Here is a 72089-nt window from a genome sequence, read left to right as displayed (position 1 = left end):
AAGCATTAAGAATTCACTGCATGTTACCCAGACTCCATTGTGTCTAAATGTAGCTCCTACCCCCAAGTCATGTGTGTGTGTGTGTGTGTGTGTGTGGTGTGGCTTTATAGTGATGCAGATGCCACAGGTCACTGAGAGCCGTGCAAAATCTTGGAGTGTGTCTCCAAAGCACAGGGCCCACAGCAGACATCAGCTTCAGATGCACTTAAATATTGGAAGGCCATGTTTTAAAATGGAAACACATATAGATCAGATCCAGCACACAACGTTTTTTTTTTTTTTTTTTTTTTTTGCACATGGCACAAAGAGCACTCTGTTGTTGGAAACATGAGCCTATAATCACCGGTCTGTCACTCTGCAGCGCCTTTTGATCCAGATGGCCACATCATGTAGGAATGTCATCGCCGCTGGATCTCTTCACCTCGTCTTGGAGTCGTACGATGGCGATGGCGTACATTTGAAGTGCTATGTTTAGGAAATTGGTTTGGGTAGGAGTACACTGCTTGATGTTCAATGTAAAAAAATAAAGACCACCGGTGGTGTCGTATAACGTATAACATACTAACAAGATCCTACATTCGGCAATAAATAAGTACCGGTGCTCGTTTTTAAATGAGGCACCAACAATGTGCCAAACGGTTTGAACACCATGTGAACACGTGGTTAAATTGCAAGCACATGGAGCAACTAAATCTATCCCAGCGTAATCAGTGTCTCCGGGGCATCTCCATAGTATTTTATGGATTTTTTTTTTTTTTAGGCAGTAAATGTAAGCATGACTTGTAAGGGGGAGGGGCACACTGCAAGTTAAATGAGTTAGAAGTATAATGAAGAGTACAAAAATAATCTGTAATGCGCACCTGCCTGCATAATGAGCATTTCCTCCGGTTTCTGTTGCCAATGAAATTATCGTAATTATCAGAATTACCAGATTGAACAGCATCACAATGTCCTAATTACAACCTCTCCTGTTGAGCCTATATATAGCGTCAGGACGCGACATTGACGGGAAAAGGGTTTGTAGATGTAATTAAAAGGTTAAAGCTAAAAATAAGCTGATCAGCTTTAATGATAATCAGTGATCTTATTATTTCAGGCTGAAGCCCATGCACTGAACATGATAGCGTGTAAAACGAGAAAATATGAAATACTTATAGTATGCAAACCAATGAATGTTATATATAACACGTATCTGCTTCTTTAACGTTTGCATTGAATGCAATCAACATTTGACTGTTTTTCGTCTGGTTCATAAATTTGTCCATGATGTTGATATACAGTGCTGTATGTGGTACTTTCTAAAATGCTTGTCCCGGCTAAAACAGACAAGAAATCATAAGGCGTTTAAGCTAATCATATGTCATAGGCGCGTACTGCGTCGAGAGCACGATAGCAATTAGCTTGTGTTTACTTCGGGTCTCTTGGAAACCAAATGCCACACTTCATTGTCCTTAGTCGACCTCAAGAATCGCCCTTCCTCCAGGGACCCTGGATAAAGTGGCCTCCCTGCGTTCCAAAGGTCACCATATGGCGAGTGATCAGCGCGGGTATTTTTCGAGCTGATTAGGCCTGCAGTGGAGTACACACCTTATTAAGCTTTGTTTAAAAAGGGCTTTTATTTCTTAAGGGTGGAGGAGGAGGGCGGCAAGACGCTTTTAAACGAGACCCTGGGAAGTAATCAAAATAAAGTGAGGAGAATACTGCAGCTTACATCCAGAACTGAAACATCACCCCATAAAAAAAAAAATGTTTATCAGTTTATCACAAAGATTGATTAAATAAATGATTTAAAGATCAAGCCTTGGTGCCAACATGTGGGCAGGTGATCATAAGCTACACACTGAAACACCTTACTTACCCCTTAAAACCCCTTAATAAATCAGCGACCGAAAAAAATGTTACATTCTATGTCCTAGTTATTACTTTTGATGGCAAACTGCTGGATCAAATCATCTCATTATTTTCCTAAAACAAAATGACCTGCTGGGTTTTATTCCTTACATAATAAACAAATTTTAACATTGTACTGTAACATAATCAAAAGTACATCAGGTAGACTTTAAATTCATGACTGGATCGTCCCTTCTCTGAAAAAACATAGGGTTATAGCCTATGACGGGCGTTCAAGTCAAACCGGGACTTATGCAGAATAACAGAAGACAGTTATGGGAGTAAAAACTCCCTTTATTTCTCTATATAATCCCCTGCTACACTAATGCACTCATCCCAGTGTTTCACTAGTGCTTGGCCACTATCAAGGTAGAATGTTTTGATCAGCACACCAGAGCCATGATCAGACAGCCTGCTTTGTGTACGAACCGGCAGCCTCCCAGGAACTCCCTTAATCCCAATTAACTTCCAGCCAAGTTCATGTAATGTTATCCTCAAGTTATGTGTCAATTTTTTAAGGTCTAGGTGTTCCACTCGCTGGATATTCACAGAAACAACTACAATGGATTTTATGGCAACTAAGCCAGGATTGTCGTTAATGTCTTTAAAACGTTTGCTCCGTTCATATGTTTTATTGCAGCGTTAAAAGTCTTCTGTAAATGTCAATCGGTTTAATGTGTTTATTCCCAAGAAATTGGAATTCTGGATTTTGCTTCTGGATCAATAAAGTATCTATCCAGCCATCCATCCATCCATCCATCCATCCATCTCCTCAAAAGTCCCGGTTTAACTTTAAACACCCCTTTTACCCTTTTATTTCTTAAGATCAGATTTGTGTATTCTGGATCCTTCGTAACATGAAAAGTTGTATGTATTTTCCTTTTATTAACATTAACAGACAAAAAGGTGAAATAAAGTTGGAAAAGGAATGAGAAAGAGTGTGCTAAAAATGAATATTGGCTCAACTGCATAGACATTCGGTGTTGGCACAAGCCCATAGAGCGAGGAATTACTGTAATATTAAGTAACTGACGTTTCAGACACAGTATTGGAAAATGAGGGGTTTCTAGTAAACCTGGAGTCCATTTTCGACTCGGAATAGTCGTTTGCTCCGTCCTCTCATGATCACTGCCTCAACTGAACCATTTCAAACTGGGAAGAGGAATTTTATGTGGCTAAAGGCCAGTGGATACGCACACAGCGAAACGTCACATCCAACGTTTTTTCAGACATTGATTTGGATCTGGATTTCAGAAATAACCTCATTGTTGAACAACAACTGGCCTGGGTTTTGTTCATTACATATAAAATGATTCCACCATTGTAACGTCATCAAAAGTGCATCCGGTTTGTGCTTCGATTCTAAATATTATGTCCTTTCTACCTCCTAAATTTAGGCTTGATTTTTAAACCGTTTGGTGAAAAAGTCTTAAATAAGGCCATGACGATCTAACTAATCCCATACAGTTTGTTCATTCACTCTGGTAGCTGGCCTTCCAAATGGAAAACATGAAATATTTGGAGAAGGAAGGACTCCAGTCATCGTGCCCACCTCTGCATGAATCACGCTGCTTTGGTGCTGAGCTGCATGTGTATGTCATTAATCACACTCCTGTTTTTTTGCCCGGTTTCGTGCTCATCCTTATAGTCATCCTTATAAACCAGTACGAAAGAGAGAAAGAGAGAAATAAAGTCTCAGCATCTTCTGCGTTCATTTTTTCCATTGCTGCTCCACAGTCTCTAATCTCACTTCGACAGTGCCTTTATGTCTTCTGCGGGCACAGGCATAAGAAGGGCCCTCTGTTTCCAGCTGTGTGAACTGCTGCCGTGTGGAATTCATGGTGGATTTTCTACCTAATTACCCTCCATTTTCTTGTGCAAAAGGCCGCTTTTTTCCTGCAGAGGAATGCGATACGGCTTTAGTGCTCCCCGGGTTTGGTTATTTTTCTCTAAGCTAGGCTCACGCTCTACATTAGCCTGCTTGTTTGGGCTCAGCAGAAGCATGTAATTCCACCAGGACAGCTCCAACTCTCCAGCATGGCAGCAGGTTCGATAACATCTTCACAGCTTATTTTAGTCAAATGCAACTCAATTAGTCACACCACATGCCTACGGCCGGCACCATTGAAACCTCCCTGGCTGGAACAGTAGCATGGATTATGCTTTATTATCTTGTATGTATGCATAAAAAAAAAAAGAAGTGCATTTCTCCAACTGAATAGGATTTTTGATTTTGACCTCTTAATACAAACTTATTCGGAGGTCCTAAGTCTGAGGTTTGGTATACTGTATTTTTGACCTGCAAAAAAGATTCACTTGCAATTTTCACATTTCTGAATGGTATTAAAGCCTCTTAGCTCTAGGGTGCCCTTTTTAATCCTCTGGTTACCTTCCAACTTCCTAACACATACCAGTAGATGAACTTCATCCATCCATCCATCCATCTGTCCATCTAGGAACCTCCGTAGTCCAACTAGGGACTGTGGAGTCCAATGGTGATTAGCATTGTATTCATGACCGATTGTTTTTAACATCCTCCAGACACATTCACACACTTCAGAATGTCAGGGTTAAACCCAACAAACACCAAGTTGACCACTGTGGGGTCCTTAAACAAGGCCCTTAACCCTCAACTGCTCCGATGTATCATGAGATATAGAAATGTAAGTTACTCTTGATAAGGGTGTCTGCCAAATGCCAAAATGTAATTAGCCTAATTTGCATGTTTTTGGACCGTAGGAGGAAACTGGAGTACCCGGAGAAAACCCACCACGCAATAATGCTAACCGCTAAGCCACCATGTTGTACACAATCAATGAAATTGTTAATCGCCCTTAAGTCGGAATGAGTGTGTTAAATAATCATCGATTTAATAGTAGGTGTATTTTTGCATCCCATCATTGTGACTGAAAGTGGTACAAAATCCTAGAAGATGAACAAACAAACAAATCGTCTTTTTGTATGCAATCAAACAAAGATGATGGATGGAATCTGATTTACAGACCACAGGAACAAAACAAAAAGTGCACCAAGCAGCAGGACAAACTCAATTATTGTTTAAATAAATAAATAAATAAATAAAAGATAATGAAGTGTCTACATTGTCAAAAATGTTTTTCTTAAGAAACAATCTAAATACAATAACAAATACAGAAACTACATTTTGACAATTCGGTCACTTTGTTTCATCGCTTTGTCTATAGATCTGGGTTCATCCATCATCTTTTCAGATGCACACATCCAATCACCATACAAGTGAAGGGAATCTTTTATTTATACATTCTTCATTAGTAACCACTTTATCCTAGTCAAAATCGTCATGGACACAGAAAACTAGACTAGACATGATGCAAAAATACACCAACTATTAAACACCCCAATTAGCATGTCTTTGGGAGGAAACCGGAGTACCCAGAAGAAACCCACCAAGCTTGTGCGAACGTGCAAACTCCATGCATACAGATCCCGAGACGGGAATCGAACCCGGACCCTGGAGGTGCAAGGCGACAGCGCTAACCGATTTGCCACCGTGCCGATATGTTTTGGTTACGGGGTCAAAATGTCCAATTTGGATAAAGAAAGGCGCGTTCCATTCCATAAAGCTTTTCTTTAACATATATACAGTATAATAAAGCATAATCCATGCTACTGTTTAAGTCAAGGAGGCTTCGATAGCGCAGGCTGCAGGTATGTGGTGTGACTAATTGAGTTGCAATTGACTAAAATAAGTGGTAAAGATGTTATCGCTGGTGCTGTGCTGGAGAGTTGGAGCTGTCCTGGTGGAATTGCAAACAAGCAGGATCCAGCGGAAATAAAGCCGTATCACATACGGAGCAACAAAAAAAAAGAAAAGGTACAAGAAAATGTGGTGATGGAAATGTCTGTGGAAACGGCATTTTAAGATATGGGTAGGAAAATGATGAGTGGGCGATTTGTTAGAATCAGCAATAGACTCATAAAGATGTCACGAAACGTATTAAATCTTTGTTGCCGTAATTTATCTGCAATGCTCTAAGAACAACTATACTATGATTTAAACCTTTACGTTATTGACTCTTTTTTTCCATACTGGCACTGTGAATCCAAACAGTCATACCGTACTGAAACTGTATGACCCCACACTCCCTGCCGTCTCAGTTTACACCTGAGTGAGTGCGTGAAACCTGGTACGGCTTGGGCACGTGTCCCTCGGTTCAACTGGAATGCGGCTGGTTTGGAAAGCAAAGAGCCATTGAGGTTCAGCGAGAACCTGCTGCTGAGATTCGTACCGTGGAGGATGGGAGCGTTCCTGACTGGGAGCGGACATCGAGCCAAGGTATACAAACCCAACGCTGACACCCCTCGACTGCATTTAATACCACGTTTAAAAAAGCAAACGTAGACTCAGCTGAATGTGTAGATAGGTAGCGTCAATTCAAAAGGTCCTACAGTCACAGGGTGAGATGTTCCCTCTAACGCATTTGTGTTTATTTTCCTCCCTGAAGGCTTCACTGCATTACTCTTGCTTTCAGTTTTTAACAGCAAGAATGTTCCCCCCACCCCACTCATTTTATTAAAAATGAAGGTTCCCCAAAGACAGCTAATACCCGACTGCCCTCTACTCATATCTCTATAATCTGCTGTCTTGTTAGAGTATCGCCGTCTCATGCATGCTTCCAGGAAACAGAAAGCCTTAAACATACAGCGCATGAGAATAAGGACTACAAGGTGGCCACAGCAGTAATTTGGAGATCGGAGCTCTGTGTGGCGTCGGCTGAGCCCCAGGCGAGTGGTCTGGACTGGGTTGTGTGGGGGAAAAAGTGCGTTGCCATGCTGGAATTGAACAGGCCTCATTAGAACGCTCTCTCTCTCTCTCTCTGGCTTTTCGTTACATGCTCCAAGGCCACCCTACTAACTGTTCTCTATACAAGAGAATCAAAAACAGCTGAACCAAAACAATGTTCAATTAATGTCAATTCTTATTTTATTTGTATAGCCGTTTTATTGATGGAAATTGTCACTAAGCTGGTTTACCGAAATAAAAATTCTGAACATGTAATTTAAAAATCTATAAAGTTTTAGATTTATAAGTTGTCCCCCCCTGCCTTGTGGGGGACCTGGTTTCAGTTCCCACCCAAGGCCTAAACCCCAGCCACTGGATGAAGTGCTGGTCCCTAGCTCAGATAAAATGGAAGCATTGCTTTATTGTGTTTTGGTCCACTCTGGACAAAAGTAGCCAAAAGACCAACAACAACATCAGTTTGTTCCTAAGGACTAAGCCAGAGTTGGTGGTAGCAAGGAAAAAGCATTTTGACAGAACCCAGATCATTTAATGTTATAGGGTCCATCCATCCATCCATCCATCCATCCATCCATCTAGGAACCTCTGTAGTCAAACCAGTGACCGTAAAGGCCAATGGTGACGTTGTGTTTATTCCCATTTTTATGGCCATGGTAAGACCTCTGGTCAACATTCATACACACATTCACACACTATGGGCAATTTGGTAACAGCACTTAACTTGATCTAAGGCCAGGGGTAGCTCAGTGGTTAAGGCATTGGACTATGCTTCAGAAGATCCCAGGTTCAAACCCCACAACCACCAAATTGCCACTCTTGGGCCCTTAAGCAAGGCCCTTAACCCTCAGATGCATAATGAGATAAAAATGTAAGTCACTCTGGATAAGGCCAAATGCTTAAATGTAAGTGATCTTCATGTTTTTGGACTGTTCGAGGAACCTGGAGTACCTAGAGGAAACCCACCAAGCATGGAGGCAAGGTGGTGTAGCGGTTAGCACTGTTGCCTTGCACCTCCAGGGTCTGGCTTCAACTCCTAGCCAGGTTTGAGTCCAATGTCTGTGTGCATGGAGTTTGTATGTTCTCTTGTGTTTGTTGGGCTTCCTCCGGGTACTCTGGTTTCCTCCCACAGTGCAGTGCACATGCAGATTAGGCTGATTGGCTGTAGTGTGTGTATGTGTCCAGGGCATAACCCACCTCGGGTTATTTATTTTTCCTGAAAGCTACTTCATTTTTGTAGGATCCTTCATAAAAACATCAGGGACTTCCATGGAGGGGCAAACCTCTAAAATCCTAGATGATTTTTTTTTTTTTTTTTTTTTGGTCCAAGAGTATTCGCCATTGTTCCAGCAAACCTTTTATAAACTCAAAAACAGAAGTATAAGGTTCACGATGTTTTAATTACTCGCTTTTGCCCACATGTCGTGCTACAGTGTAAGACCCTCTTAGTGCCAGCACTTTTGGTTTAGTGGCTTAAGCTACGTTGGGAAAAACAAAACATCTTCCTGTTGCTTTGAAAGTAACTATTACAGTTTAAAAAAAAGTCCATTGCTCTTAACACATTGTGGTGATTTTGGCAGACATTTCCCTCCACTAATGAGAGGCTTTACACCACAGCTATGTTTAATTGCAGATAGTCCTCTGTTTCCCTGTCTCGTGTTTTTACGAAAGGAGAGAAAGAGGAGAGGGTGGGGGGAGGGGGACCGGGAGGGGGGTCTGGTTTCATTACCACAATCAGTAACTTGTGTATGTAAAGTAATGGTTTGATGAACATCACATTTACACAGTCTCCTTTTCACCCCAGATGTAGTTAATCAAAAAAAGGCCTGTGTGGTGTCCAGCATTCGCTTTTATTCAGCGCTAGTGTCCGTGCTCGTCGCTAATGGGTACAGAGTTTGTAGAAATAGTTCAAAGGTTAAAGCAAAAAATAAGATGATCAGCTTTAATGTAATTAGTGATATTATTATTATTTTTGTTTATTTCTTTTACACACAAAAAAGGTTGAGGTTGAGTATCTTACGCCTTGTTTACACTAAGTTGTCCTTCTTTGGTGCTCAGACAAATACACTCCCTGTTCGGTAATCGGAGAGTGAATCACAGATGAGAAATGGGAAAAGTAGATAAAAGGATAAAGATGAAGTTTTGTCTTAAAACCACTCCAGCGTGTTAAAATTCACTTATACCACTTCAGCGCTGTTATTTCGGCTAAAGTGAAAATATGAACTAATCCCAGTAAAAATATTCACTTTATCTTTTCTGATTAATATCTATTGGTGCAGGTGTTTGTTTACATTGAGACAGTAGTGCATTAGTAGATTATTGAACATGTAGGCTGTATGCAGATTTGCATTATAACTCACTTACATTACGGCATTTGTCAGACACCATCATATTTAAATTTTACGGTACATCTGAGCAGGTCATGGTTAAGGCCCTCGCTCAGGGGCCCAACAGTTATGATTTGGTGTGGGATTTGAACCTGGAACCTTCTGATTACTAGTCCAATGCCTTAATCACTAAGCTCCCCCTCCTCCTCCCCCACCTAGTGGCATTACTAACTGCACACTTACAAACATCCATAAACAGCTTAACTGACGGAGGAGAAGAATATTATCTTTCCCGCTTAGACAATACGAACATTTGCGCTTATTTAATTCATTTACACCTAACTATGAACGGCTGTGATGTCCTCAGGGTTTGACCTCGCGGGCCATTTACAATTTAATTAGCTTTTTTCTTTTTAAGGCCGTAGTCCAGACAATAGATCAGACGCAGACGAGACGCAGTACATGTTCACACACACACACACACATGTACACACGGAAACTCTTACACAATTATATTTTCTCCTCTGTGTTTTCCCCAAGGGAAACATTTATTTCTTAGTGTGTGTATGTGTGTGTGTGTGTTTGCGTGTCTGGAATAATAAGGTAGCGCTGCCGAGACTCTGTCTTCAGGCCAGTGAGCTTTACAGGGTAAACGGTAAGCCGCTAGAACTGAAATCCCTCTAGATTAAGGGTTTAACGTGCTAAAATCACACGACCCTCCTTCCCCGAGGCTTTGTCTGAACTTCTTTGACCCATAATGCATTTCACTGCTGTATTTGGCTAGTGGGAGCTAATAGGATCTGAATGTTCTCCTGGTTTGCACCAGCAGGTTTCCTTTACTAGTCTAACAAAAACGTCATGGTATGATCACTGTCCAGCTTTTTCCTATAACGCTAATCTGAATGCAGCCCACATATGCAAAGCCTACAGCGCGTATCACAGCTTTGTTTGTCTTTTTTAGCATTAAGAATAAAACCATCCTGGTGCTAAAGACAAATAGCACTTCCATGTTTCACCCCTCCTACAAATGCGCCATTTCAGTGTCTATGTAAATGAGCTGCTGCTGACCCACAAGAGAACAGCTGAGCTGAGCAAGTTCGGTTCCGTTTATCCCTAAATCGTCACATATACATTAATGCACAGTGAAATCCTTTATTCTTTGCATATCATGGCTTGATTAGTGGGCTGGCGTCAATGCGTCGGTTCGGCCATTATACGGTGCCCCTGGAGGGCTACGGTCATCGCTCAAGGACCCAACAGCAGCAACCCGGCAGAGCTGGTGCTCGAACCGCTAACATTCCAATCAGTAACTCAGAGCCTTAACACATTGAGTCACCACCCAAAGGAGGTGTCTTATATGTCTTATATGAGGTCACAATAGTGAGAAAGTCTAATTGGCTTGTTTAAGCCCTGGGCAATACAAACAAGGAAAAAATATGAAAAAGTATGGAATATTTTTTCTCTCTTTTATTTCACATTAAATTGACATGATATTATTTAACTTAGCGTTTCTCTCTGCTGGCCCCCCACAACAATTATCTGCTAATGCTTCTCTTTGAAGTGCTAAAGAATTCAGCTTAGTCACCAGATAGGTCTTTGTTCACTCACTCACTCACTCACTCATCATCTATACACTTTATCCTGTAAACAGGGTCGCAGGGGGGCCTGGAGCCTATCACTGGAAACCCAGGAAATGTGGCTTAGGGATAAGCTCTGTCACCTTGTACCTTCAGGGTCCAGGTTCGATTCTCGGCTTTGGGTCCATATGCATGAAGTTTGCATGGTTTTCTTCGGGTACTCTGGTTTCTTAGTGTGTTTCCAGGTACTCTGTCTTCCCTTGTATTTTATTCTGTTATTCCAAATGATGCAAAAAAAAAAAGAAGCAGGCAGAGGCTGGCTTGTAGGCTGGAAAAATTGGGAAGAATTTAATTAAAAAAAGGAGACAGCAATAAGAAACATCAGCTCAACTGCAAGAAAGAAAGATCCTTCCATGGAGAGAATCTAAGAATCACTATAATTCCATTATGGAATCAAAATCAGGTTATAATACCAGAATGTACAAAGAAAAATTGTGTTAAAAGTGTTACAGATATCATATTATAGCCTTTCCATGATATATAAATAAACATAAACCCAGCGTTTTATCTTTGTCGCATGAGGAAACTGAACATGCATGTTCATTTTCAGTGTTGTGTACAGGGACTCATAAAGTGAACATTATATTATTGCATTGTATTACGCTGCTTCTGGAAGGTTCATCCGTCAGTGTTTTCCTGCAGTACTCCGCCTCTACTGTTACGTAACCGGCACGACTCTTAAATTCCTGGAGATGAGGTCAGGTTTTTGTGGAGCAGAGCTGAAGTTCAGTTCTCACTCACAGTTATGCAAGAGCTCAAAGGCCGGGTTTTGATCTCTTCCTCTGCTGTTTACATGTTCCTCTGACTTGAAGAAGAAAGAACACACAGGCACAGGGAGGAGAAACGGCAGGGAGGAGAAAGACTGGAGCTCAAAGTTCGAAGTGGGCAGGCCAGGGTGTGCCTGCAGAATCTATTTCTGACTGAAAGGTTGACTTGGATGTTTAAGGAATAACCTTGTCATCGTCTGTGCTTGGTCATCTGTCCAAGCTTTTTCTGAAGTTTTTTTTTCCTAAGATGTTGTAGCAACCTTTAAGGCAGAAAACATTACCAAAAAAAAAAACAGCATTGTTAGAAAGGTTTAAGTTTCCTGTAATGGAAAGTGAAGGCCATCGGAAGGAAAGAACAGTGTAGGTCCAAAGGAAGTGCATGTTTCAGCGTGAATAAGACTGAAAGAAAAATACTGACATTCCGTCTGTGGTTTTGCACCTACCACAAATCCAAGCTGTCCTGATATTCAGTATGGAATATAGAGATAAACAGGCAACTTTAGGTAGATATGAGCAGATTGAACGTACCTGCTGCGAGTGTAATAAATGCATAGTGTGTTACTGGAGTTACCCCAGCATTGATTGACCTACAGTACAGTGCCGACAGAAAACTTCCAGGCGCATTTTATTATGTTTTACACTTATCTTTTTTTTTTTCTTTCATTCAACAGACCATATTTTTCTCAATACTGCAAAAAAAGAGTTTCCTCATTTTGCTGTCAAACTGTTCATAGTTCATAATTCATTGGTGTAGTAGACTGTATTTGCAAAGGATTACAGCAGCACACCTTATGTAAATACACACAGGTTTTAGCCTCAACTTGAGTACATACATAGGGGTTATTGTTACTTGAGGTTGGTTAGACATGTTTTACAAATGTTTGTTGATTGTTCTTGTACCCCTGTCCTAACCACATAAGACTAAATAAACAGCTTCACAATATCAATGATTATAAATACATGTTTTTAGGATGTTATTTTAGGACGATCTTAAGCTTACATTATGTGACATATTCACTTGTTTTTAATAAATTTGATAAACAGCCAAAACATGGGATTTTCAGATAGGCTTGACACTTAAGACTTCTTATCTCCCGATCCATGCTTCATTTTTTTGGAAATTTGCATACATATTTATATGTTTATCAGATAAAAAGAAACACATTAGCTAAATATACATCACGGCCTTTTATGTTTTAGTGTCCGGAACTTTTTCGAATTCAAATCTTTCAACGATCTTAACTGTCATTCAGATGAAACTCGACCGATTTAGATTTCACATGAAAAGACATAAACCTGAAAAAGTGTATTATTCTAAAATGCAATATTGTTATGATATTGCAGCATGAATTTGACATGGTTACGGACACTACAGGTTATTTGCTTTTTAAGCTTTCACCAAAAAACGATTTAAGCAACCATTTTTATAGGTCATATGCCTCTAGAAACTTACACCAATTTAAGTATCAAAATGATTATAGTTTGAAGCGAGACAGTTTAACACTGAAAGATGGACATTTTTGGCGCATATATAAAATCATCTCTCCAAAACGGCTGAAGTTAGCAACTTGAAATTTTTAGGTAAGCAAGATTGGACATTTCCATGTTGCAGATGATCAGAATGAAGAATGCAACAATTCTCTCTGGTTATTAAACTATTATACAGTATAGACTAAATATGTAGTGCAGGTGTAGTTATAATTATAAGAGAAACAAAAAAAAAGTAAGACCAAATATATTGTGCTGTCTATTTAATTTTTTTAAGTTTAAATTTTAAAGTTTAATCAAATCAACACTTTATTTATTTAGCACCTTAAAACAACTGATAGGTCCCGAAAGTGCTTTACAAGTGCTTTATACCTATTAGGTCTTAAAATAAAACCTAAAAATGATTATTAAAACCTATAATAAAACAGTCAGATAAAAAATAATTAAATGAATAAATAAGCAAGTTAATAATAATAATAATAATAATAATAATAATAATAATAATAATAAGATAAATAAATAAATTGGATTAAAACCTATAATAAAACCGGCAGTTAAAATGTGCAAAAGTAAAAAAATATATATATATTTAAAAAAAATCTGTAAGGTTTTTAAACTGTAGTTTAACATGCAGCAAAATCTTCTCATTCTATGTCAACGCTAAGCCTATTTTAAAGAACGGCTCGTTGGAAAAGTAAACATCATGGACAGTGTGTTTGCCTTCCGCCATGTGTTAGAAGACGTATTTGTAGTTTGTTTGATTACATTGCAGTCTTTACTCAGGCTTATCGCTTACTACATCATCCTGCTAATAAACAGCTATAGCGGAAGTGTCCAGCCACACTGGACGTGTTAAAGTGTGCGTGGACTCAATTATTATAATTATTATTATTTTAAATACCCACCAAGTAAATCAGTAATGGTTTACTGGAGATTAATGCGGACAGGTCTTGCTGGCAGACCTAGACTTTATAAGCAGCTCTGTGTGTGTTCAGTGCCAGGACCGGTCATGCCCAGAACACAGCGGTGGTGCATAAGGATCTCCGCTGTTGTTTAATCTCAGTTGGCATTGATGGATGGTGGCCGTGCCAGGGAGCCTGCATGGTGCCATGGCATCTGCAGGCTGAATGCTTAGGCCTTGCGCCAGGCACTCATTTCATCTTTGGGCTTTCCCTTCTTACTCGCCTTAAGAACAAAGAATGATGAATAAAGGAGGATTTCCCCCTCGCAGAGAAGAGGGAAAGCACGGAGGGCAGTATACGAGCCGAGACGCTACAGTCTAAATCTCACCAGGTGAGAATCTGTAATGAGGCACCTAATGAACCGTGAACTTTACTCAGACACAGGGTTTTGATTCGGAGGTCAATTCGAGTCACTCAGAGGATTTTAATGTCAGAACCTGTTGCATTCACTGTTGACTTCTTGTGTTCGATTCCCAGACATTTTGCATATTTCCAGGAGATATTTGCAAAATGCAATGCATGATTTTTATTACATGCTACGCCTATAGGAAAAAACAAAACTTTCAATCTTTAAAGAAGACGATTGGCATTTTGTTCGAAATCATGGTCTACAGTGTGGATGCTTCCACTTGCTCTCCAAACTTGAAGTGGAGGTGAAATCCCTCTAACTGGGTCAGGGAGAAACAAAAGACCTTTCAGGGCGCTCGCTCTGCTATTCGTCCATGTTTATGGAGGAAAAGGAAAAAAAATAGCTTACATGACTAAAAGGAAGCAGCTGTAGAGACCCACCCAGCCCTGTCCTCCTCCCCACCTGGATGAAGCGGAGCTCCACCCGTCTGCCCGCAGAGGAACTAAAATGGCTTCTCTCGGGCAGAGCGATGAGGAAACTGGCGCAACCTGACTTGCCGTGCCCTAACACCGTTCCCCTTAAAGTTGAGCTCTGCTCTATCATTCCTTATCCATTCCCATGGGAAAAAAGAGCACCGTGCATTTAAACTTGACCCTCTGCCTCCGAAAAAGCAACCTTTCCTGTGAGTCTGTTCCAGGCCCCCCTAGCGCGCAGCTCCTTCCTTCCTCTCTGGATTGTTTTGTGGCGCATATGACCACTTTCCTGTCATGATCTTGCTGAAGGAGCAGATGGGTCAGGTTTCATGATGCATGTCATCCTGACCCGTGTATGTCTTTTTGTCCTGCTGTCATGTTAATGTGTCCACCCTGTGTACCCTCTGTGCAGAGTATTCTTCTGTCCCTTGAGCTCTGAGGTTTGCAGTAACTATGTTGACATACGACCTACTGTAATAATCCTTCAGTAATCCAGCGGACAGCCCGATATGAACCAAAACGTTTGTTGTATATGACATCATGCCAGAGTGATTAAGGCTAATATGAAAAAAAAATAAAAACGATAATTGACATAGAGCAACAACTCAACAAATCCAGGATTTCACAGGTTACTGTCTGGCTGGAGCTTTACATGTTCCTTGCACCTCCAGGATCCAGGTTCAGGGTCTGTGTGAATGGAGTTTGAATGTTCTCCCCACGTTTTTGCTTGGTGGGTTTCCTCTGGGTTCTCCAGTTTCCTCCCATGCAGATTAGGCCAATTGGCTTCCCGTAGTGTGTGAATGAGCAGATTAATGTGCCCTAAGTCTCCTGGGATAGGCTCCAGACCCCCCGTGACCTTGTATATACAATATATGATGATGATGATGATGATGATGGATCCATGCAGAGTGTCTACCTTCCTCCTTCCTTATAGGCTTTGGTCCTACTACACCAAGGACAAAGCTATTGATGTATGAACTTGTTGCTTACTTGTTGTATAATCTGTGAACTTGCTGTGACAATACAATTTTTCTTTGGGATTGATAAAGATCTATTTCTATCCATCCATCCATCCATCAATTTCTAAAGAGGAGCCTCACTCCCATCCAGTATTATGTTCATGTGCCACAGACTTATACCAGCATCGGCCGGCTGTTTATTAGAAAAATCACGTGCCCTCCTGACTCCAGGGCTCTTGTGGGTTTTGGGTCTGATGGTCTGGGTAGTTTCAGCATTGTGGCTGCTTCTAAAAGAACGTAGCGCAGTCGCAATTCATTACTAGCTTTCATGTAAACAAATTTGCAGCCAGAATCCTCATCGCTTTGTGGAACTCACGTCAGATACAAAAGACAACTTGTGCAGCGCTGCTTTCAGGAATGCTCTTTTCATTCTTCCCTTCCACTTTGATTCAAACCAGCGCCTTTATCAACCAATCGCACCTCAACACTCGAGGCCGACAACAAGCGCGCGGTATTGTTCTGGGCTCGGCCCGTCTCCCCATCTCGCTCTGGGTGTATAAAGGCAGTGGTGTGGAGTTGCTAGTTGTGGTATGCTGGTCCAAACAAGGGGCCTAGTCATATGATGGTTCCCAGGTGACCAGCTGCCATAACCACTAGTCCTGACACCACACCCCCTCATCCTCCCCCCACCATCCCCACACAAAAAAAAAAACCTTCCAGCATTAGGTACTGCTGAACTCATTATCCACACTGTGCAAGTGGGAAGAGGATGTGCATTCGCAGCATGTGTGTATTGAAGTGTGTGTGTATGTATATGAGTGTGTGTGTGTGTGTGTTCCTTGACAGATTTACAGTCTCGTTGGAGATAAGGTGCTCCTGTTTTTCCCAATCCATAATGCAGGCTATCCCCAACTTACTGGAGCTTCCTGTTCCACTCGCGGAGGTGCATCACTATTTTCATCATTCATGCTATTCTTATACAGCTTGCACTAAATCATAAACTTTCCAGATTGTCTCCTTTTTCCATTTGAGCCGTGTTTTCCCCTAAAACCATGCTATAAAAAGATAGCAGCATATGGAAAATCACTTATTAACTCTATAGTTAAGGCTTGAACTTTTGTTCAATAGAAAATTACACCACAGCGCTTTTATATTCTTTAATTTGATAGTTTGAAAGGTGTTAATTTTTTTTTTTTTTTACAGGTTCTCAATTCCAAGAGAGTCCCGCAGAACATTGTTAGGTAACTCCATTTATCTCGCAACCTCTGTAGTCCAACTAGGGACCGTGGAGGCCAATGGTAGCCAAAGATTCCCATTTTGTACAACCATGGTAGGACCTTCTGTCAACATTCACGCACACATTACAGGCAATTTGTGAGCGCCAGTTAGCCTAAAGTGGATGTCTTGACTGCGGGAGGAAAACAGAGAACCCGGAGGAAACCCACCAAGCACGGGGAGAACATGCAAACTCTGTACTTTGGTCAGAAGGATATGATGATGATATCTTTACGTTTGAAAGTTTGGAGGACCCGAAATCAAACATTTTCTGTCTGTCTGTCTGTCTAGACAGGTTAAGTCACAGCATCGCGTAAAGTGAAGTGGTATAAGTGAATTTTAATGGCTTTAAGACAAAACTTCCTCAACTCCACCCGAATAATATCACTGATTACATTAAAGCTTTAACTTTAACCTTTTAACTATTTCTACAAACTTTTTTTTTTTTACTAGCACTAGTCAGTTGTATACATTGTGTGGCATCGCATTATCACATGCCTGGAAGCATTTTCATCCTTTTGTAACACACATATGTCGCTGCTGCTCTCAATACAGACATGAATGAAAAATCGGAGAATCACAATGTCAATGGCAGATGCAGGTCTCGCTCAACAAGTGCATGTGAACCATCAGGCAGCATCATCTGTCCAAACGTCGCTCATCGTCTGAGCCTCTTTGCATTCCAATGCAATCTCCAGGCTCAGAGTTCGTTGGGGGTCAGGGGTGATGGAGTGCCTCGTCGAGGCAGCAGATGGCCACTGGGGCTGAGGAACACAACAAAAGATTCAGCAAGTGGCACGTAGCCATTCAGAATATTCAGATCGAACAGGGATCTCACAATGCTCTCGTTCTGCCTTACTGCCGCGGCTGTCGTCTCATTGGCTGCTTCTGTGCGGCCGCCATCTGAAAAGGTCTCTGTGCTTCATCGCATTGGACCGCTTTAATATAACATGAAGAAACAATGAGCTGTAACCAACGTCCTGTTTCATTGAGCAGCAGAGGACACCTCCTCCACAAGCTCACACTCAAACTCACTTGGGGGGTCAAAGTTTAGGGATGTGTTCTAAGGAAGGATGGGTGTTGGTGTGCTTGGCTGCAGCTGGCCTGCACAAGACACAAAAACTCCCCCAGCAGCTACAGACATGCACCTTGTGCTGAAAGGGCAAGAAAAACCCCCCAAAAGATTCCCTTGAACAACAAACACGACTTAAACGTCCAATGTTTTCTTGACAGCATGACGTGGAGCCTTGTTTGGAAGTATACGTTACCCTACAGCCGTTATGGTTACAGTCGCCAGAAAATGAATGAAAATTGTTTGGAATTTCCATGACCAAAAATAAACAGTGGGTCAGAATGAAGTCTGTTCTTGTAAAGCCTTGTAGCGGTACGTCATGGAACGCGGCACCAGAGGAAAGCATGAGCGCTGTTTGGATTTGGGATGAGGAGGAGGACGTGGTGAAGGAGGAGGAGGAGGAGGAGGAGGACGTGGTGAAGGAGGAGGAGGAGGTGGAGGGGGTTCCCATAGCACGGCACGGCACAGCACACACACAAGGGCTGGCTGTGTTTCTGACACACGCTCCTCCCTCATCTGTTTCCCCGCAGATGAGCAAGCGAGCCCGCAGGACAGCTGGAGAAGAGAGAGAGAGAGAGAGAGAGAGAAAGAGAGACAGAACGTCGGCGGGAGAAACAGGGAGGAAGAAAGAAGAGAAGAACCAAATAAGCGAAGGATCGCACAAAGGATTACAAGGAACGTTAAAGGATGACAAAACGACTGTTTGGAGAAGGAAAAGGATCGAGTAGAGAAGGAATATGAAGGATTATTCTTGTTTATCCTGAAGGCCAGCTTCACAACTGGTAATAGAAACTTCTATTCTCTCCAGTATCCTTACCGTGATGATGTGGAATATTGGAGGAAAAAAAAAAGAAATGAATTTGATATGGTGCTGTTGTAACGTTCTAGTTATTTTCATGTAATGGTCTATTTACCACCATTAACTTGTGTGTTTTTCTTAACTGGGAACAGATTGGCATAATTAAGGATAGTGATTAACAGTATGATTTTGCGCACATTTTTACAAGTTTGAATTAAGAAAAAGCTGCATGATGATGGCTGTGCAAGTCTTCCTGTAGGGTAGTTGACTCTTTGATTCGTGGAAGTGTGTACGTTTTAAATAAATAGTATTTTTATCTGAAAATGCAAAAATAGACAACCACTTCCAGTTCCTTAACAATGTCATCCTGTGCAGTATTACAGATCAGAATGGGAAACACAGACAGCCAACACAGCAGCTTCATAATTCCTGGCAAGTCACGGCCGTGCTCGCTGAAGCTGCACTCATCCAAAGAGGAAATCCTCTCCCCCCATAGCTGGTGGAGGAACACAGGAGGAGCATCAGCCTCTAAAACTCGTGGGTCCTCCAGAAACTGCTTGAACCAACACAAAAGTAGTCAGCCATACGTCTCTTACCATTATGACTACATTGATGCAAAGCATCCTGGGACTCCGCAGAGCAGCGACTGGGACCATGGGTCAATCCTGGCACGTGGGAATTGTCAGTACACTCACGCTTCAGGAAGAAGCTCCAACTCCGAAATTGCACCAATAAAGAGCAGTCCCAAGGTGCTCTTGAGTGGGGATGGAAGCTTGAGGGTGGAGTTCACCAATGGAAGAAGAGGCCTGGACAATGATCTCTGTGCTGCACCCATGGAATTGACTTTGAGAGACAGCAAAGGTTCTTCTATCAGTTCTGAGGAATCCTGGTATGATTCTCCATGGGGTGCTGCGACGGAGCTCTGTGACAATGTTTTCACCGCTAACCAGCCTTCGGATGACAGCAGCGGATATACTACACTCTCTTCCACCCGTACCGAGGATACCAGCTGCCCTCCTTCCACTATGGAATGCCATGCAGATGAGATCCTGTGTCAGGCGACAGAGGAGGACAGCGGTATTGGAGATTCGGTTTTACTCCACACAGAGCAGAAGGACTTTGGATTCAAGTCTTTCGGTAACATTTATGCCGACCCAAACTTGACCGGCCCGTTTCCCACAATTGGTATCCTTCCTGAAGACCAGGTCCAGGATCCTCCTGATCTCCATTCCATTACTAAGGATGAAAACCAAGCAAACCAACCTTTCGCCTCCTTCACACTGCCCTGCAGAAAATCAGGTGGTGGTGATGTTAATTCGAGGAAGGACTCGCTCAAGAGCCGCATCCAGCGCATTAGTGATTGGACTGGAAGCCTGAGCAGGAAAAAACGAAGATTGCAGGTGAGAATAAAAGATAAAAGGCGAAACATCACAGCTACTTGGTTCTTGTGCTCTTTATCTGATCAGTCATAATGGTTTATGCATGCCTTGTATCAAATGAATGAAGGTTTCACGTCAGCATGTAATTTTGGCACAGGCTCAGACTATCCTATGTGGGTGTAAATGTGTTTTGAGATTAGTTTTGTTGTTTCTAGCTTATGGGATATCAGGCCTGCATGATTAGATATATGCAGACGAGACTGACCTTTGTAGTCACATTTTACCACACCACAGTATGTCCTGCAAATGTGTGAAACCCCACTTAAGATACATTTTAGTGCAGTGGTGACCTCGTCCCACGAGTGTGTGTAAATGTTTACACTTCTCTTTAGCACTTCACCATATGTGTTTATCATCATTATGCTCTCAGGAGCCCTCAGAGACCTTCACAAGCGCTGTGGATGGCCTGGTGGGTGACTCCAGCGTTCAACTGCTTGACCCATGCTGGAATCTCCTGAACAGCCAGACGCGCTCCGCCTGCTCTCTAACAGAAACAAATACTCAGCAAAACCAAAATGTCTACGAGAACTTCATGCAGGAGCTGGAAATGGGTGATGCTCTCCAGGAGTGGGAAGAGGTCGAGGGAGAGCAGGCTGAGAGCAGCAGTGGGTCTCTGAGCTCTTTGGAACAGATGGAACTGCTGTTTGAAAAAGAACAAGGGGTGGTGCGAAGGGCTGGGCGACTTGCCTTCAAACCACTCATCAGCGTGCATAAAGAGCGCAAACTGGAACTGGTGGCACGCCGGCGGTGGAGACAATATTGGGTTACACTTAAAGGTGAGTCCAGTTCTGTTCATTCCAGCACATCTGACTGATACATTATTGTAAAAACAGCTCTGGTTTGGTGCAACATAAAAGTGTTCAACCAAATTATTGAAATTATGGTAACGCCATAGCTGTTCATGCTTTTTTAAAATAGTCCAAGAGAGCATAATAGGCCATGTATTGTGGATGGCATTTTTTCTCTCTCTTTGTCTCTGCTGTCTTCACCCTTTCTAGTTGGGTAGAGATAGCTAGTGGGAATGAACTGGCGATTTTCTGATTCTTGTTGGAAGAGCACCGCCATTTCCAGTAACACACTGTACTGTCCTTTAACAGGTTGTATGCTCCTATTGAGTGAGGCAGATGGGAAGAGCTGCCCGGAACAGGAAATGTCCCCACGCTACGTCCTGCTTGCCGAGGATAGCATTGTCCAGGCAGTCCCTGAGCACCCAAAGAAGGAAAACGTTTTCTGTTTGAGTAATGCTTATGGAGACGTCTACCTTTTTCAGGTTTGTATTTACATTTACAGCATCTGGCAGACTCCCATATCCAAAAGTGACTGAGAGCATCCGGTAACCTCTAGACGGACCACTCTGTCAATTTACATATGCTATTTATATTTTCACAGTTTCAGCACATACCATGGAACATGAAGTAACAGGATGCCTTATAATAGAAAAAAAAAATTCTGTGCAAACTTGTAGCAGTGTTGTGTTCAGAAACCACATTATGCCCAGGAATGTGTTTTATGTGTTGCTGTTCTAGCTCATAATGACTATGTTGGTCTACATAATACGTTCCCTCATTGCCAGTTTCATAACTATATCTTGGTAAACTGCATGGTAATGAAAAATTGGCAGCACATGTCTGAACTGCAGGGTTATGTATATTCGTCTGGGTTTTTTTTCCCCCTGTATAACTTTTGTTTTTGTTTCCATGCGAGGAAAAGAAAGCGCTATTGTGTTTACCCCTCCAGTTTTGTGTCTTAAAGTCACCCGAAGCTAGCGTGCAAGTCAATAAAAAGTATGTCGTTACTGAATAATGGATTGTTTGACGTAGATGCTCTCAATGAAAAAATAATTACGACATAAAATAAGGCTATTGTTTGGTCTTCATCAAGCTTCATCAAGAAATAAAAATCCAGCATGAAAATTTGATATTCCCCCAATGCTACATGCCCCTTTCCATGGTAAATCAGTGTTTAACTGGCCTGAATTTGCTAATTGGAACCCAAAAGGCTCGTTTGGGGTGAAGCAGAAAACTTCTTCAAAGTTTGGATAAAAAGGCTTAAAAAAAAAAAGGGAGATGTTAAAAATAACACTGGACCACAGGGCTGGATTGAGAGTTGAAAGGGTGCTAGTGTTGGACGCTGTGCTGTATTCTGAAAACGAGCTTCCTATAATCTGACTATAATGGGTTATATGTGAAGTCCACAGGGACATCCATAACCCGCTTGGCTGTGGTTCTCTTCCTTCAGGCATCGAATCAGACAGATGTGGAGAACTGGGTAACAGCCATCCACTCAGCCAGTGCCTCACACTTGGCCAAGCGTCAGGGTAAAGAAGACACGGTGCGGCTGCTGAGGAGCCAGAGCAGAGCCCTGCTGCAGAAGATCGACATGGACAGCAAAATGAAGAAAATGGCTGAGCTGCAGCTGTCTGTCATTACTGACCATAAAAACAGGAAGGCTGTGGAGGGACAGGTCAGGACCGTGGATGACATTTTCCATTTTATGCTTCTTTCATATAGATTTGGGAGGTGCATGGTGTACAGTAATTAGAAAGCACGAGGTTTCATGATGATCACTTTGTTTGTAAAGTTTTTATCGTATGGTGTGCAGATATTGCTTAAATATTCACCTGCAAGCCATCTTATGTCGAGATAATTGCCAAGACATAAAAAAAATATTACTATGTAATAGCATATATATATATATATACAAGCCAAGAATTTCACCTTTTCCCCCACACATGCAGAGACCAACAGAATTATAGAATTAAATGTTTAGTAAGGTTTGTTTAGTTTTACATTTAGGCATTTGGGGACCACTCTTATCCAGAGTGACTTACATTTTTATCTCATATACATCTGAGCAGTTAAGGGTTAAGGGCCTTGCTCAAGGGCCCAACAGTGGCAACTTGGTGGTTGGGGAGTTTGAACATGGGATCTTCCGAACCATAGTCCAATGCCTTAACCACTGAGCTACCCCTGGCCCCGAAGTTCCGAAGTGGATAGCGCTGTCGCCTTGCACCTCCAGGGTCCGGGTTTGATTCCCGCCTTTGGTCTGTATGCATGGAGTTTGCATGTCCTCCACGTGCTTGGTGGGTTTCCTCTGGTTTCCTCCCACGGTCCAAGGACATGCAGACTAGGCTAATTGGTGTCTCAGAATTGCCTGTTGTATATCAATGCAAGTCCTTCTGCCTGATTACTTTTATCCTACAATGAAACATTGTTAATTAGAGTGGTCTTTTACACAAAGATCCTGGCCACAACCATGGTGATCATCCTTCCAGAACATTTCTAAAAACTTGTAGAACGTAAACCAAGGTGCATCAACACTGTCCTGGTTGCATAAGGTGATCTAAAAATCATACTAAGACCTGCTAACAACATTTCCCTTGCAATTTGTCACAAGTGGGCATCAAGAGCACCCACTTAGCCCAGATATTTGTAAGATGAATTGTTACCAGTCAATGTTGTTATATTTGTGCAGATCCAGCAGTGGGAGCAAAACCTGGAGAAGTTCAACATGGAGCTTTTCCGCATGCGCTGCTACCTGGCCAGTCTGCAGGGTTCCGAGCAGCCCAACCCCAAGAATTTGTTAGCCGTCGCGTCACGTCAGTCGAAGATAGCGCTTGGACGTCTGGGTGTTTTCTCCGTCTCATCTTTCCATGCTTTGGTGACTAGATATAATAACCTAATGGGCTAATTCACACATAATCGACTATATGAGAAATTTGATGTATGCAATTACTTATTTTTTTTTAATGTAGGTGTTGAGTATAGTCTTGAAATCTTTGATTTTGTGTGTAAACAGACGTGCACACGTGATGAGGCCAGTCTGAGGAGGCGTTCTCGCTCTCAGTCTCGGGCTGCAAGGAACAAGCGAGGAATCTTCTCCTCTCAGAAAGGCCTGGACAGCTTGAATAGACGCAACCGGGAAAAGAGGCAGTCTCTGTCCCAGGTAAGGCTGAACCCCAAATACTTACATAAACACATTAATGTGTAGAAAAGCAGCCAAGCTAATTCAATGCACGAAAACCTTTTAACACGTAACAGGTGACATTAAATGGCAGACTGCGCTGCCATTTAGACTAATCATAGTAGACTATAAAAAACTGAACCTTCAAAGATGAATGGACAGAATCATATATGTTTATACTTCCAGTGGGAAGTTTCAAACCTGTTAGTCTCATGAGTCTGAATCCTAACATTCGAACCTCAGCTCAAAGAACATTTTATCAACTGAACCTTCTTAAGTTTTAACTCAGTACCCCTGAGGTTCCTGATGCTTCCCTGATTCCATGCAGCATCACAGCTTAGACTTAAACCACTGATTCTAACTGTGGGGGAAAAAAAAAACATTTGACGATCACCTTTTTTTCCCTTATCACCTGTATAAACAGATCTTTATGAGTGACTGCTTGGCCGGTGCCCCAGTGGCACGTTTCTGAACCCCCTTTGTTTTAATTCCAGTTGGTTAAACCTTTCTATAAAAAAAAAAAGCTAGTTCTTGGAATGCATAGTAACACTGCTTGGAAGGCTTGACCTACAGTCCAGTACAGACGTTCCTCCCTACTTGTTTTTCTCTGCTTGGATTAGCCTTCAGAATTGCATCTGGATAATTACTAAGGCATTACTAATGTGTGTCTTGGGGCTCTGAAAGTTTTAGACTGTGGTCGGGTTTAGAGAAAATGATGAGCAAATTGTTACTCGTTTATTACCTCAACACTCCCACTGGGACATCTTAGAGATTGAATCTACATGTTTTCCATCATTCTTGTTGTTTAAATGTTTTGATATGTGAATGATTGAAGCAAATTCTATCTTTTAACATAAAGTAGGCAGAGCTAACCTTTGCGAAATTTTGCCAAATATTTTACAGTAGCTCCATCATTTAGGTATGGTTGCTTATTTCTTGTAACATATACCAAACATGAACGATAATGAGTGATGGCTAATGCTGAAATGTGTCTCATTATACCTTATGATGTAATTCCTGTAAAAAAAAAATCTGGATTTATTGAGGGTCGGGTTAAACGCATTAAAGTCAAGTTATGATCAGATGACTTGTTCACGGTCTTTCGCACTGGACAACTCCTGCTATCCTGAGCTGTCAGGCTAACAAATGCTGATACGTTCACGCCAACGGGCAAAACAAACTCCTGCTGCTCTCGTCAACGCTCGCTCGGACGTCAAACAGCAGGCAAACTGTTGCTGTTTACTTTAGCTCGACGCAAATCACTGGATCTAAAATCTACACACAGTGCTCACTCTCTGAGTCACATGCGATCAGAGGCGACTACTCAGCTCTTCCAGCCGGCTAATGACCCAGAGCAGCGTAATCTCGGCCAAACGACCCCTAATAACGCACCCCTCTGGCGCGGAGTTACCATAAACCACGTGCTTAATTGCTGCAAGCTGGAGAGCAGCAGAGAAACAAAAGGTTTGTGTAAAACCACACTGTCTGCTTAAATATCAGACAGCTGGATAGAGCTCCTGTCGTCTGAAGTCTATAGCTTTTAGCTTCGGTAACAGATGAACGGGGGATGTAGAGTCAGGCTGATTGTTTCCAGAAGGCCATGAGGATAGAGTTGAGGTGAGTCAGTGTGCCCAACCCTCCTACAGTGCAACGGTTAAAATGATACACCGCATCACTCCGACAGGATAGTGCTCTTTCATACCAGTCACTGATCAATACAACAGTTATCATGTGTCAGCACTTATCTATAGAACGTAACTCCATCTTATGTTATGTCCATCTATCCATCCATCCATCCATCCTGCATCTCCATTTAACTGTCCAATCCAGTAAATCCATCCAACTAATCTTAACTATTTATTTAACCAATCCAGTTTTTTGCTTATCTGCTTATTTATCTGCCTATCCATCCATCCATCCATCCATCCATCCATTCTACATCTCCATTCTCCAACTAATCCATTCACACAAAAAAATCAAGTTTTACATCTATCAGCTTATTCATCTTTAGATCCATCCATCCATTCATCCATCCATCCATCCATCCATCCATCCATCCATTCATCCTACATCTCCATTTATTTTATCTATACACTGATTTATCCATTAGCCCACCCATAAATTCCATCAATAAATCCCCCTATTTAATATGACAGTTAATTTCCCCATTGGTCCATCCATCCACCCATCTATCCATCCATTCTACCTCTCCATTTAGCTATCCATTCATCCATCCATCAGTCAATAAATCCAACAGTAATTCGCTCCAACTATCCTCACAATCCATTCATTCAATCAGTCCAGTTCTACATCTGCTTACATGTCCTTTTGTCCATCCATCCACCTATTTATCCAATCATCCATCCATCCTCCTTCTTCATGCATTCATCCATTAGTCCAACAATAAAGTCTTAGGTAAATACCTCCATCTTTTCTAACAATCCATTAACCATTTCAACCATTTAAGGTCTTCAGCTATCTGCTGGCCTATCTATCTAAGCCATCCACATATCTATTATTCCATCTATCCATCCAACCTTCATCTCCATCTGTTTTTATCCATCCACCAGTCCAACTATAAATACCACTATCAAATTTAAATATGCATTCATTTATTTAATATGGATATTACTTCACCAATTTTCCATCTAATATCAATCTATCCATCTATCCATCTATCCATCTATCTATCTATTTATCTATCTATCTATCCATCCATCCATCTATCTATCTACGTGTTTTACTTTTCAACCTTTCCATAAGCAGTTTTCTGTTTGTGCATCAGTTGTTTGATGCGGCTGAGATTCTGGCTGCGGTGTATCAGTGTGTGGTTAAAGTGGGTTCCTGGTTGAAGCGTTGTGGAAGACGATGGCCGACTCAGAGCCGTCCCGGCGGGCGTCTGGGGCGAGGGGAGACTGTGGCTCTTGCTCGTAGGCTGACAGAGGCTGGCACATTAGCCTGCCCGCTCTAAGCTGTAATTACAGTGTCATTTAGACCTTTGATTATTTCTCTGCAAACCTCAGAGGACATTTCTGTTCCGATCCAGGATCTAAATAGTATCAAAAGCAGCTGGCTCAGCTCTATGGTTTCTAATTAAATGCAACTCTAGAGGCCATGTTCCTTTTTTAAGCCTGAATGTTACCTTGGATATATTTTGATGTGTGTTTGTGTTTTTATATCGTAGGTATTTGAAGGACACTCCGATGGAACTCTGGGCCATCCGGCGATGCAGAGCAGTTCAGAGGTACCGCATGCATCATTGTGATGTAGAGTTTTCAATCTTAATGAAACGTCAACCTTCTGTAGACTGTCTAGCAGATGGAGCTGAATTTTTCTCGTTCTCTCATCAATTTTTTATACATTCTTTTAAAGAAGACACATGCTGTGTCAGGCCCAGGTGCCAGCTTGAACCATCTGACATGCTAATGCTCCTTCATAATGCGTGAGGGGAGGTTCTCACCCCCTTTAATCCCCTGGAACTGGGGAAAAGGGGTGGGTGGGTAACAGTGGGGGAGGGACTTTTTCACCCTTTTGAAGCTTGCACAGCTGTCCCAATAGCCGGCTGATCTGTTGACACTTTACTTTGCAAACAGGCTGTGTGAGTGTGTGTGTGTGTGTGTGTGTGTGGACCTCTATAGAGGTGGAGTTAGCATTCATTTCATTACAATTGTGTTGTCAGTGAATATAATGCCGATGTCCTCGCTACAGCCTCATCACAGTACGTCCTTATCTACACCGTTCTGAATCGACACCGATCCGTCCCGGGCTGCATGAAGGATAGCTGGGAAGAATTAAATGATTTAATTACACCAAAGCTTATCAATAATTCATTATGTGCCCTGTTTTATTATCCTTCTGAGTCTGTTAACTAGGAGACCTTGGACGTCTTTTAAGAATTTATTAAAGCGTCGCTGGGACGATCCTTATCTCGTTAATTAACAATATAATTAATTTTGCCTGAAATGGATCCCCAAACAATCCTTCTTATGCATATTGATCCTCCTCATGTGTGTGTGTGTGTGTAGTTGAAGCAGCTAGACCCGGCGCTGTATGATCTTCAGTTGAAGAGATGTTCAGGTCCACAGGTGGAGATCAGCAGTGCAGCAAACTCAGACTTGGTGAGCTTCACACCACACACACACACACACACACACACACACACACTCACACACGTATATTCTCAGGACTGTCTTAATGTGCTGTTACATTCAGATCCTGTTTAATCGAGTCAGTACTCATGTAAATAAGGGATAACAGTCAGGATACAGCTGATCCGGTGTGTAAAGTGTGTTCTGCATGCCACGTGTAACGTTTATTCTGTCGTCCAAACAGGTTTATGACGAACTTGAAGTTTGCCCTCTCAACGCGTTCACTTTAACTATTTCACGTCCAGACACCGCCGTAGATTTCGGTGAGCGGTTTGTATCAGATACGCTAATTAGTTGTGGCACTGGTTTAATCTATCACAATATACTAATGTGTGTATATGTGTGTGTGTGTGTGGGGGCAGGATTTGCAGTGACCGGCCACGTGGATGGTTTGAGGACGAGTCACATCTACGTGAGCGAGGTGAATCCGCAAGGACTGGCGTTCACTAACGGTAACTCATTTTAAACTCAAATCTTTTACACTGATCAGCGCTAACATTATGCGAGTTCGATTCCCGGGTGATGCTGTAACCTCTCGCAGCTGGAGGCCTAGAGAGAGCTGATTGGCCGAGCTCTCTCAGAGGGGAGGGATGAGGGGTACTTTGTGCTCCCACATTAATCACGACTCTACAGCCAATCAGGGGCGTCTGTGAGCTCGCGCACGCGGAAGGAGCGGATGGCGCTGTCCTCCGAGTGTGTTACTCCGCCCCCAACGGTGCGTGAGCGAGCAGTTCGAAAAGATGCTGGCGGCAGGTGGTCCGGAGGAAACACGTGATTTCACGAAAACACGTCTTCGGCCCTCCCGACTGAGCAGTAGTAGTAGCCTTAATGTGGAGCCCCCTAGTGACGGGGAGGAATTGGACACGACTAAATTGCCCATTTTTTTTCTGCTTTCAACACATCAACTTTGGGGAAAAAACGGCTCACTTCCTGCCCAATACTGTATATCCCACCCACTTTTAATGAGATATTGATGGTCATACTGAAAGTGATCCAAGGAAGGTAAACTGGTGAACTGGTGACAGGGTCATGGGTGGCCAAGGCTCGCTGGGAATTCTGGCCCGTGTAGCGCTAGTGTAGATCAGATTGATGAAAAGGTTAAAGCTGTTTTTCTTAGAAAGGTGTCCGAACATACAGTGTATCACTGATATAAGGGCGGAAGGGGGAACCTAATCAATAATAATCAATATAATGGTTCATATAAAATGGTTTCATTTTGTTTTGGTTGGTTTCAGTCAGGAAAGAAGGATAAAAAACATCAAGCTGTAGAACAACAGTAAACGAATGCATTCCTAAATCAGTTAAAGTTTTACCAAAAAAGAAGGAAATATACACAATTCTTTCCTAAAACAATGATTTTGGCGTCAACAGTCGATGATAAAGCTGACTAGTAATAGGAGTTTATAGCTACAACTTCAACACAGATGAAAGATAAACCAGATAAGACGAATTAAACCCTCCTGGAAAAGAACACCCCCACTTTTTATGCTTTAGTTTATAGTGGTTTTGATTCTTCTCTTTCATAACTGTGTGTTGTGTTGTGTCGTGTTGTGTGTGTTGTGTTGCGTAGGCCTGAAAGCAGGTGATGAAATCCTGGCTGTAAACAATGCAAGCGTATCCACCCTGGACTTGGGCCTCATACACACCTTGTTCGGCGAGCAGACGCTCCGTCTCGTCCTGCGCCGCGAGGAGGGCGTGGCGGATGAGCAGGGTGGGGCGTGGCCAGGGTGCGACCCCTGTGACCCGTATGGAACTGTGCCAGCCTCCAGCGCACCCTGCTGCCCCGCTCCAACCTCACACAGCACTCAGACCCAGTTCAGCTCATCAGGTACAGCATCGTCCCTCAATGGATATGAATTACATGATTTATTATGATATGAGACTTTATTTTTTTAGTTATTTGGTGGGAACCGCGTCACAAACGGTCCCCCCCCCCATTATTATTAGAAATAGCAGATAAGTGGAATATGAGGAATATTCCCTATACCCTCTAATATTGCGTATTAGATGCTAACTGCATTTCATTGGCTCTGGACATTTACTTTGAACGATGACAATAAAGTCAAATCTAATCTAATCTATTGATGTAAAAGTAAACTTATCAGTCGGGTTTATGTCTAGGTTTGTACGGAGGTGGGTAAAGTACACAAATCCAATCACAGTAGCCTTTCACATAATAAAAAATCTCCCTCTCTCTCCTCGAAGGAACGACAACTCACACAATTACACATAACCATCAGCAGGTGGCGCCATTCCCCCTTCAAATACCACTCACCAATGTGGTCAGGTAGTGACGAAGCCATGTAGAAATGTCCATCCGTCCACCTAGTCCAACTGTAGTCCCACTCTTCAGGTCAACATTCACACGCTACGGGCAATTTGGGTAACGCCAGTAAGTCTCCCCAGCATGTCTTTGGACGGGGGCATGTTTATGAGGATCGAACCCGGACCCTGAAGGTGTGTGAGGCGACAGTGCTAACCAATAAGAGAGGAAATCTATTTTAGTAAAAGTATTGCTGTTTGTTGTACTTTAGATTGGAGTAAATAGTGGCAAAAAAATATCATCTAACAAAACTACTGAGTTAAAAGTACAGATACGTGAAATATGTACAAAAGTATTCATACCCCTTGAACTTTTCTGTCTGAAAAACATTCATCATTATCCTTCCACTTTACAATCATATTCTTCTTTGTGTTGCTCTGGCACATAAAATCCCAAAACAATACATTTACAGTTGGCGAAATGTGAAATGGTTCGAGGGGTACGAATACTTTTGCAAGGTACTGTACTTATATACAGTAATGAAGTACTCAGTCACCTCCCATCTCTGGATGCCTACAATGGATTAAATCTCACTTATTAAAAAAAAAATACAATCACAAAGTAGTGAAGAAGTGAAGTAGTGGACGAGTAATGTAGTGAACGAGTGATGTAGTGAACGAGTGAATTAATTCATGACTTCACTGTATTAATTATTAGCCACCGTGTCACCCTTGGCAACTCTCTCGCTCTGTACAGCTGTGACGTGAGAGAAAGACTAAGCAAACTGCCTCTGCATACAAGACCATTAAAGAAATCAGATCAATGCGAGTTAACCCCCGGTCAAGTGCACTTACTCTCCAGCAGGCTGTACGCTCCCTCCCTGGGGCATTTTACAAGATAACTGCTCCATCTGTCGTACCTGGAGCTTCTCCGCCTCACTCACCACTGTGTAAATGTTTTCCCTGTTTTTGCTCCACAGATTGCTCCCAGCTCCTGGAAGTTCCCGGAGATGCAGCGGCGCCTCTTTCAGGGGACGTCTGCGATAAGGACAATCGGTGCAGAAAGGTAAGACAGATGGAGGAGTGGAGGGTGTAGGAGGAGGCGAGCGCCGAAAGGGTGCCTGCTGAAGTCAGGAGTATTTTTAGTGGTGAAAGCCGGGTGAAGCGAGCCAAGAGAAAATCCAGGCTTCTCTCAGCATGTGAGAGTACTGAGTACTGGCTTGGTTCAGGACGGGAGAAAAAAAAAATCACAGTTTTATCTTTTCTCCAAATGTGTAAAAAGAGTAGTGTTTAATGAACGTTCTCTGCGGTTAAAGGTAAAGTTAATATAAAATGTAATAAAACAGAGGTCGGTCTCAAGCAAATATTTGACTTAAATCGAAAATAAAAAAATATATACAGTCTTATGCAAAAGTTTAGGCACCCCTTGATGAATGACAGATTTTGGTGATTTTTTTAATTGAAAAGATGTTAACCTCTTGGAAATGCTAAACATGCACAATATGTTCAGCAAAAATTGATGCATAGTTACTTCTTATGCCATAAAATGAACAAAAATAAATTAATTAATTAAATAAAAACATTATTATGGCACTGTGCAAAAGTTTGGGCACCCTAAGAGTTCCAGAGTCTCAGATTCTTTTTTACAAGGTTTTAGATCTGATGCATGGCGACAGCTGTCATTATTAAATGTCAAAGGTCTGGATCACTGGCCGCTCAGGAGTGACATGTATAGCTCGACAGAGAGAGAGGGAGAGGAAAAAGGAGAAAGGGGGAGAAAGGAGAAGAGGATGGAGTAGAAGGGAAGGAGAGATGGCAGGTAGGTTCCACAAGACCTTCATGGAAGAGTCAGCAGAAGAAAACCTTACCTGCGTCCCCATCATAAAATCCAATGATGAAGTTAAAATAAAACTCCTTGGCCACAATCATCAAAGGCATACTTGGAGAAAAAAAGGAGCAGCATTTCATGATAAGAACACCTTGCCAAGTATTAAGCGTGGAGCTATCAGAGAAAAATCTGTGGACATGGGCTAAGTACTGATTATGTAGGGTGCCCAAACTTTTGCACAGTGCCATAATAATGTTTTTATTTTTTATCGCTGTTCAATTTATGACATGAAAAGTAACTATGCATCAATGTTTGCTGAAGATATTGTGCCTTTTTTTTTTCATTTCCAATACTGGTTGTCGAAGATGGATCATTATACGATGTTCAGGCAAACAGTAAGACTTCGTTAGAGTAAGGTTTAGGTTCGGTCCTTGTAGAATTCTTATATCGAATTCCAACCCATAAATATTGGATCCCGTGTGATATTTTACAAAATCATTTATTTATAAGGCATGTCTAATGTGTGCGTGTATAGACTTTTGTGCCGCATGACACACTTACTCCAATACTTCATTCATCATCACTTACTGTACCGTGCAATAATATTCCTAGAAAGCATTGGAACATTACACTTCAAGATGGAAATGAATTACTTTATAAATGAGCTGAGTGACCTCGGATAACCATGGCATGGGTACATACCGTAATGTGTTATTTGAACAGAAGTGTAACGCAGTATACAGTAGGATGATTCACTGGATGCTGAGCATGTTCACACACATACTGTACATGCATATATACATACAGTACATATTGTACATACACACTCTTAAACACATTGAATCTATTTGGTGCAGTTTTCATTACCACGCTGAATAACTAATCTATCTTAAATTCTAAGGGATTTTTGTATCTATTTTTATAGAATGTATTTGTGTTTTCCGAGCAGGAGTTTTTTTTTTTTTTTTTTTCGGTGGAATTGAGAACAGCTTTCTCACAGCACCGTGGCCTCCCTCAGGGGATTTAACCATTTGTCAGCTCTTTATTACTCTGTGGCAGGACAGATTATCATGATAAATGGCTGGAATTCTCAATATGGACTTTTTTTATGGTGCATTGAACGAGTGTGTGTGTGTGAGAGAGAGAGAGAGAGCTAAAGCTCCAGTAGCACATACAAATAGTTTCAATAAAAAATAAAACAAACCACAAAAGGATAAACCATAAATGACTTTTGGAATAAAATTACCATACATGTTCTAATACTACTACTACTACTACTAATAATAATAATAATAATTATTATTATTAAATATTATTATTATTGCTCCAGGTTCGATACCCGCCGCGGGGTCTGTGTGCATAGAGTTCGCATGTTCTCCCCGTGCTTAGTGGGTTTCCTCTGGGTACTCCGGTTTCCTCCCACAGTCCAAAGACATGCAGATTACTCTCGTCCTCTCACACCACTCTGATTCTCCTCCATTTCATTTCCAGAATATGAAGCAGGGATGCTCACTGTACCGACCCTACCCCGAAGATGAAAGCCTCGCAGCCGAGGTCTACAGAAACCCGTACTCCGCGGACGGCAGCACGGCAAGGGGCAGCCCACGCCACATGACCATCACAGAGAGATTGCGTAAGGTCATCCAGGAGCTCGTGGACACCGAGAAGTCCTACGTGAAGGTACGTCTTTCTGACCCAGGTCATGTATGTTCTCACTGTATAGCAGGAGAAAGACAGCGCAGTTGGACATCTTAAGTATTTATAGACGAAGGCTCTCTTTGGATGTGAAATGTCCACTATTTAATCATTAATGCTTTGTTGCGTTGTGTGTGTTCATCAGGACCTTAGCTGTCTGTTCGAGATCTACCTGAAGCCTTTAGAGAGAGAGACGTTCCTCAGCCGTGGCGAGGTGAGTGCTCATTTTTCCACTCTCGCACCTGGAACACCAAGCTGAGCTGACCGAAGTGGGAGTGTAGTTTCTGTGATGTTTCCCACACTGTTGGTAGCTATTAAACTGGTATGAGCAAAAGAGCCATTTGTTTCCCACCTCGCCGGCAGGTGGATTGGCTGAGATAATTACCTCTAGGTGTAAATGAGGATTTGAATGGTGCCCTGTGGTAGACTGGCATCCCATCCATGGGGTATTCAAGCCTCCCACATAGACTCTGGATCAGTTACAACCCTGATCAGACCTGAAGATACCTAGATAATAGAAACATAGATAAATGAATGGATGTCCAGGTCTTAGTCTTACCGTTTTACCATTTTCTCTTAATTTACAACCTTCGTCCTCACTTAAAGCAAATATCTTCAGGTTTTGATGTCGTTGTCTCCATCTGCCACATTTCTCACCTTTTATTAGATGGAGTCATTATTTGGCAGCCTGCCAGAGATGCTAGACTTCCAGAGGGTGTTTCTGCAGACGCTGGAAGAGAAAACCAGCTCGTCTCCAGACTCCATAACGCTCCAGACGGCAGAGCAGCTCAAGGTAACTGAGTGTGCAAACCTTGATCGTATATATATATATATATATATATATATATATATATATATATATATATATATATATATATATATAGTAAAAGAATGATATCGTAGCAAGAACATTTTAAATTTAGTTTTTTTATTATTATTATTATTATTATATGGGGTTATAAATCTACTATTTCCTTCCTCAACCAGAAACTGCTTTCCTCACTGGGAGGATCCTTTCTATACTACGCCGACCACTTTAAGCTCTACAGTGGCTTCTGTGCGAACCACATCAAAGTCCAAAAAGTTCTCGAACGAGGTAAACGTCGCCTCAGACCCTCCTCTTCACCCACACGACAAAACAAAACCATCCATAGGCTTCATAAATAGGTTTTTTCTTGTTGTTTGCCTGCAGCAAAGACAGACAGGACGTTTAAAGAGTTCCTGGAGGAGAGGAACCCCACCAAACAGCATTCGTCCACGCTGGAATCCTACCTCATCAAGCCTGTGCAGAGGGTCCTCAAATACCCACTGCTGCTCCGAGAACTCGTGTCCCTTACAGACCCTGAGAGTGAGGAGCACTCCCATCTCACAGGTACTGAGTCCACTTTCTCACATGGAGAGAGACGGTTCATTGGTCCATACAGATGGAAAACTCCATATTTCCTAACCCTTGCAGATGCTTTGAGGGCCATGGAGAAGGTGGCCAGCCACATTAACGAAATGCAGAAGATCTATGAAGACTACGGCACCGTGTTTGATCAGCTGGTGGCTGAACAGTGCAGCACCAAGAAGGAGGTCAGTAGAAGTGAAATGACTATTAGGAATAGGAAACACCTACCATGTTTAGGACTGCGAAAAAACATCTGGTCATCTCTGTGGCACAGGTGACAGAGATCTCAATGGGAGAGTTCATCATCCATGGCTCTGCGCTCTGGCTGAACCCCATGACCTCACTGGGCCGCATGAGGAAAGAGCCAGAACTCACGGTTTTCAGTAAGTATAACTCAGCGTTTATTCAAACGTCCACTTCACACACCGTTTTCATCATCTTAAAATGTAGAGCAGGTAGTGTTCTGACTGTACTGTTCCCTGTGGTTTAAAAGCAGTGGATAATTGCAAATCATAAACCGGTTACAGTAATAACATGAGCAATTTTCTTCATCGCAGTCTTCAAAAGAGCAGTTATTCTGGTGTATCGAGAGAGCATCAAGCTGAAGAAAAGGATGGTGAGTCTTATTTCTACAGGTTTTAATGTTGCTTATGGTGTAAATAGGGTTTAAAGGAACATACTGTTGGGAATATACACAGATCAGCCGTATTGTAATATTGACCAGGTTCCTGTTTTCCATCATAACACTGATGCCATGTGTGTTCCAACATTAACCATTTCATCAATTTGATCTACACCAGCACGTCTATTGGATTGGACTGCACGGCCCAGACTTTACTCCCCATGTGTATCAGTAAGCCTTGTCCTTTCATGACCTGTTGCTAGTCACTGGTTTTCGTTCCTTGGATCACTTTTGGGATGCTCCTGGTCTGCCGTGATCAGGACGGACCAAAAGTGATGAGCTACAGTTTTGGACTTGCTCTGATCCAGTTCTCTGGCCATCACAACCCAGCTCTTGTCAAAGTCACTCAAAAAAGTCAAATCCATATGCTTCTCCTTCCAACACATCATCTTTTTCAAGGTTCACTTGCTGCCTAATATATCCCACCCACGTCCATCTGACATTGTACTGAGATGTTGCAAACGTAGCCACTGTGAGAAGGGCCACATTATAATGGCTAGACAACTGGCTCAGATTGGACAAAGCAAAAGCGATCCAAGGAAGGAAAACCAGTGAACTGGTGACAAGTTCATGGGTGGCCAAGGCTCACTGATGCACATGGGGAGTGACGTCTGGACCTTGTAGTATTGTACTGGTTCTATTCTAGATCCAACAGAAGATCCACTGTACTGTAGCTCAAATTGAGGAAGAGGTTAATGCTGGTTTGAATGGAAAGGTGATGCAAATGCACACTGTGGGTCATCACTGTTTTGGTGGCAAAAGGAGGGAACCTATTCAATATCAGGTGGGTGGTAATAATGTTATGTCTGATTGGTGTATGTTGTACTGTAATTGTTTTTTTCTGTACTGGATGAATTCTACTAGCCTGACTAATCAGACCACAGTTCATGGCGTAATCAAGTGATCCAATACCCTTATATTAAAGTAGACTGCTCATTACTGCGCTGCTGTATCACCCAACCACATCACATGTTCTACCCCAAGTTCCACTCTTACAAATACTCGCTTTGGACAGATGACAGTTTCTGCCCGAAACACCAATATGACTAATCCGACTCCATTCCCTCACCCCAGAGACTTTAGGACTGAGCTTAGCGCTTGCCACATCTTCAGTAACATGAGACACTGCATTTTGTTTTGTCTTATTAATATAAAGAGTCCCCAGATACAGCCCTGGCAGAGCCCCTACTTCCCATATTTATGCCCCTAAGTGTTTTATTCCTTATGCTGCTAATTGGACTGCATTTCCCTAATGACCAAAACACCAGTTGGCCAATTCTGTGCCCTAACTGTGTGAAGGACACAAACTCAATACTCAGAGACTAGCCTTAAAATGTGCTCCACTACATGCAGAATTACTTTTTTTGGACAAAAGAAACAATAGTTGCATCATTGTATTGATTCATGGAGTAAGTCAGAACAGTCAATGTTTCAGAAAAGCTTGGAGTCGGAGTTTGAAAATAAAAGCACTGGTTCTGGGAATACATGCACACCACGCTCCATTGCACATTTTGTCTAACACTAACCATACGGCCTACCCTCCATGTCCCAGGTTTGGCTTTTTTTTAATCGTTGCTGTGTTATAGTGAAACTGGGTAAAAATAAGCAATAGGGCCCACCTTACCCACCAAGCAAATCACCTCCATGTAGGGCGGTAGGGGCATGGCGCAAAACTCCGGGCCCTGTCCATAAGCGCTGTCATTGAGGCCTCTTCCTTACTTGATCCATACCTCTCTTTTATAAGAACCCTGGTAATCATTGAGGTCCTGGATGGTCAGTTGTTTTAACTGTAAAAGCATGAGAATTCGGAAATGAGAGTGTTTAAAGATTGATGCGTGAGATCTTTTTTGTTTTGAAGATGAGTTGAGTCTCACACTCAATGCCTGAAAGTTCGAAGCTCTTTTGTAAATTATGATCCGATGCTTATGCTTTATAGACAGCATCCCGCTCTGGAGATCTGGACCACTTCAAATTCCGCTGGCTCATTCCAGCCACATCGCTGCATCTCCGACCTGGAAACTCAGCAGGTGTGTTGTGTGACAATATAAGACAATACGAATGTATTATTACCAAATTAGCAGAACATCTTTAAGACATTCCTTCTGTTTAATAGGATCTGAGAATCCCTGCCTTTGGGAATTAGTCCACACCAAATCTGAGGTTGAAGGAAGACCAGAGACGGTTTTTCAGCTCTGCAGCAGGTAGGACGGTGATCGAGATTTAGGAACAAAACTTTGAAAACTCATAAAGAAAAGAGATGAACAATGCAATTTAGCTAGGTTTCCATCAAAGTAACCCGGACTGATTTTTTATCCTGCACCATAGTCAGTACTTTTACCCAAGCCTGGATCTATTTAGGTGAAGTTTAGGATTTAGTACTGTCATACCTGTGGTATATCAGAAAAGTAATGGCACACACAACATGGCAAGTCATGAACGGGTTCAAAGTTGCACTTGCAACTGGATGTTCATATTTTAATCAGCGTCAGCTTCCAATTTGTTAAAATTTACGTTTTCTTGTTCCTTTTAGTGTTAAACTGCTAAGATTAAATAATAGATCAATAGTGGGCACTCAGGGAACCCTTGCAATTGTTACTGTTATTTTTAGAGCGCAAAAACTTTGGTTTAATGTGGGTCATATGTGCATCAACCCCAATGAGGGACTGGGCCAGGAAACAGCCATGTCTGGAAAAAAAAAAAGTGTTCCCAGAATTCCTGTTTTCCAGTTCAGGACTAGACAGCGGTATCGCCCTGAATTTTGCACTTACTTGTACAAAACTTTAATTAAAAACAAATTAAAACTGCCAAAAAAAAACAAAAAAAACAAGCCATTGTACACTTTCAACAAGTTCATTTAAGTCCAATTAAACCCATATAAGCACTGTACAGTATGTTATGTGATTCATCCCCAGGAATAATTTACAACATTTTTTTAAAACTCAGTTACCCTAACATTTTGGATTCATTTGACCTATACGTATATATATATATATATATATATATATATATATATATATATATATATATATAGTAGAAATGTATATATACCATTGTAAAAACAATGAAAAAACATTATATACATTCCCAGACGTCAACAAAAACAAATTAGTCAAACATCAGTGGAAGTGTAACCTACAGTAAAATCTAATATTCTTAGTTAGTGACATAAATGGAGAATAAAGCTGACAAGGCACCTTAGTTATGTTTATCCATCTTAAGGATAATCATAGCTTATTCCATTGATTCATTTTGTCTTCTTGTTTCTGTTATATACAGTAGTCTAGAAAGCAAGGTGAACGTGGTGAAGGCCATCCGCTGTGTGCTGAGGGAAAATGCCAAAAGAAGCGCTCCAGCTGAGAGGGGTTTCAGAGACAATCTGACTTTCCCCAGGAGAAACCACCAAGCCACAGTGAGGAGCAGATCCTGGACCAAGATACTTCAACCAGGTGAAGGACATCTGCTTGGTGGAGACACGCATTCAGAGCCTGGCATTCCCAAAAACCCATGCCCGTCTCTGGGCACAGGCGCCAGGCTGGGTTCCCTCACCAACTCACTGGAGGCGCAGCTTCAGAGACTGAGCTTCATGGAGGAGGTGCCACAGGAAGCCAGGAGCAGAAACTCCAGTCACATGACCATGATGGAGAATGCTTCTGACATGGATGTGGGCTCCCTGCTGGTTAGGGACTACAGCGTGCAGAGTCTGAACTCTGCGGTTAATGAAGGCGGTTTCTATGACACAGTCATGGGGGTCCAAAAAGCTGCCATTTCAACACTTTAGAGCGAGAGTTCCTGTCTTAGCTTGATTTAAAGGTCTGAGCGCTGTTTTTATTTCAACGGCGATATATGAAAAAGATTCTGAGCTTTTAAACAACATTTGCACAATTGTTCATTAGTATAACAGACAGTATGTACTTAAAGAAATGTAGCACATAGCAAAGACAAAAGCACCATCTGATGTACTGAAAATAGACAGTGATAGGGTGGCACGATTCTGATTGTTTTACAACGACAGCATGTCTTACAGTGTTTTATTCTACTTATACTAAAACAAACCGACAGTGAAGAGTATTTACTAATTAATTACTCACTCACTCGTTGTCTATATGGCTTTATCCTATATACAGGGTCACGGGGTGGGGGGGATGGAGGGGGGGGGGCTGTCCCAGGAGACTTCAGACAGGGTTCAATCCATTACAGGACACACACACACACACACTACAGAACATTTGGGAACGCCGGTTAGTCTAATCTGCATGATTTTGGACTGCTGGAGGAAACCGGAGTACCCGGAGCAAACCCACCAAGCACGAGGAGAACACACAAACCCCATGGACACAAACCTCGAGACGGAAATCGAACCCGAACCCTGGAGTTGCAAAGCGATAGTGCTAACCGCTACGCCACAAATTAATTAACAAATCCTAATTATTTTTAGAACGCACTTCATTTTATTTATTATCCATTTTTCTTAACTCTAAGCTAAAAAGTTGCTTGAGTTAATGGAGTTAACTCCAGGTCCCCGCGACCCTGAATACAGGGTAAAGCGGTATAGAAGATGAGTGTGAGAGTGAGTGAGTGAGTGATGCAGACTCGCAGCTACGACTTTACTACATTTAGTGAGTGCTCAGTGTGCATAGTTACACATCGCTGCTTGTGTACGCACTCTTTAAATACCATTAAAAGTTAAAACACCGTGCAGAGCGAACACATCAGGAGTGTGGCTTTAGATGTCATTCAGCTTAAACTCGAGTGTAATATTTAGTTCAGTTTAACCAATCTGGAATTCTTTTGATGAATGCTGAAACGAAAAAAAAAAACAGGGTCTTCATTGTAGTTAGCTCTGACCTTCGGCCGACTGTTACGACGCCTGAATGAGTGACTCTGTGTGAACTTGCTGCCTTTGGTCCTGAACACTGCAATCACACGTGGCCTTCTCTCGTTAACGCTCTGATACTTGGACCACACGTTACTTGGACCACACTGATTGTGGATGTTGTTGTTTTTTATATTTGTACTTTTTTTTTGACAAAAGCTTTTCTCGGTTTAGTACAAGAACAGCTTGATTTTGTTTTTGTTTTTTTGTTGTTGTTTTCTTTTTTACAAACTTAAACAAGAAAAGTTTTTTAAACTAAATATTTTCTTAAGTTAAATTGATTGCAATATGTAACGTGTTTGTGCTTTATATGAATTTACTGTATTTAAAGTACCTCTGGAAATGTCTTTTGTAGTCTTATGTAATTTATTTGTAAATTATGATATATTCAATACCAGAGCAGCTCTTTTTGTAAAAAAAAATAATGATGATAATAATAAGCTTATGTTGTAATATTTAATAAAAGTTTTCTCGTACTTCCCTTTTTTTATTTGAATTTGTCTTAAACTGATACGTCTTAAATTAAAAGTGAAGTAAATGTAAATACAGGTAGTCCCCGACTTACGAACAGTCATTTCCTAAGGTTCCTAACAGAGATTCATTTCCTAAGGTTCTATTACGGATTTTGGCCACATGATGGCAGTGTGGGGAAAGGCGACAGATTGAGTTAAGTGGATTGGTATTGTTTACATTCTATAGTCGTGGCATATAAGACTTGTTTTGTCAAACTTACGAACAAATCCGACCTACAAACAGAACTGAACTCGTTTATAAGTCAGGGACAACCATTACATTACCATAGGGTTTCGTCGTTATAAATTTTCCTGCTCTGCACACTGTGTAAATTTTGTCACTAGGAACATGAGTACACTATAAGTATTTAGAGCACATTTTCAAAACCCTCATTCTACAGGCACCTACACAACTACTTCCTGTTAGTGATACAGTTATTTTCAGTGAAATACAACCGTTTAAATTGTACTAAACACACCATAACTTCAAAAGACACCAATTTGATTTAGTTCAATGGTACTGCAGAAGCTTCATATTAATCTTATCTGAACTTTGGAATGCATTTTAGCATAGAATTAAGGTTGAGGAATTTGTCCCCGCTTACTTAGGTACAGTGTACTTGGCTCCAGGTGACAAACATCACAGGAGGTGTGCACAGCAAGAAAGCATAATAATCAAAGCGTTTGGTAACATACTGCTCCTCAGACAGACTTGAATCCAAAATATCATTTTATTCGTTTAAAGTCTAATTGTGCTCGACCCACACAGCTTCCCACAGTGTGGCCCCTTGTGACCCTTTTTGACATCCACAGACATTCTTACTTAATTAATTGGTTGTATTTCCTTTTCTATTGTTGTGATCGGAACCTCGATTGACTGGCATACTGCAAACGTATTGGCACCTTTCAAAAACTAACAGATGAACTTAACAACATATTGTACTTGGAAAAACATATTTAAGCTTAAATCTATGGAGCTCCTAAATATTCTTCACTCACTCATCATCTATACCACTTTACCCTGTGTACAGGGTCACGGGGAGCCTCAGGAGACTTAGGGTATACACACACTACGGGAAATTTGGGGTCACCAATTAGTCTAATCTGGATGTCTTTGGACTGTGGGAGGAAACCAGAGAACCCAGTAGAAACCCACCAAGCATGGGAAGAACATATAAACTTCATACAGTACTCACAGATCCAGAGGGGGGAATCAAACCTGGACCCTGGAGGTGCAAGACGACAGTGCTAACCACTAAGCCTAATTTGTGGGTTTGATCACCTTAGCGGGGCACTGGTGGCTCAGTGGTAAGTGTTTCACCTGCCATGTGGAAGGCCCAGGTTTGATTCCCAGTCAGTGCCCAAATCCCCTAGCCACTGGATGCAGTGCCGGTCCCAAGCCCGGATAAATGGGAGGGTCGTGTCAGGAAGGGCATACGGCGTAAAAACCTGCCGAAAGGTTATAAAACCTTTGCATTGTTAAAATTTCTGACTGATTCTGACCTTTGATTCAGATTTTAAATAAATGCAGAGTGCATTCAGTGGGAAATCTTTAAACATTGTGTACAATGTTAATGATTTCCTCGAACAGTGTTGTGCATATTCTTTACAAAAGTGGCGAAAAGAGATTGAAGCATGCTGGTTCGTGCCGCTTGTGTAGCTTATAGAGAGAAAGAATAGAACTCAAATGAGTCATAATGACAGCCCTTTTCTCAGGCGCTCGCTTTGTTTCGGGCCTTAAGTGGGTGATGATAATCATGAGTGTGTGGGAGGAGGAGGAGCGTTCGTTCCACCTCTGCATGCCACATGATCTTGGTCACCTTTGCAAATTGCAGGAGGGAGGGAGTGATTGCTATCCGCTGGAGCTATCCACCTCTCGGGGAAGCTAACGAAATCCTCCGCTTGCGTTCTCCCACTCTCACCTTCATGCTCTGGATTCCTGAGGGAAGTACTCAGACGTGTTATTTTAAAGCCGATTTGGACATGAGCATGGGGATCTCACTGGAGAGATTCAAGAAGGAACTGAATGTGATGTGTGAATGTGATGTGGGAAGCCAGCGTTGCCACAGTAACACCTTTGTGGAGGAGTGTAAGTCCGGCCCATTTCACTCACGCGCGAACAGTGCGTGAGGCTCCAGCCCTCACACACACACACACACACACACACACTCCCTTCTGTCCCCGAGAAGGGGTGCTCTGAACACTAATGAGTGTGCAAGAAAGAGGGAGAAATAAAGATCAACTCTGTACTCTGGTCTCTTCCTTGACACACACACACACACACACACACACATCTCGACATGCTGGAGCCTGGAGAACGACTGATTTTCTGATTTTTCTTCTCTTTCTTAACACTCTTTGGACACAGTCTTTCTGACTTCACATGTGCATGGAAGTGTAAGACCTCTCACACACCTCACTGATGGACACACTGTCAGGAGACCTCCTGCAGAAGCTGGAATATTTCAACAAGGTTTGTACACTTACACTACTCTTTCTTTTGCCTAATAAAGTGTTTGAAGTAATTCATTAGTATAGTTATCATCTGTGCAATTCTGATTACGTGCGAAAGTATACATGTGTTGCAGTATGTGTGGCAGCCTGGGAAAACAGTTCACATCCTGGAATTTTCACATTTTTTGACTATGTATGGTACTGAAAAGCACTGACATCCTCAGAATAGAAATATGGATCTGTTTGGTTTGAAAGATCTGATCTCCAAAAGTGAAAAAAGATAAATAAAACTGCATACAAGGATTTCATTCCGCTGAGCATCATGGACATTCAACAGCCTTAATCCGAATACAAACTGAGCTGAATAGACGTATATGATTTTTATTTATTATGGCTTGTAGTTTGCCAACAAATCAAATCAACATTAATGCATGAGTCAATCACACTTAGCTAACATATAAGGTTTTCGACAAAACTGATTATTTTTTCCACCTTGTTGACTTCTTACACAATATGCACAAATATATTGAGCTTACAAAGTTACAAAGTAAACATAAAATAGTTTTATATTCTCATGGTGGTCATGTTAACTTAATGTCAATGTGTCGGAAATCCAAGTACAAATCAGACATCAGGACTATACCCATGTTTTGAGTTACTGTATATAACTAAAACAAAAAAATATATATTTGGCAGATACATTATATATTAGACGTCTAGTTAGGTAGTACTAAAACCATCATTTATACATGATTTTTTTCTAGCAAATTTAGCATTGTTTGTAATGTCAAGATCTTTCTGTTTGTCCATATTTGTGAGCTGTATCTTCACTAAAAACAGTGACGAAATTTCCTCCCCTTCTATATCAGTGACCCCAATGTTTTTGGACACATTTAACATTGCAAAGTTTGAGATCTCAGTAAGTGAAAATATCTTGAAAACCTGTATAATAAAATTGATCTGAAGTTCTTTAATGTGAGATTTAAACACGGCAAAAAGGAGATATTAAACAATCGTTGCTACTTTTTAGATGTAAATTTGCTCTATTAAAAGATATGTTAGCGAGGTTTCAACATTTTTTTTCTTGCAAAATTATCTGCTATGGAGCACGAAATTTATGTTTAAAATGGCGGGGGGGGGGGGGGGTGATTGTCTAGAAATAAATTCAAATTTTATTTGTCACATGCACAGCCACACACAGTATGATATGCAGTGAAATGTTTTAACGACAAACAAAAAAAACCAAGAAAATTTAGTATATTAAATAAAGAATATGATAAAAAAGAAAAATAAACCATGAAAAGAAAATATTCAAATAGGGAATATAAACTATGAAATTAAAATATAATTTAAAAAATTACAGTACAGAAAATACTTTTTTTTTTTACTCTTACAGGTAAAATATTCTTAATAATCTTAAATTTGGCTTGGTTCATCTTAAGTATTTTTTTTTTATATATATATATATATATAAATCTGACCAGATTGCGGACACATTTTTATTTGCTAAAATATCACTTTTTAATTTAATAAGCAAGTGACATTTCCTGGCTTCAAAAAGCAGTCCAAATCCAATACAGTATAAGGTTACACTTCATATCACAATGTTAGGTTTATATGAAAACATTTATTTAATATATGTTTGAAAACAAACATTATCTAGCATTTCATCAACATGATCTTAATAAACTAACTAATCAACAAATTCTTATCAGTTTAGTCTAACTGCGACATCGTCATTTCAGTGTTCAGTATGAGCTGCCTTGTATGATTAACTGACCTTACATAAACTACATAAGTGGGCTAATGGAGCTAGCTAATGTTTTTAACAAGAACTGACTAGCTAATCAAGCAGGTTGCTATCTTAGCTAATACATGTACAATACAAACTTTAAGACTTTTGTTACTTTTATTCTGACCACAAAATTGTCACTTTTTCCTAAAGGGTTGACTAAGCTGTTTAACTGGACACAAATAATAGAATAACAGGCTAGCATAATGTTTGTAGTGAGACATGACTAGGAAACTTAGCTGTCTCATTAAATTAGCTAATAAATGCAGGAGCTAATGTCTTGTGTTCAGCCTCAATACAACAATGAACAATGAATTCTTTTACTTGCTTTATTGAATTCACCTGAATTAAACACCTAGTAGTCTAATGCAGAAAGCTAACATAGCTTGCTAATGTTTCTGGAGAAAACTGACTACCTAACTTTCGGTAGCTAGGTCAATATCTTAGCTAATATCCTAAGACACATACCAAACACTGATTTTCTGTACTGTTACACACCTCGTTCTTAGTCTTTTCTTCCTAAAAGTACATGCATGTATGCTTTTAAATGATTTAATATCTATAAAGTAGTACAGACATAACATTATGTTACTCTAAAGTACCAGAGATACCTAATTATGCTGTATTGCATTATGCTTGAATGAATAATTAATTACAGATACAGTTACATTATTACAGTACTTAGTTATTACTAATTAGTAGATTAATTAATCGTAATTAATAGTTAGCTGGTACATATTATTAAGTCGTGGTTAAATAAATGCATGTTTGGTGCATTAAGAGCTATAGAGCTTAATAGAGTTGGTGTAGATGCTAACTCTGGGTAATCCATGATGTGTAATTAGAGTATAAATATAGCTGTAAGCAACAATGATCGGACCCAAGCACCTGTGCCATCCGACACCTGGGCGCACTAGAAAGACAGTGTCTTGAGATCACATAGACCCGGTTTGGTGGCGATGGTATAAATCCCCTAGGAGGAGCACATATAATTCCATTGGGTGCGTTTTGCAAAATAACTGACTTCCTGTTGTGTAGAGACTATGAACATGATATGCACAGCAAAAGTTGTTCAGCTCAGTGAGATATACAGTAAATGTGTACCGGGTTTCGCATGCATACACTATGTGCAAGTGTGTATGAGCTACAGTATGCAGCAAAACCCCATGCCACGCCCTGGGCCCAGAGTCTCGGGCATCCAAATGGCAGCAGATTTCAACCTGGGTGTCGATTTTCATACCTTTTTGAGTATGTTGTGACCCCCAAAAATCCCCAAATTCTTAAAAAGAAAATTCATAATCTTAAGAGGAACATGGGGGCCCTGACACACTATGATGTAATAGGGTTGGGACCTAATAAAGGTCTGTGTGCATGAGGTGTGCTTGTCCTCCACACGCTTGGTGGTTCTCCTCCAGGTTCTTCTAATTGGCATTCACAAGTGGTAGTGTGTGAATGACAATCAGCATCAAGCTGGCAACCCGACCTGTGGACTATCAGAGGCTATAATCAGAGTCGCACTATTTTATTCGAGCTTTAGCAGCTTTAATAAAGGAAGATACCATAGTCAATACATAATTAATCAGATTTGATTTTCATTATTATGAGACATGATGATACGCTCAGGGTGTTCTTGAATTCTCATAGACTTTTAGACATATAAAATGCAATAAAACGGCCCTGAATAACCAGGAGAAATAATAATTTATAAATTGTCTTATTTCTGGCTTTGGAGATATTATGTAACAATAAGGCAGGATTAGAAAAACAGTATGTAAGGGAAAGAAAAGGCTGGAACCAGTGCTGGGGAATAAAGAGCACTATGAGAAATGCACAGGTTCCCATCTCATATTCCCACACTCCAGACCCAGTTCCAAGGTTTTACATGGAATAAAAACACCAACCCAAGCCTCAGCCAATCTTTGCCACTGGTTTTAGATGGGCATTTCTGAGTAGAAATGAAAAACCTTTAAATCAAAGGTCAATTTGTACAACTGATAAAAACTAAACTGAAAAACTAACTACAGTAAAAACAGTTTTAATGCTCTGTTCCCACTGTGTGTTATTTTTTGCAAGGTCAGGGTCAGCTTGTGGTATTCCTTTTCCTTCTGTACAGAATATTTACTGATTAAATATTGTCATGACCTTTGCTGAAGTGGCTCATAAAGAATGCCGTTAGCACGACGCTAAAGTCTAGCAGGAGAAAGAAATAATAACATTAAGACAGGCAATCAGAGTTTCCTGTAAACACTTAGTTCAAGGTTTTACAGATTTTTTTCCAGGTATGCTACAGACGGGCCTGTCTTTGAAATCTACACGTGATGCTTCAAGTATTTTTGAGTATATTCATAAATGGTGCCTCATTGGTAAGTTTCTCGCCTGCCATGCGGACGGCCCCGGTTTGATCGATTCCCACCTGATGCCCGAACCCCAGTAATTCATTATGCCCAAATAGTAATGCATTAAAATTTTTAGATTTTTTTACATGCAAACATGTTAATGTGCTGTTAAGGGCTGTCAATATTAATGCATTAATGCATGTGATGCATGTGCAAGTTTCATTATAAAAGGCTTCTAAATGGAAGTTTGGAAAAAAAAACAAAGTTGTGTGCTCAAGCGACCTTCAAAGGGAACTATTTTCACAAGAATACATTAAATGTAAGCGGTGGCTCAGGCAGCCATGGCTCTGGGCTGATGATTTTTGGATCTGTAACAGAAATGGCGGATGTATTACCATTACCCGATGTGCCGGACAGCACATAAAGCTGTACACCATCCATCCAACAATAACAAGTAACATCGACTGTGATGTCATATTGTAATTCAATTCAATTCAACTCAATTTTATTTATATAGCGCTTTTAACAATGGTCATTGTCTCAAAGCAGCTTCACGAAAAAAAAAACATTTAAAGATTTAAGCGTGTCACAGACATCAAAAACTATGCAGCTTCGTCATCATCAACTGTGATGTCATACTGTTGCGTGTCACAGACGTTCCTCATCATAAGTAACTGTAGGCAGCAAAAAACTGACAGGCAGAAGTAGGGACTGCTGAGACATTGGAGCAGTTTGTGGACTGACAGCAAGTTGACCGCACACTCCATTTGCAGGTAATGTTAGCACACAGGGGTCAGGATCACTGGGGATAAATAATAGTAAAAATTGGTATATTTAGGTTAAACTAATGAATAGAACTAAGAAACTTAACAAAATTACAGCATTTCATTTATTACAAACTTAATTTATTTTAATAAAATAGACATAATATCAGTAAAATATTAAAGCTACATAAGACCAGAACCTTTTGTGTGTGTGTGTGTGTGTGTGTGTGTGTATAGATTTATTTAAAATCCCACCAAATGGCACTAAAAGAAATGGCTTTAAATGTCCGAGATGAGCAAAAGCATTTTATTTGGTACTTTTTTCTGCTTTAATATTATTTTTTATTATTTGTCATTATATATTATTTTATCAGCACCAGCTTAAGTGAAAAGCACATAAAGAAATGCTTTATCTTAATATCTTTAGCATTAGATATGCTTTTAAATAGGTTTTAAAGTGGTCAAAGATACAATGTCCATAAAGTCAGATTAATTTAAGAAGAAATTGATACAATAATAATCATAATCATAATAATCATAATAATTGCAAAGTAATGATGATCAGTCCCAAGCACCTGTGCCATTGCTGCCTGGGTTTCTGAGCATGGTAAGAACTCCAAAAAGGCCCCTATGATGTCATGCAGTGTGATGTTAGTTAATTTGATGTCACACAAGATGTTTAGTTCAATGAGATGTAAATGTGTAGAGGGGTTTTCACGTATATATGTGCAAGTGTGTATAAGGTATTCTTATACATAAGGTATTCTTTACAGAAAATTTTGTGTGTAAAGGCCCTGTACCACGCCTGGGGCCCAGCCGCTCAGGCGTCCTAATGGCAGCAGATTCCAGCCGGTGTGCTTAATTTCATGACTTTTTGAGCATAATAAGACCTCCAAAAAAATCACAGATTTAATATTGGAAAGAAATTTAACTATGACGTCATTGGGGTGATGTCATAGTGCTTGGGCCAAGTTCCAAAATTAAGATATTTGTTATTCTAAATTAATTCTGTTTGAACATTTAGTGTTTACATATCTAAATCACTTAAGTTCTAAAATTTTTTCCGAATATCCAGAGTGGAATATCATAACAAAATCTTTCTACGACCCTTAAATATCGAAGAATATTATAAATAAGTATAAAAAAATTAGAATATAATATAAAAGAATTATAATAAATAATATAATGTAAAAAAAAAATTAATAGTAAATAATTGCTTGATTAATTAAGTGTATTATAAATAAATAAATAAATATAAATAAATAAATACAGCCACACAGAACCACACAGCTCAAAGATCTGCCAAAGTCATGGATCAGATTTAAAACTAGAGGATATGGATGGGAAAAATATATAATTTGCTACATTTATGGATAAAAGAAGAAATAGCTAAACGACAAAAATAACAAAATTTTAAGGACCAAAAGGTTAAAGCTTAGATTTTTTAGATTAGACAGAAGACAGGAGGCGTCTAAATGCTGTTATTATCCTGCGTGAGGTTTTGGGGAGAAGAGGTGGGGTGGCCGAAAGACGGTAATTTTGTGCACTTATGTCCTCCGCTCGTGTGTCTCTATGCAGGTGGCCATGTGGGAGGTCTTCGCCGACTGCAGTAATTAGCCAAATGTATGTTTACTGTGGATTACTTTAATCGCAGTGTGTACAATCACAATTTTCCCACCAAAGCATTTCTTTCTAGTCTCCGTGTAAAATGTCTTCCACATCTTGAGAAACAAAGAGGAACAAAGAGGAACTTTAGGACGGTTAGAAAGAGTCCTGGTTCATTCCAAGTTAATTCGGCAGTTCTTTTTGTTGTTGTGAGACAATAAATACGGCACATTGTCTTCGCATGAGCGACTGAATGACCTTCAGGTGAGGAGACAGTCCCGCATCGAGATCTACCTCGACAAAGCTGGAGGATTTATATATTTATTCATTCATTCATTCATTCATTCATGAACAGAGCAATTTATTACATTAACAAAACAAAATAAGGTTCTACCCTCACATTATGTCTTTGTTTTTTGTTTCTTTCTGTCTTTTGAGGTTAAATCTTTCTAAGATGCCATGATGCACCTACACTGCATTACGAACGCCATCAGGAGAGTAAGCATTCGGATTGTATGTTATATGGCGAAACTGACATGACTGATGTGTGCTTCGCTTTATCAGCGTTGCACGTCCTTATCTATAAATTACACCAATCGCAATAGCGAAATGAACAAAGGCAGTAAGCTATTTAGCTTTTCTCATGCTGGCTGGCAGAGATAAGAGCAAAATCAATTAACTCTCACAAAACGGGCATGCTTGTCCAAATAGTAGACTCGTTTTTTTTTTTATGCAAGTATTTTACCTGTTTTTTTTTTTTTTTGTGTGTGTTTTTTTTGCAGATTATCGTTGCCCGTCGAGCGAACATCGCCAAAGGGGCTACTCCGCAGTTGGACAAGAAGAAAGAATAATTAGCCTTTCCAAAATCACAACGTCACTTCCATGCTGCAAGTTAAACGCAGCGCCAGTTAATGTCCTAAAAAGCGAAAGCGAAGGAGGGAGGGATCGAGAGCAGGAAAAAAGTCCAGTGTCTCATCTCAGGCACCAGCCCCATGCGCCTCATCTGTCAGGACGTCACGCTTGCTTGCTCAGTTCAATTCTCATTCCGCTCTTTATCGCAGCCCGCCGGAGCTCGTGCTGAGGAAATTATCTGGCCTGAGCAGCGGTGATAGGGAGACGCAGAGCGCGGACGGGGGCCGCCGCCGCTACAAGGTGAAAGCAAAGAAGGAAAGAAAAAGGGGAAGGACGCCAGTGACATCATGCCTTCGTCCACTATGCAGATCTTCGCCTTCATTCTGGCACTGCTTGGGGTTCTGGGTGCCACCATGGCCACGCTGCTACCCAACTGGAAGGTGAGCGTCAGCATGGGCTCCAACATCATGACGGCGATCTCGCAGATGCAGGGCCTCTGGATGGACTGCACCTGGTACAGCACGGGCATCTTCAGCTGCACGCTCAAGTACTCTGTACTGGCGCTGCCCGCGTACCTCCAGACTGCCCGCACCACCATGGTCCTCTCCTGCCTGCTGGCGACGCTCGGACTCTGGCTGGCAGCCCTGGGGCTTAAATGCACTCACTGGGGTGGCAGTCAGAGCTCCAAGGTACAAACGGCGATTGCTGCGGGAACGTGCTTTGTCCTTGCAGGTTTCCTGTGCCTCGTGCCCGCGTCCTGGTTCACCAATGAGGTCATCACAACGTTCATGGACTCCAAAGTACCCCAGAGTGGAAAGTACGAGCCGGGGGGAGCCGTGTACGTCGCGTTCGTATCGGCCGGCTTTCTCTTAGCCGGAGGCGTCATTTTTTGCCTGTCATGTCCCAGGAAAAGGGACGGGGCCACAAATTGCGGGTTATCCAACCCTGACAAGGTAATAAGCCAGGAGCAGCAGAAAAAGGAGCGTAGAGAACAACAGAGCCAGACGGAGCCACCGGAGCCACCGGAGCACAAAGAGAAAGCGGCGCAGGAGAAACTCCAGCTGGAACATCAGCAGCAGTACCACTCCCCATCTCGCAAGCGACCTCAGGACACCAAGGCCCTTTACAGCCTGCAGGACTACGTCTAAAACCCAGAACCGGAATCTCAGGGAACGAAGCTCAGGATTTACACTCGGCTGTCATAAGCGATGAGAAAAAAGGAAGGAGGGAGGAGCGATGACGCTGCCTGCAATTTTTCTCCCCCCTTTCGTCGGGTTCTTTCATGTACTCTGGTCGTGAGCGTAAGTGGAGCGTTTTCAGAACATTACCAACAACTGTGCATCCTCAGGTGAAACACACGCCGCCGCCGTCGCTAGAGATAAACGCCGCTACACGCCAAAGCTTTGAACTCAAGTCTGCATGTGAGCAAAATTCAAAAAACACGAAATGACATTCAGCTTTAATTCGAGTCCTGTCTGTGGCCTGGTATCATCGCAGAACGCTTAGCGAATGTGGGGGAAATACAAAGCATGTTACACTATTTAAACGAGGTGTGTGTGTGTGTATGGCAGAACAAAAGTCTAAACACCAGTGTAGAGACGCTACAATGTCCTGTGCGTGTTTTCCATTGAGTCTGGCGGAGCTGAAACATATTGAAGCGCACATCATCTGAGGTAATGAAGCTTTTTGCTTTCCCATTAGCTTCGCTCCGGTTGGGCGCACACTGCTCATTTACTGCACGTGAGCACAGATGCGAGTGTGTGTGTGTGTATGAGTGTGTACACACGCACACACATACACACACAATCAAGCTCACCTCCTCCTCCACACACACACACACACACACACACACACACACACACACATACTTGCTGCGGGGGTAATGGGGTCTTGCACCCAATCATTTTTAGCGTGTGTGACCGCCTGTCATTGGTGCAGGAAATGCAGCAGAAGCTGTTCTGAGGGGCACCGACATTGCTGCGCTGTGTTCTCTCCCTCGTGGGCCGTAGAGAAACGAAAGCCTTCGGCCACATCTGAGCCATTTAATAGGTTTGGCAAAACATTCCCCGCCACAGGTCACATGGTTTACAAAGAGAAATCGAGTATTTTTAGAACGTAACCACCGTACAGTAAGAGTAAGGAGAGTCGCACCTACAGAAATGTACTTTTAGAGAGATAATTGTCTGACGTTGATTGGCCAAGACGTGCGTATTATATGATGATTGTTTCTACAAGGTGAAATGTACGGTGATTTATATACGAGAACGTCTGGGTGCATCTGTTACCTGGCGGACATCTTAATTTTTTTTAATTTTTTTTTTTAAGTTAAAAAACTTAAAAAGCGATGCAGTGGAAGTGGCCCTTAAAGCTCAAAGCATTTTAGACATTTTCTTTAGCTTTTATTTTTTATAAACATATATAAGGCTCAGGATTGTGAATTATTTATAGAGTGATATTCTTTTTTCAGTACAACATAATATATATACTGTATATGACAATGTGATTATCTAAATGTTAGTTAATTTTAATTTATTTCATACGGTGGCCAAGAAGTGCAAAACAAAATAACACAACGGAAAACAATAACAAATTAAAAACACAAAATAACAAAATGACAACAAAATAACAAAACTGAAAACAAAATAACAAATTTAAAAACTAAATAACAACACAAAAAAAACAAAATAACAAAACCAAAAACTAAACAACAAACCCGAAAACAATATAACAAATCAGAAAACGACATATCCAGATACAAAATACCAAATGAGAAAACACAACAACAATTCAGTCAAACCGGAAAAGGTAGGCGTGGTTTGCGAATGAAATTCTTATCGCTGATTGGATGACACAGCTCTCACTCAGTTGTCCAATCAGCAGTAAGAATCAACACGCCAACGTGTGGTTTGCGAATGAAATTCTTATTGCTGATCTTAGTGGCAGATGTCTCGTCCAATCAGCGGTAAGGATGTCATTCGCAAACCACACCTACCTTTTTTGGCTTGTTGATTCTTACCGCTGATTGGACAAGACATCTGACATTCAAAATACACAGGAAGTACTGCAGCCACACGGACATTTAGATGTATTTTCATTTAAGGATTTATTTCAGTATTTTAGGATTATACAGCACTTTGGTCAACTTAAGTGCCAAAACTTTTTTTTCATTTGTTAAATGAGCTTTAAAAACTATTCTGACTTTACCTGATAGTACTTCTTGTATGTCTTGAGTGACAGATGTCTCATCCAATCAGTGATAGGAATTTAATTTGCGAGCTATGCTTACCTTTTTCTGTTTGAGTGCATTGTCCTTGTGTTTTTTCATTTGGTATTTTGTTTCTGTATATGTCTTTGTGTTTTTTGATTTGTTATATTGTATTTGTTTTTTGTTTTTTTGTTTTTTATTATTTTGTTTTGCACTTCTCAGCCACCGTAATTTCAACTATACAAACTATACATGACTAAGCAATTTTTTTTTTTTAATGGGTCACATAGGCAGAGAAATAGCACAGATACACCCAATCACATGCTTTTATTGTTGCTTTCGGTTGGTTTTATAATAATAATAAAAAAAATATGATATATAATAGGATTTCAAGATTCAAAGAACTTCATTAATCTCAGAGGGAAATTGCTTTTTCTTGGTTAGAGTTGCTCACGGTTGTGATCCAGTAGAAAGGAAAGAGTAATAAATAGGGGGAAAATTATAAATAAAATTAAATAAGATAGAATAAAAATACAATAAAATAAAAAGAGTCCTAAAACAGTAAGTACCGTATTGCACAATAAGAATATGATAATATACGGTTGTATACAGAGTAGTTGGACTTGCAAAGTTGCTAGATGGATGGATTGATTGATGGACGGATGGATGGATTGCGATGTCATTTCCATATTCCGATCAAAATTTACACATTATAAAGGTAATTAATGATAGCTTGCGTTTTACCTGACATCCGAAAACCCCAATAAATACACAGTTTAAAGTCTGAAGCATGAAGTCACTGTTGGTGTTAATCCTCATTGACCTATGCATAGATCTGTGCCGCTTGAACTTAAAGGAGTCCATATTGGATTGTTCTCTGCTATAAAAACTTGAATTGAAGACGTATTACCAAATGTATTTATGATAAGCCAGACTTGTATTTCTACTCGTTTCAGCAACCTCAGCCTCATAGCTCCAGTGCAAAGCCATCTCAACACCAAAAATGTCTCCCCTAATCAATTTAATTAAACTTTAGATGAGGAGGAAACTACATTTATTATAATTTTGCAAAATTCCTCGGTTTAAGGTGCATTCATCCTGATCTTACTTTTAATCTTTCATTAAGGACTTTTTAATTGAAATAATTCGCCATGTGCTTCAGATACTGGACCAGTGGCCAGTGCAGCCAAGCCTTATCTCATACAAACAACTAGAATATATTATTATTATTATTATTATTATTATAGGCACCATAGTGCTGTTTTAATTCTTCAATCTGGTGTCAGCTCAATAATTTAAAAAGTGCTTAAAAAGAGCGAGTGATGAAGCAATGATTGTTTATAGCTGCTATAACACTAACACATTAAACATAACTAGAATTAGATACAGAGTATGACTTGTTCTTTAATTATTAATAAAAAATAAACAAATGAATGAATAAATGAATGAATACAGTACTGTGCGAGTCTTGAGCCACCCCTAATTTCATCATATTAAATGATATAGATTCAATTAAAGAAATGAAAACAAATGTGTGTTACTGCGACAGACTGCAAAGTGCCTAAAACAATTTACAAATAGGTTGTTTATGTAACAGCCTCAGCAGCGACCTCATTTCCCCTCCCGTCTGTTCCAACCACTCAGCATTCAGCATCAGCAGTACCGGCCTGATCACCCCTCATCATCTGCACCTGGTTCTCACTGGGTCATACCCTTAAGTTAGATGTTTTCATCTAGAAATAATTGTAGGTGCGGTTTAAAAAACAACAACAACAACAACAAAAGGCATTCCTCTGAAATGGGTCAGGTACAGGGACTAGACTTAAAAAAATATGAGGGACAAAAACATCCTTAAGGAAGCCTGGAGAATTATTCCTTAAAGATTGCATAAAAAAATACAAGAAATAAATGATGAAATGAGGGATTGGGAGGGGGGGTCAAGACTTTTGCACAGTACTGTACATATTTTACATGATGAAATTTCTCAAGCTTGTCTTTCCTTGCTGTGCTGATTAATTAATGTAATGATGTGGCAGATGGTTTGCAGATCCACTCATTTTTGCAGAAAGAAGAAGTAAAACATTTAACATTAAAAGAAGAAAAAACACCAATTTATGATGAACCTTTAACTGTTTAGGATGAGTTAAGACTCGTCTATGACATTGAGCTTGAACTGAGCTTGGAGTGTGTCCTTCGTCCTCTCACGTCATTGGACATTAATGGAAGTGATGCCTAAGAGCAAACCACGGACTGTTCATCAGAAACTACATCCTCCAGTCAGACATTTTAATATCAATGGTTTTATTAAACTTTCTTTTTTCCTTTGCTTGATTTTTTTTTGTTTTAATGATTGCTTCACGGCTCAGATCAGGGAATGCATATCTGAAAAAAAAAACATTTTATGATATAATTTTAATAAATTTCTCATTTTTATCTCTGTTATGTGGTTTAACAGCAAGTGTGTGTTTTAGTACTAATTAAAGCACAAGCCTGTACACTCGTCTCTGTGTTGTGATTTGTCTGGTTTTTGAATAAACCCCAGTGGGAAGAGTGATTAATAGAAACTGTATAGAAGCATTATTTCTAGAAATAATAGTTCAAATATTATTCAGCACAAAGGATGCACACTCAGAACAAAATGGAAGAGCGATGAAATGCACAGACATCCATAACAGGAGTGTGTGTGTGTGTGTGTGTGTGTGTGTGACGAGGTGTCTCAGTCAGCCAGGGGTCACACCACTCTGTATGCGGATCCATCTCCTCCCTCTGTGAAGCAACGGAGCGGCAAACACACTCCATTTACACACCTGACCGGTCTCGGCTTCGTGAAGAGACATGAACCATCCTGACTCATCCAGCCACATTCAGATACTGGATTGATACTAAAAGTATTTTTTTACTGATGATTTTTATAATAAAGGGTAAAAAAAAACAATGTGAATTTAAAGCACTACTAACACCAGTGAAATAATCACTTACAGTAGATATTGGCTGATAGAGCTTATGTACATCATCCTAACATTTTACATCATAACATAACTACATAGAGTAACACATTTAATTTTTTTTTTAAGATGAAATGCAAGAGAAAATGATCTAAGTTAAAAAAAAACAGGTATAAGGAAATAAGCCAGAATCAGAATGAGATAAAGAGCTTCACTGCCAAGAACATTTGCACGCACAAGGAATTTGTTTTGGTGACAAAAACTTTAAGAGACGACAACACGAAAAGGAAAAAAAATGGAAAAGAGTAGGATGTGGGGTTTTATCAAATAAGTCAAATATCAGTAGTATTGCACAGTATTGCACATCTTAATATTGCACAGTGAGAAGAACATTTAACTGTATGATTTAGATTGCCTGGGAAGAAAAAAAACAGCTCTTGTGCCTGATGGTTCTGGTGTTCCAGACGGCAAATGTGGCTTGGGTGTGTGAGGGGTCCGAAGCGATTTTCTGAGCACTTTTCCTCACTCCTGATATGTGCAGTTCTTACAAGGCGAGCAGGGGAGCGCCGATGATCCTTTCAGTCGTCCAAACTGAAATGATGGCCGAGTAGAAATGTGTGAGCAGCTCCTGTGGCCTGTTGAACTTCTTTAACCAGCGAAAGAAAAAACGAAACAAATTAGAGCTTGATAACAAAGAGAAAACTCTTGGAAACCTGTCCAGGGTGTACCCCGCCTCAAGTCACCTATGATAGGCTTCATGCCCCCCGCGACCCTGTATACAGGGTAAAGCGGTATAAAAGGTAAATAAATGAGTGATAAAATGGACTGTGCTGCAATAGGAAAAATAATCATTAATCGTTACATTCAGTGCGGCACGGTGGCATAGTGGTTAGCATAGTGGTTTGGTTCCCGCCTCGGGGTCTGTCCGCATGGTGGGTTTCCTCTGGGTACTCTGGTTTCCTCCGACAGTCCAAAGACATGCAAATTAGGCTAATTGGCGTTTCCAACAAATATTGTTTTAGAACCTGTATAAAGCTGCTGATACCTGCAGGTGTTCCATGTGGAGGATTTCCGAGGTCGGCTGTCCTGGAACAGTGTCGACAAGTGCGTTTGCGAAACCCCTTAAACACCATGATGAAACTGGCTCTCATGAAGACCTTCACCGGAAAGCAAGACCAAAGCCTACCTCTGCTGCAGAGGAGAAGTTCATTTAGAATCTCCAGCCTCAGAAATCACCAATTAACAAACAGCACCTCAGATTAGAGCCGTTATGAAGGATTTACATTGCACCTCAGATACATCTCAATATCAACTCTTCAATGGAGATTTTTGTGTATTTTGAATAAACGCAGTATTATTTATCATTGTAGAAAGAAATAAAGATCATGTCCAAACTTGCGACTGTAAATATGGGTGTTTCTGGATAAACAATAACAGCCGAATGATTTGTAAATATCATATACAAACAGTAGGTGACATGGTGCCAGCTCCAGAGTCCCTGTTTCTATCCAGAACTGTCTGTGTGGGGCGTTGCCATGTTGTCATGTTGGTTTTCTCTCGGCTCTTGAGTTTCTTTCCATTTTCCAAAAACATGTTTATCCAACAACAGGGCCATGATCTGGCTTCCTACTTCATGTCTAAAACGTCGGCCTCCCAGGAACCCAAACATGTGGAGATGGCTTGGAGCGAGTCAAGACTGGAGGGTGATGTGGCAGTAACTCTCAGCCGAGTAATGTGCGAGTGGTGATGGTTCATTTCTGTTTTGCTTCCAACTTTCATGGGGTTTGGTTTACTGAAGACGGGTAAAAAGAGGAACAGTCACAGATCAAGAGTGCTTATCATTACACCCAAGTATAGGAACATTCTCCACATACCACCTCTATAGATATACTAAGGTAGCCGATAAATGTCTGCGTCTTTCTATTAATAAAAGCACAATATAAGTACAGGAGTCACACAGCTGTCAACACCTGTTCTATGCCAATGACATATACAGTACATATAGAGAAGTGTGACAGGTTGGGAAAATGTCAGAAAGCATTTCGGTCCCTTCAGGAATTTGACCATGTGATTCTCAATCACCATAAACCCTCGTTAGCCAATATTTGCCTTTTATTTGGACCTGGGGAGAAAAGTGTATCTCTAATTTAGCCACTTTAAACTTCATGAAATTTCTCCAACTACGTCACTTTTTTTCAATCTGAAATGAGGAGAATCCGCTGGTCTGATATTGAAAATCGTCTCCTTCTCCCGAGGTCGCTGAAAGGTCAGATTTCCTATCTGTATGGCTCCCTGTTATCTGAAACCTCCACACCTTTAAATCCTCTGTGACAGGTTTGGGAAAGGGCTACAGGCCTATCATTCACTGATGATGAATACGTCTCTATATGCGAGAAGGTTTTTTTTAAAAATCAGCTTCAAGCTCTGTGCATAAGCAAAACTTTTAATTCATATACTGAACATACACTGTATAGACAAATGTACTTCCCCAAACCTGCAATTACATTGTATCCAAATACATGTACTTCAATATGGAGTTGGTCCCACTCTTCCTTTAAGGCCGTCTACAGGATGTTTAAGTGTTCCTGTGTGAATTCGTGCCCATTCATTCTTTAGAGCGTTTATGAGGTCATGCACTGATGTTAGACGAGAAGGCCCGGCTCGCGATCTCCGTCCTGGTTCATCCCAAAGGTGCTCGATGGGGTTGTGGTCAGGGATCTGTTTTAGGGCTCAGTTGTAGTCAAGACCTTTATAATTATTCTACCATCATCACTCAGCAAAGTTTGTGCCTAACACCGCTTCTCACCGCGAGTCAAACCGCATAGGTGAGATAGGGGTATAACAGCAGGAATAACAGAAGGGGCGGGGCTTGTAGTAGGACGCATTCACACACACACTAATGGAATGACTGCTGTCTGGCTCACGTATTACATAAATTGTCTGAATAACGGATTACATTTTTGAAAATGTAACTAAATAACTGAGTAACTGGAGACATAGTATTGTCCAAGATGTCTTGGTCTGCTGAAGCATTAAGATTGACCTTCACTCTGGATAATGGGCCTGATTGAAACACCTAAATCCAATAATTAACAGGTTTGTCCAAATACTTTTGTCCATATAGTGTATCTCACCGCAGTATTCCTCCATAAAATGTACCCAAATATACCTCTGCTGTGTTTAAAATGGTAAATTGAACCTTTTTGGTACTGTATTTGGTAAATGGTTTAGAAAATACCGGTTAGAGAATTCACTTTGTCTCCAACTATGTATGTAATAAATTGTAACATCACTGGATCTTCCTTCTGATTTACACAGTTTATTAAAAATTTATCCCTAATCTGGCAAAAAGAAGAAAAAAAGAAAAAAAAAAAAGATGATTACTGATCATTTTTGTTTTTATATCGTTGTCGTGAAAGTTTCGAGTTTGTATCAGCATTTAAATTATATATAATAAATTATAATCCTGACTTTCATTTTTTCTTTCTTATTCTGTATTTTTTCTTTCTGGACTGTTCAGCCCATTGGCCTTTCTACAGTATGTTTACTCTTTCATATGAACAATATATTGGTTAATGTGTTTAAAAGTCTGTTGTGAGTCTCAATTGTGTATTGATCTGGGCCATTGTTAATAAAAAAAAAACATTAAAAAAAACTAAAAAAAAACAAATTTTTGTATAAAAAACATTGTCGTTTGTATAAGCATTTAAATTATACAGCTTTTCCGTTTTTACAATAATAATAATAATATTAATAGCAACTAGTTTTCACGTTGTCATACTTTTGGGCTTCGCCTTTTTCCGTTTTTTTTTTTTTTTGGCGCTTTTTGGAGAACGCGGGAGTTTCGTCGTCTATTAAGAACAACAAACGGAATTCAGCTCCAAAATACCAAACTCCGACTCAGGTACGATATAATGGATAATATTTGGCTTGTTCAGGATGTTTAAACGATTTTATTACGATAGGTGTGTGTTAGTGAGCACATCCAGACTTTAGAGAGGGTTAGAGAGCGCGTGATGGGTCGTTCATCAACGAATCTTTAACATGACTCCGATGAACGAGTCGTCTCGGAGAGTGATTCGTTCATTTCCTATCGAGCGCGCATGCGCAAAGCACCGCAAAACCTCCGTATGTTATATACAGGAAACAGAAACGAGTGGTCACCTTTGAGTCTTTTCGGTTCTAAGTCGTTTGTTCTTTTGTCACGTGACTTTTATAGACGCTATGCAGTGCAGTACACAGGAAACTGAACTGAGCGATTCATTCTCAATGACTCTTCTACTCCGAGTCGTTCGTTCCTTAGTCACGTGACTCCCATAGACGCTGCGCAGTGCAATAGATTTAAAAGAATGAACGACTCAGACTGGAAGATGTGAGAGGTGAGCTGCTCATTCTGTTTATTATAATATGTCCTTAGCTGCATTGTAATATTTTTCATTACTGGAACTATAGCCAAAATTTGTGTATGTAGACGTATTGGGAGTCTTTTTATTAAAAAGGCAACATTTTATTTTATTTCTGATCAAATGAACGAAAAGATTCTCAGTGATGCACCTGCTACAAATATGAGGTCAGCTCAGTCGATCCCACTAATCGTCATTTACAGACCTCCAGGGCCGTACTCTAAATTTCTCTATGAATTTGCAGATTTCCTCTCAAACCTGGTCGTTTCTGTAGACAAAGCGTTAATTGCTGGAGATTTTAATATTCAGTTTGGGAATCCGAAAGACCCTCTGCGTAGAGCATTCATGTCCATACTGGACCCAGTAGGAGTAAATCAGTGTGTAGTAGGACCCGCTTATAAAGCAGGTCACACTTTAGATTTAATATTATCCTTCGGATTAAGTATAAAAAAAATCTATTCACAAGTCCGCTGTCAGGAGTTATCTCAGGTGTCTCGATTAAAGTGTGCCATAGTTATAATGTACGCACAGCGCCGCGCTATCACATTAAACGTACATTTACATCAAATACCACACAGAGCTTTATCAATGATCTACCAGAGTTATTAACTTTGATTGGGTCACCGTCGGACCCCACAGAACTCGATCAGGCAACTGAATATTTAGAGTCGACGTTCCGTTATACCTTTGATAATGTAGCTCCAGTTTAAAGAAAAAATAGTAGAGATAAGAAACTCGCTCCCTGGTATAATGACCACACACGCACTTTAAAACAGACCGCTCAGAAATTAGAACGTAAATGGCGTCAAACTAAATTTTTAGTATTCCAAAAAGCATGGAAGGAGAGCATCCTGAGCTATAGAAAACCTCTCAGTGTAGCTAGATCAACGTATCTCTCCACTCTTATAGAAAATAACAAAAATAATCCTAGATTTTTATTTAATACTGTAGCCAAAATCCCCAGAAATAAGACCACTGCAGAAATCTCCACAACAACAACATACAGTAGTGAGGACTTAAGCATAAAATTAGACATAAAATTGAGGCTTTGAAACTGGACAATGTAATTGATGCAGATGTTAAACTAACCATGTCAGATCGGAACCTAGAATACTTTCGAGATTTTAGATCACTCTATAAACTTTAAATGGCCTTTTTGTTCCATCAAATGCAACAGCGAAAGACCTACAGTAGGTGTGATTATAGATTCCAGTCTTTCCATTGAAGCTCATGTAGACAGTATTACCAGGATAGCATTCTTTCACCTCAGAAATATTGCCAAATTAAGGAATATATTGTCACTAAACGATGCAGAAAAACTAGTTCATGCTTTTATCACTTCTAGGTTGGATTATTGTAACGCCTTACTGTCTGGTTGTTCAGCTAGGTGCATAAACAAGCTTCAGCTAGTCCAGAATGCAGCAGCGAGAGTCCTCACTAGAACCATAAGATACGAGCACATCACACCTTGTTATCTTCACTGCATTGGCTCCCTGTGAAATTCCGCATGGATTTTAAAATACTACTTTTGACATATAAAGCATTAAATGGTCTCGTGCCGCAGTATCTTAGTGAACTGCTAGTGTCTTACGATCCGCCACGCCTGCTTTGATTAAAGGATGCAGGCTGCTTGTCAGTACCGCGTATTATGAAAACTACAGCAGGGGGCAGAGCTTATGGAATAGCCTTCCAAATAGTGTTCGGGACTCGGACACAGTCTCAGTGTTTAAGTCTAGGCTAAAATCTTTTTATTTAGCCAAGCATTTTTGTAAATAGATTTGCCATAGGTAAAGGAGCAGATCTAGGAGACTCATGGACGTAGAGTATTATGGTGAACTGGTATGTTTGGACGATATCTTCAAATCTTCATTTGTAAAAACTTACACATGACTTACAGAGCGAATGCAGATTTGTGAGATTTACTTAAACAATCAAGACCATAATCCTGACTTTCTTTCTTTCTTTCTTTCCTATTCTGTATTTTTTCTCTCTGGACTGTCTTGCCCATTGGCCTTTCTACAGTATGTTTGCTCTTTCATATGAACAATATATTGGTTAATGTGTTTAAAAGTCTGTTGTGAGTGTCAATTGTGTATTGATCTGACCCATTGTTAATAAAAAAACAAACAAACAAAGAAATCTTAAACAACTCTTTGTTCTTAGTGTTTGTTTACTTAAGCTAAATTACACAGGTTACATCAAACAGATTAAATCAAACAAATTTTTAAGTACAAAGTAGAGATTTTTAAGCCATTTTACTGTGTAGGGTGGGGTGTAGATTGTCTAAATGTCCACCAGAGGACAGCACTGACTGGCTTCACAGCTATTCTGGACACAAAGGAATAAATAATTTATTACTTAATAGCCATAAAGCATACCTGTTGTATGTCTTACACATTTATTTACAAGCCTTTTCCACTAATTAAAAACTATGAGCAGCTGAAAGACTAACAATGACGACTCTTTCTTAATCTTCTCATTGAGAGAAAGCTCTTACGCCACAAATCTTTTCATATAGGGGCATTAAGTATGTGTAGCTATCCTGCAACGGATTTGTACCGTGTCTACGGATTTGTACCCTGCCTCATGCCCTAAGTCTCCTAGGTCAGGCACAGGGCCTGAGCGGGTGAGTGATCTTATTTCACAGCGTGAGAGCTTTCCACAGAAGACAACCTCCTCGTTAGTATAGTGGACAGTATCTCCGCCTGTCACGCGGAAGACCGGGGTTCGATTCCCCGACGGGGAGAAATCAAAACTTTTGACCCTGTGGTGGCGGACTTGTTTAAGGTTGTGGGTTAATGCTTTACTGATCAAAAGATCCGGGGGTTCCACTGTTAAGGCCTCGAGCAAGGCTTTTAACCCTTTCTGCTCCAAGGGGCGGTGTATCCTGGCTGACTCTGAACTCTGTACCCAGCTTCCTGTTAGGCGGTTTTTAAACACCACAATACTAAGGTGAAACAGCTAGCTAGCTAGATAGCTAATAGAAACCGATCCTGCATTGCTGGTAATGATGGGATCATTTAAAATATACTGTACACAATGACAGAACTCTCTGCTCCAAGCTATGACATGATCACGGATTAAACAACATGACCACAAGCACCACGATGGGTTTACTCCGACATATTTGCTCAGATTTGACACAAAATTACGGAGACAGACAGAGAAAGTAAAAACAAACAACTCTTCCTTCTGTTCCACGATTCAAATATAAAAACGATCATAAAAATCTTTCCAATAAGGCCAAGTGGTGAGTTATTGAGGTGTTGAAGAGTGCTCAGGCCGCTGCACTGATCTTGTTATCGTAACATTCTGTATTCGCTAACTAGATAACGCTAATAGGCGCAACCAAGGTCGAAGCAAATCAGCCAAAATAAAGTGCACGCTGTACCCTGATTGGCATGTTGTTTTGCTTCACTTTGGACATTTTTCCCCACCCTAAAATACAGATGTTGCACGATGTAGAAGATGGAAAGTATGATATTTTACTTACACTACTACAGTATGTAATAGACTAAAAGTAAAAAGTTTTTACAAAATAAAATTTACTTCATCACTATGTACCTCTGATGTTAATTGTTGGAATGATGTGAACAACAACTGTTATTGAATATTACACAGGGTGTTCAAGTCAAACCGGGACTTTTGATTGTGCAGAATAGCAGAACACAGTTATGAGAGTAAATCCTCCCTTTATTTCTCTATATAATCCCCTGATACACTCGTGCAATTATCTCAGTGTTTCACTTAAGTGCTTGGATACCATCATGGTAGAAAGTTTTCCCAATACTTAGTATTCATGCCTGAAACGCTGGCCTCCCAGGAACTCCTTTAATGGCCCAAACATGTGAAAATGGCTTGGAGTGAGGTCGTGTGGTTTTTTCACATTTGGTGAACGGTTGTGTGTACAGTTCCCACACACAGATGTGTCTCTTTCACAAGTTGGGGACCAGTTGTCCATTGATTTTTGAGTATCAGCGCAGAATCTTCATAAGAACGACTGCAGTGGGCTATGAACCACTTGGACCATGTTTTAGTCTCATCATCTTACTGTTATTGAAGTCTCTGTAAATGTCAATCACTTTTACGCCTTCATTCGTGAGAAATGTCATCACAAGTCCCGGTTTGACTTGAACGTTTTTAATTATAATTTTTTAATATTAAACATATTTTTAGAGAAGAGGCCTGCACCCTCTGCAGTTAGGATGGGTGGAAGGAATTATACATAATACTTGATTCTAAAAGTGTTATATATGTTAAATATGTTTACTTATTTACTTATTGTAACACATAATACTGTGGATCTTCAGAGCATTCCTTGCAGTGGTGATGTACAAGGCTTTTCTTTCCTAAGGCAAGTTCTCTGCTGCCCGACAATGTCTCCTGCAGCTCCCTCTGTGGGTCATGTGATGTACACAGTCTCTGACTTCTGCCGCTGAGGAATCATTTCATGGCCAACATGCAGAAAGACTCCTGGAGCACAACAGCCGAATGAAAACATCCTGTCCTTTCCCGTATTCAGACGCTCCTGCTGCTCTGACTGGAGAAGCTCTGCATTCCTCTCATAGCCGTGGTTCATGCATCTGCTGGAGCCGTCACTTCTCATCAGCGCTGCTTCATCCAAATGTTTGTGGTTTCTCCAGCTTCCTCAGTTAAAACCCAGCAAGGCTTCAATAACTTTTGTTTTGCAAAAATGTCAAAAAATCTCTTTCACTGCAATGTGACTTCTCTCAGACCTTACACACTCCACATGAGATAAATGTCCAGCCTCTGATTGATAGGCATACATGAAAACCAAACAAGCTGTCTGAAATATCATTAAGTTCAAATACGTCTTTATTATTGCCGAACCATGCAAGATCTATTATGAAACATGACGTTTATCCCCCCTCCGTATTAAACCGAGCAGTCGTTTTTACACATTTCCAATAAAATCCAGATTATGCAACCATATGCTACACTTAAAAACTATTTATTGTGTTGTGATTAAGGAGTGTTTTAAATCCTGATCCAAAGTGACCAACCGTTTTTGCTAATGTACTGCAAATGACAAAAAAAATATATATATATTAATGGGTGCGTCTGTCAGTTATTAACTAATTATTACATTTAGTAGTACACAGAGCACTTCATCAAGTCCAGGCGTGTATCCAAGGTGGATACCCATTACTTCATCGTATTTCCTTCAGTGTAAGGGCACTACCAAGGACACATTCATGGCATTTTGTTTTTATGGCATAAAATAAACAAGCATTTCCAAGGTGGCATGGTGGCTTAGTGGTTAGCTCTGTCATCTTGCTTCTCCAAGGTTCTGGTTCGATTCCCACCTCGGATCATCTGTGGAGTTTGCATGTTATCCTTGTGCTTAGTGGGTTTCCTCTGGGTACTCTGGTTTCCTCCCATCGTTCAAAAACATGCAGATTAGGCATGGGAATTGGCCTTCCCGAATTGCCCATAATGAGCGATGAATTGGCGGCCCATTTAAGGTGTACGCTCCCAGTGGTATAAACTGGGATATGCTACACTTAAAAACAATTTACTGGGTTGTAATGGAGGAGTGTTTTAAATCCTGATCCAAAGTGACCAACCTTTTTTGCTAATGTACTGCAAAGGACTAAAAAAAAAAAATGGGTGTGTCTTATACAATACTTATACAGCAGTATTGCGTTGCAACTCGCTCTGAGCGAATCACTCTATTAGTCACACGAGTCTTAATTAGGACATGTGCAATCATCGTTAGTTTGCCTGAGGGTTTAACTCTGCCTTCATCTTCAGCCATCTTCCATCGTGGGGTTTGGTGATATCGTGATGTGACGATAAGCAGCTCCTGCGGACGCAATCTGAAATGCACCAGGATCAACAGGATCAGACAAGGACATAGCGCAGGACAGGATGAAGCGGCTATTTCAAAGGTCTGTTTATTTAATGCTACTCTTTAGCTTAACATGAAACTCTGGATGTTTTACATTATCGACTTATCCGGAGTCACAGATATTAGGATCATTCATGGTAATTCATTTATTTATTTATTTTTGGTTCAATCATGTGTCTTAAAATACAAGCTTACATTGTATTGTATATAGTGCTGTGAAAAAGTATTTGCCCCCTTGATTTTTTTTATTTTCTCGCATATTTGTCACACCTACAGTAAATGATTGAGATCATCGAACTCATTTTAATATTACACAAATATAATTAAATATATATATACATTTAAAAAAAAAGTGGAAAAGGTTATCCAAATCTATTTGGCCCTATGTAAAAAAAAAAAAAAAAAAAAAAAAGAAGTAATTGTTCCCTAAACATAACTTTTTGTTGCAACTGCAATCAGGCATTTGTGGTGATGGGTAAAAAGTCTTTCACCTCACTATGGAGGAATTTTGGCCCGCTCTTCTTCTCAGAACTGTTCAGCCACATTGGAGGGTTTTCAAGCATGAACAGCCTGTTTAAGGATTTCAATCGGATTAATTAGGTCCGGACTTTGACTAGGCTGGTCTGACTTGGACCCCATCATCATGATCCCAATCAGTTAAGTGTTACAACTATGCAAAAAAATAATAATTTTGCAAGTCACTGTATAACAATCTCTAAATGGAAGCATGTTCTTTATCCATTCATTTATCTGTAGTAAGAGCTTTATCATGGACAGTGTCCATGTCCATGTCCATGTCAGTGTCTTAGTAGATCCAGACTCCAGCCCTGGCACATGGCGCGGTGCAGAGCAGATTATTCCCCCAGATGTTAACGCCTGAATAAAGCTCATTCCTGGAGTAACACCGTGTCCTGAACATGTAAGTGTTCCCTGCTATAATGATGTTTCCTCGCCCTAATTACTACCAACCCCGAGCAGTCCGCTAATGAACAGCCAGTTTCTTCAGGACAAGGGTCACTTCAGGACCAGGATTAAGCGGAACCTGCAAGCTGTTTATGAGGTTCATATTGTCTTCCACTAGGAGGCGTCCTTTACTCGAGTACGCTGTTGTTGACAATACTACACAAGACCGAACATGGTAATGTTCAAGGCTGTTGTGAAACCGGTTTTCCCTCGCAGTTAAACAGACACTGCAAATGAAGCTGATACAGACCTGGCTGCAGGTTTCGGTGCATTGAGTGATTCTATCGAGCGTACACCCTGAGTGTAGCCTGTAAAACTAGTACTCATGATCAGTTCTGTGTATTTCTGTGAGATCCTGCGTGACCCCCATGAGCACGAGATTCAACCATCTTGTCTTGACGAAAATAATGCAATAATAGCAGCAACTCCCGTGCTTTAGGCGAGCAACCTGCGGCGTTTCGATCCAGCCCTTTCTAACGCGGCTCATCTAGCTAATTAGTGTCTTCATAGCAGTTTAATTAGCTGAATCAGGTATGATGGATGTGGGTTGGAGTTAATCTTTGCAGGAGAGCAGAACACTGTGATTATAAAACAGAACAGATGATGGCACAGTTCGGTGCGCACACACGCTGTAGAGCAGTTTGATTGTGTTTTGATTCTTGTGATTTTTGTTTATGTAGATGCATGGTGAAGATGTTAAAGCTTACAAGGGTTAGACATGAAAGAATACGAACATGTGGCATTTTATTAAGGTTTAAAAGAACAGATGTTTTTTTTGTGTGTGTGTCTGTGCCATAATTTCTGCCACACTTCTATTGTCTTAGGAAAGAAAACATAAAATCTAGATGCCTTTAATTGGTGTGTATCTCAATTTTATAGATTTTTTTGGTATTTTAGTCGGTCCACGATACTCCCCACCCTGGCGATATATCCGTCGGTTGCCAGATCGATGCCCGATTGTAATTCCCAAGCCTGAACTGCATGTCTTTGGATTGTGGGAGGAAACTGAAGTACCCGGAGACAACCCAGGAAGAACACGCACACAGACCCGAGGCGGAAATCGAACCCTCAACCCTAGAGGTGCAAGGCGACAGTGCTAACCACTAAGCCAGAGTGCCGCCTGTCAAGGGCACTGGACCTTAAAAAACCCTTGAGTTAAAATAACACATCCACAGATTATAAAGGAACCCCTGATTTTTGTGATTTTCTAAAGCGACATCTGGTTTTGAATCCTAAAGTGAAAAATATTGGAAGATGTCAAGATCCCCCTCCTTTCCCTCACACACCTCCACAGCAACGAGGCTCAAGTCAAAGCCAGCAGCATCATGGAGAGAGCCAAAACAACACAGACAAGCATCCCTCTGTGCGTCTGGAGACCTCGGAAACCACCAGGCTGGTGGCAACTGGGTGTTTTTGGGTTGAGAAAATCGAGAAGTGAGAAATTATTGAATAAAAGGTGACGAAGAGGGGGGACACAGACCTGAGGTGGGAATCAAACCCCTCAACCCTGGAGGTGCGAGCCATCAGAGCTAACCGCTAGGCCACTGTGAAGGGCAATGGATCTTTTGGGTTAAAATAACAAAATCTCAGCTCCACAGAATATGCAGGAACCCATGATTTTTTTTATTAATAGGCTATAAAGACTCCAATGAAATCCTGTCTGGGAAATGCTTTTCATTAGGTTTCTCATCTTCATCTCCTAATGGTGAGGTCTGGTCGTGAATCCTAAAGTGAAAAATGTTGGACGAACAATAACCTGTGTGTCTGGAGACATTGAAAACCACAAAGTTTGGAAACCCCAGGCTGGTGTGTTTTTGGGTTGAACAAAATCGAGAAATGAGAAATTAATGAATCAGAGGTGACGAAGAGAGGACACACAGAGACTCGAGTTGGGAATCGGAACCTCGACCCTGGAGGTGCAAAGTGGAAACACCGCTAACCACCGAGTCACCACGTGAAAAAAGGGTAAAGGGGACCGGACCTTTAAAAACCCTTGGGTTGAAATATTCAAATTGAAAACCCAGATCCACAGACTACGCAGGAACCCCTGATTTTTCTAACCGTGGGCTTTAAAGACGCCAATGAAAATCCTGTCCTGGAAACGCTTTATCATCTTCGCCATCTGATCCGAGTGTGCGACTTTCTAAAGCCAGCTCTCCTGAAGTGGAAAATGTTGGAAGATGTCAAGATCACCCTCCTTTTCCCTCACCATCATCATCATCATCATCATCATCACACACACACCTCCACAGCAGCAAGGCTCGAGTCAAAGCCAGCAGCATCAGCATCAGCATCACGGAGAGAGCCAAAACAACACCAATAAGCATCTCTCTGTGCGTCTGGAGACCTCAGGAACCACCAGGCTGGTGGAAACTGGGTGCTTGCTTGGTTTGTTTTTCTTTCTTTCCTTTTTTGAAGGGGGGGTGTTTGAGCTGAGCTAATGAAGAAATGAGATGGATTGTTGAATAAAAGTGACGTGAGGAGGATCTCTCGGATGGGCAGCAGGTACGACTCGTCTGAAATCGGACCGACGCGTAACGACGACAACGACAACAACAGCAGCAGCAGGAAGAAGAAGAAGAAGGAGGAGGAGGAGGACGACGACGACGGCAGCGAGGCGTCTCGGAGTGGGAACGGCTCAGGGTTTGAGTTTAATCATTATTATGGGGATGGAAGAAGAGGAGGGCCTTGCTTTGATCAACATGGCGGACAACAAAGCCCTGGTGCTGTAACGCGTTCGGCACGGAACACCATGGATCAAATGCAAAACTCGCACGAGGAGTACCATAATAACCCGTATAACCACTATCCGAACTACCGATCCGGTTACGGTGGGGCTGGATATGGGATGATGAGCCCTTCGCGGCAAGGAAGCGCCATGGGCCCGGGCAGCAACTCGGCTACAGCCGCCGCCGCTGCCGCAGCCGCCGCCGCCGCTGCTGCTGCTCACGGTAAAGCTGCGATGGCTTCTCCTTCTGCAAACGTCGGCGGCTTTCAGAGGTTTCCTCCAGGCCAGAATCAGCAGCAGAACCAGAACCAGCACCCATCCGGCGCCACGCCGACTTTAAACCAGCTCCTCACCTCTCCCAGCCCGATGATGCGCGGTTACAGCAGCGGCTATCAAGATTACAATAATAATCCCTCCACGGCTCAGCAGCAGGCGAGCATGGGGCTCGGCAAAGACATGAGCTCTCCCTTCGGCTCCGCAAGCCACGGCTGGCCAGCACAGCAGAGAACCCACCCGGCCATGAGCCCTGGAAATACCACCCAAGGAGGAAGCAACAGACCCCAGGTTTAATAAGTGTTTTTTACTTCACTTCATCTGTCTGTA

The 72089-nt window shown here is 41.0% G+C and overlaps 3 protein-coding genes across 8 annotated transcripts in view; all 3 read left to right on the top strand.

Moving 5' to 3' along the window:
• The first annotated feature begins 18530 nt into the window (after positions 1 to 18530).
• On the top strand, positions 18531 to 40310 carry LOC128515231 (rho guanine nucleotide exchange factor TIAM2). The gene is made up of 24 exons (XM_053489311.1): positions 18531 to 18758; positions 19151 to 20175; positions 20585 to 20990; positions 21312 to 21484; positions 22453 to 22677; positions 23689 to 23874; positions 24013 to 24159; positions 27362 to 27421; positions 28203 to 28295; positions 28510 to 28588; positions 28688 to 28777; positions 29896 to 30153; positions 31568 to 31653; positions 33907 to 34095; positions 34256 to 34324; positions 34778 to 34903; positions 35098 to 35206; positions 35303 to 35482; positions 35567 to 35685; positions 35775 to 35883; positions 36058 to 36116; positions 38119 to 38209; positions 38296 to 38383; positions 39459 to 40310. The coding sequence occupies exons 2-24, from the start codon at positions 19165 to 19167 to the stop codon at positions 39958 to 39960; spliced, it is 4455 nt and encodes a 1484-aa protein (XP_053345286.1). The 5' UTR covers positions 18531 to 18758; positions 19151 to 19164; the 3' UTR covers positions 39961 to 40310.
• A 3534-nt stretch (positions 40311 to 43844) lies between these two features.
• On the top strand, positions 43845 to 53119 carry LOC128515233 (claudin-20). 2 transcript variants are annotated; one of them, XM_053489312.1, is made up of 2 exons: positions 43845 to 44040; positions 51301 to 53119. In XM_053489312.1, exon 2 carries the CDS (start codon positions 51718 to 51720, stop codon positions 52516 to 52518), a length of 801 nt encoding a protein of 266 aa, XP_053345287.1. In that variant the 5' UTR covers positions 43845 to 44040; positions 51301 to 51717; the 3' UTR covers positions 52519 to 53119. The 2 variants fall into 2 exon arrangements, with proteins under 2 accessions (XP_053345287.1, XP_053345288.1); XM_053489313.1 differs by lacking the exon at positions 43845 to 44040 and adding an exon at positions 48838 to 48922.
• Positions 53120 to 71095: 17976 nt separating this feature from the next.
• The window catches only part of arid1b (AT rich interactive domain 1B (SWI1-like)), a 69233-nt gene continuing 68239 nt past the window's right edge, over positions 71096 to 72089 (top strand). For all 5 annotated transcript variants that reach the window (XM_053488732.1, XM_053488730.1, XM_053488731.1 and 2 more), the window contains exon 1: positions 71096 to 72050. In XM_053488732.1, the coding sequence (XP_053344707.1) occupies positions 71253 to 72050 (798 nt within the window). In that variant the 5' untranslated portion in view covers positions 71096 to 71252. The remainder of the gene's footprint in view (positions 72051 to 72089) is intronic.

This window comes from Clarias gariepinus, chromosome 27 (assembly GCF_024256425.1).
Source record: "Clarias gariepinus isolate MV-2021 ecotype Netherlands chromosome 27, CGAR_prim_01v2, whole genome shotgun sequence".
Classification (NCBI taxonomy): Eukaryota; Metazoa; Chordata; class Actinopteri; order Siluriformes; family Clariidae; genus Clarias; species Clarias gariepinus.
This window is presented reverse-complemented; position numbering and strand designations above follow the sequence as displayed.

Coding starts and splice junctions, on each gene's coding strand:
- LOC128515233 (XM_053489312.1), top strand. CDS start 51,718: ATGCCTTCGTCCACTATGCAGATCTTCGCCTTCATTCTGGCACTGCTT.
- LOC128515231 (XM_053489311.1), top strand. CDS start 19,165: ATGGGAAACACAGACAGCCAACACAGCAGCTTCATAATTCCTGGCAAG. Junction 20,176..20,584: donor GGAAAAAACGAAGATTGCAG/GTGAGAATAAAA, acceptor TTATGCTCTCAG/GAGCCCTCAGAGACCTTCAC. Junction 38,384..39,458: donor GTTTTTCAGCTCTGCAGCAG/GTAGGACGGTGA, acceptor TGTTATATACAG/TAGTCTAGAAAGCAAGGTGA.